Genomic DNA, 72,089 nt, shown 5'->3' on the forward strand with positions numbered 1-72,089 from the left:
CATCGTATCAGGAGAGGGCGCTGTGCAGCAGCTCGGCTGATATTCTAGCATCTTCTGTAATGTTCCATTATGTCTGGCCGAAGCCTCCAATATGTCAACAACAGGAACGTGCTCGAAATGTCAATAGATCTCGAAGTCCAATACAAATGTACACACACGGGGAAAACATCAAAATAATAATAAAAAAGAACCTCCGGAGGTTGCCCAGTCATGGCCCAACACAATGACTTGCATAAAAATCATAGATCATTAAACAGAGCTAACGTTAATCTCCCCAGCCTTGGTGGACGTTCAATTGTTTATCAAAACAATTAAACCGGACCAAACCCCCCTTATATCAGATGTAGCGAACCATTAAAATAAAGTATCTAGACGATATCCAGCTTCACATAGTTACCTATTTATGAATCAAGGTTATCAAAATGTACATGACGCCGTTTGGTGTTTAAGCCATAACGAAGTGTTCATAAAAAACAGTATACTATAGCCTATTTAGACGAGGTGTCCTCCTTGTTCTTCAAGAAGGTTTTAGCTTCATCAGGCGAGGAAAGATAGTTCCTCACTCCGTCTTTGTTGACGATGGACAGCCTCGCAGGGTACCGTAGGGTTCGTCTGAAACCTTGTCTGTAGAGTAGGGACATCACGGTCTTGTAATGGGACCGTTGTTCCACAACTTCGGGGCAGTAATCTTCATAGAAATAGACTGTTTGACCTCTGTATGTCAGCTTACCATTCTTCTTCCGTGCCTCTCGAATAATTTTTTCTTTTATTCCAATTTGACGTAAGCTAGCAATAACTACTCTAGGTTTGGTGATGTTTGGAGCACCAATTCTGTAACATTGATCCACTTCAGGTGTCGTAGAGAGGGTCTCCGGTCCCAGAATTGCAACTAACACTTCTGCAAACGAGACATTGGGTTGTTCGCAGCTCACGGATTCATCCAGACCTACTATGCGAATATTAGGTCTGCGGAATCGGTATTCGAGGTCGATTATCTTAGACTTTAGCTTAACGTTGGTTCCTTCTATATCCTTGTATCTATCAGTGCAAATACTCAAGCCGGCTTCTACTACGTCTAGATGTTCGGTTTGTGCATCAACCGTTTCCCATAGCTTCCCGATTTTGGATTCGATAGAATCTTTGATAGCGTCAACCTTGTTGGTTAGGGAGCATAAATCTTCCGTTATGGTCTTCTCCATTATCTTAATGGTGTCTTCGAGCTTAAGCTGGGATTCCGTGAGCTTGATCTGGGATTGCGTTAGCTCTTCTATTAGCTTAGCAAGGTACTCCGTATCGGTTGAAACGTCATCTCTCTTTGGATCGTTTGATTTCTTCGGTGGCATCGTGGTTCTTTCAGTCAATATAGTTAGTTGGAAACCTCAGGTGATACGTTCAGGTTTAAACAAATTGGGGGTATAAAAAGAGGCTTTTAAAGGCAAAATATAAATAACGGGAGCGGAGCTTTTACACACAGCGACTACTACATACTCGACCCGGAACCGTAAGTCGAGTAAATCTAATTCATTCCATAAGAACGTAGAATACACATTTACAGAGTATTTTTTTTATATGGTCCATTTGCATGTTCTTGGTATCTGTTTCTAGGGACATCTATGGATCTCAGGGAATGTATTCCCAGTGTCAGAAACACTGTGTCTGTTACTAGGCTTGAGTAATTGTAATGAACCAAATGAGAATATCAATAAAACAAAATGTATCTTTGACTGTGAATAACACCATGCTAAAATTGACCAGACCTGGAAAATCTAAGCAAATGAATAAATGGAAGATGATGAAACAGAAGGTTTTGTAGATACAGTACTGAATTCTGCCATCCGGACACATGCCATTTGAAATATGATTATAGAATATAGAATATCAGGCCTAAAATGGTTATCCAATTAAAATGTGATTAATTAGATTAATTAATTACGAATCCTGTAATTAATTAGACAACATTTTTTAATCACCTGACAGCACTAATATTTATATATTTTTATATTGTGACGAGCCCGGTGTTCAGGCTCGACACGGTTCAAAACAAACAAATTAAATTGTCCACACAAGCACAATTTCAATAAATAAAAGATATGTATTGAATGAAAGCACAAAAGTCCGATGGGCAATTAGAGTAGTCGAATAACAGTCCAGGGTCAAAACACGTATCAGGCTCTTGTACAAAAAGGGAATATTCAATACTCAGGGTTTGTCTTCTGGTCCAGGGTCAGTTTCACAAGGGGGTTTCTCAGCCAGTCTAGGGTCCAGTACCACAAACACCTTCTCACTTTCTCCTCTCCTTTCAACTACCTCTCACCTCACAAACTCTCTCTCTCTGCTCCTTCCTCACCTCCACTCAACCTATTCTGTCTCTCCTAGGGTTTTATTATGTGTGTCTGGTGTGTGTGGGATGTGGGTGATCACGTGGTGCACAGGTGTATTCCATCAGTCTTAATCAGCTCCCTAATTAACTCTCCTCTGCCCGTGGCAGTAGTATCTCCCTTCCTCCACGTAGCCATGGGACGTGAGATGATATCTGCCACAATATATATATATATATATATATATATATATATATATATATATATATATATATATATATATATATATATATATATATATATATATATATACATATATATATAGTGTCAGAAACACTGTGTCTGTTACTAGGCTTGAGTAATTGTAATGAACCAAATGAGAATATCAATAAAACAAAATGTATCTTTGACTGTGAATAACACCATGCTAAAATTGACCAGACCTGGAAAATCTAAGCAAATGAATAAATGGAAGATGATGAAACAGAAGGTTTTGTAGATACAGTACTGAATTCTGCCATCCGGACACATGCCATTTGAAATATGATTATAGAATATAGAATATCAGGCCTAAAATGGTTATCCAATTAAAATGTGATTAATTAGATTAATTAATTACGAATCCTGTAATTAATTAGACAACATTTTTTAATCACCTGACAGCACTAATATTTATATATTTTTATATTGTGACGAGCCCGGTGTTCAGGCTCGACACGGTTCAAAACAAACAAATTAAATTGTCCACACAAGCACAATTTCAATAAATAAAAGATATTTATTGAATGAAAGCACAAAAGTCCGATGGGCAATTAGAGTAGTCGAATAACAGTCCAGGGTCAAAACACGTATCAGGCTCTTGTACAAAAAGGGAATATTCAATACTCAGGGTTTGTCTTCTGGTCCAGGGTCAGTTTCACAAGGGGGTTTCTCAGCCAGTCTAGGGTCCAGTACCACAAACACCTTCTCACTTTCTCCTCTCCTTTCAACTACCTCTCACCTCACAAACTCTCTCTCTCTGCTCCTTCCTCACCTCCACTCAACCTATTCTGTCTCTCCTAGGGTTTTATGCTATGTGTGTCTGGTGTGTGTGGGATGTGGGTGATCACGTGGTGCACAGGTGTATTCCATCAGTCTTAATCAGCTCCCTAATTAACTCTCCTCTGCCCGTGGCAGTAGTATCTCCCTTCCTCCACGTAGCCATGGGACGTGAGATGATATCTGCCACAATATATATATATATATATATATATATATATATATATATATATATATATATATATATATATATATATATATATATATATATATATATATATATATATATATATATATATATATATATATTTATATACGGTATATGCAGCATTATTGTACATGCTATCATATAGAGTTATATGGGTATATGCAGGTGTATAAGTACTGTAGGTATATAGGTAGATTTAAATATATAATGTATATACTGTATGCGGTAAATACATTGATACAAGCTATGTTGTTTCAGCCATAGAATAAACCATCTAGGTTTGGTACTGTAGACGAGATTAGATCATGATTCACTTCACACAGCATATTACAGCAGCTTGGTCTGAACGTCATTTCAGAGAATGATTTGTCTCGCATTGGGGTTCACGGCCATTTCCGAACCTACTGTACCTACGCTCCTCAGTTTATCATATTTGTCCTGTAGGGAAATCTTTATTAGTGTAAAAGACTCGCATTAGGTCTCAAGGGAGAGCAGATTTGCGATTGATGCAAACGACGGCAATGGTCTCTTTCACACTCCATGCTGTTGACAGATGTGGAAATAGTTGGGATTTGACAGGATGCACAGCAGAATGCTGCACAAGCTATAAATAATTCAGAAGAATAGCAATCTGGGCTGTTTATTCTAGTATCGGGAGCTATAGGTCTAACTTGTTTTGAAGATGGTTGTTGATGGTTGTTTCTGAGGCTAACTGCTCCCCGTCTTGTAATGTCCCCACACTGATGCTGTTTGAGGTTGAACATCAACGTGTCTGACACCTGCGTTTTAATGAAACAGCCTGGGTATGATTCATGTTAGTGCACACACACCACGCAGATGAAATGATGATGGCATAGTGCCTCAGTATCTTTGACTTGCTGTCTTTAAGGACGCCTTTGGTCTGTCTGCGAATCCTTCCGCACATCTCGAGAATTTCCTCATATCCACCTATTTCTGTTCAGACAATGAGGTTTTGATCCCAACAAATTACTCTCACTAATTCTGAGATTTTCTTATTATATATACAATCTCAGAAGAGTTCAGATTTTATGGTGGTTTTTGTTTTTGATCTATTGTGATGTTTCTTCTTGACTTGTACAGCCCATGGGGGCTATTCCATGTGATCTTGGGCTATACAAATACATTTGATTTGATTTGATTTGATTTAATACGGATGTAAAACGGCATGATCTAAACTCTGCTGGCTGCCAAAAACACAACGCTATTACATTGCAGGAGTGTGAATACTGAGCTCTAGAAATTAAAGTTGTAGAGCTACATCAAGAAAGAAAATGTATTAATTAAAAGGAAGACAAAGTATTTGATCCATGTTTCTTGGGACTATATCTGACGTGGCTAAGTGCCATGTATATAGGCAGTTCTGGGAGAGAAAGCTAAACAAACAAACTGAAGAATAAGAAGGGGAAAATAAGATAGAAAAACAGTCTCCCAGAACAGGTGGCAGAGGTCTCAAAACACTGCAGAGAGGCAGCGATGCAGATAATGTGCTCCCGAGATTACCTCGGGACACCCAATGGAGCATCCCCAGCTGGGTCAGGTCCAAGCTGGTTCTGCAGGGATCAGCTGTTTCCACTACAACCCTGGTGGCCCCAGCTCAGCCTCACCTGTTCTGAAATATAACAGCTTAAACAGCTTGGAATGTTGTGCACAGTACAGCAGTGCTTTAACTATAGACAGTATTCTGATGTTTGAAATGGAGCATTCTAGGTGCAGGCAAACAATACTTTTGTTATGCAGTGAATATAAGTGTGTGTCATTGTTAGGGTATTTCTGTGTATGTAAATGGTAAATGGTGCATTTATATAGCGCTTTTATCCAAAGCGCTTTACAATTCTGTTCCTCACATTCACCCATTCACTCACACATTCACAGCAGAGGCAACCATGCAAGGTGCCAACCTGCACATTGCTCAAGGACACTTCGACACGCTGCCCGGGAGGAGCTGGAATTGAACCAGGAACCTTCCGACTACCAGACAACCGCTCTACCTCCTGAGCCACTGTCTATCCTGTTATCCAATAGGTTTTGTCAGATAATGTCATCTCTGCTGGACCTATTGTGACAGTGTTTCTTCACAGTGTCAAATCAGTCAGACGCAAGTCATATCAAGTTTTCATATTGGTCATCCTGCATGACCTATTCACAATGCAATTGTATTTCTCCAATTCATGTTTCTTACGCACCGTTAACCTATGCTGACAAATCTCATTCAGTGTCTATGCCAGTGAGGTCTCACAGTGACATGCCATTGGTGGCATCTGGTCCAGTCTGTGACACGACTGCTTCACCGTCTACATAATTTGACAGTATGAGTTTAAATTCTGAAACACCCCTCTCGGACTTCCAGTAATATTTTATACTATTTGACATAATAAAATAGCAAGATGGAAGAAGAAAGTGACCTGGATATGTTTTTAATAAATCTGCCACTGTGTAATATTTACACAATTCAGAGTCTCCTTCCATTGGCTTGGCCAGGCCTATTGTGCCATTCAGATAGGATGCAGTAATGCTACACTGGCACACCTACTTCCAGTGAATGACGCTAAACTATCTTTCGCCAATCTTTCGCCGTCGACTAAAGATGCACTTCTTCAACCATTATCTGAAATAAAATAAATAAATAAATAAAAAAGACCTACGGTAACCCTAACTAAGCTTATTGTCATGCACTTGTCCTAATAAACTAACCTACACTGTAACACGCAACACTTTGATGAACATTGTTACTCAGCTGATAGAGTTGTACCCTTCCTGATGACTTGTCGTACAGAACTTGTAAGTCGCTTTGGATAAAAGCGTCAGCTAAATGACTAAATGTAAATGTAAATGTAACGGTGCGGCTGTTCCCTAAGCTTAATGCATGCACAGAGAAGAAAAGGGTATGTAAGGTATCTGCTTGTCTAACTCCAGGGTAGATGGCAAATAAGCGAATTTCCCAAAATGTTGGCATGTTCCTTTAAGGAGGCTGCGCTCTCAAATTATCAAGTAATGAGAGCGTACTATAGACAGGTTTCTCATCCACATCAGACTCAACAAAGAATGGATTGCACGGAGCAAGTTGCACCCTTACTTATGTAGGTGTAACCCAGGTTTCAGATACGTACCTATTTAGTTATAAGAGCATAAATAGTTAATGCCATTGGATAAGAACATAAGCAGTAAAAGTATATTATGTAAGAACATAGTTGATATTATTGAGTACCAAGCCCTTTAAATTACAGATTGTCCCTTTAATTCGTGTGATGACGTAACAGCCACGTTACGACAGCCACGCTTTGCCTCGCAGCACCTCAACGTTAGAGCCTCGAGCTGCGCAGAACAGACACTCAGACCCACAGAGAAAGAGAGACAGCATTTAGGTTGCTGCTGCCGAAATAGATAATAGTATGATGAAAACAGTTATCAAACAGTTATAGAAGATTCCCCCAGGTGCAAAACCGAAGAGGCGTTGCAGTAAAGTAGCTGTAGCTGCGGTTTTGGTGAGTTAAATCAATATTGTGTGCTATTCAATTGTCGAGTGTTAGCTTCATGCTACAATGCTAAATAACGTTAGCATAGCTTCATTCTGAGTCATACACGAATTGCCCCAAGCTCAATATGGTTAAATGGAAACTGGGAAGGAACCATTTCAGAAGCACTTATAATTGTATTGATATGCTGTTATGATAGGAACAAGATTTATATACGTTTTGAATGTTTTGAGAGTTTAATATGAACGTGGAGAATGTCCCAAATGCTAACGCACTTTAGCCTAACTTAGCATAGGACAGGTGTACATTCCCACGTGCAGTGATGAGACGGCCTGCTGTAGCTTAGCATAGCTAACGGTAGCCTGGTTGATTATTCATTCTGAAATTAGATGAAAAGATGGTGATTTGATAAAAATGGTAAATAAGCTTTTATTTTCCGAATGCCTGCGAACACGCAGGCCAGGTTTTATAGGATACCCCAGCACTCCATTCTACTCTGGGAGCAGTCCCAGGAGTCCATCCACCTCCATGTGTGCCCATGAGGGAAGGAGGCCGTGTGCTAAATGACACAAGATGGCGAGCCAACCCATTGAACCTCTGATATAGCTCAAGGCTAACCCAAGCCTGATTCGAATACCCCTGTTGCACAATCCCCGTTGCTTCAACAGTCTGGTAGGATTGAACTGAAAGAACTTGAACCATAAGAACTTGAACTATAAGAACTTGAACCATAAGAACTTGAACCATAAGAACTTGAACTGATTGAACAAGAGCACAAGGACATTCCAAGGCTTCGGCCCAGTTCACCTTTTGTTACTTTGATATTGTATTTTTGTATTTGATTTAATTTGCTACTCGAACCACTGATGGTTCTCATGTAAGGAAAGAAGGTTAAAGGGTAACTTCACCTAAAATGGTATTTGCATTCCCATAACCTAGAGTATTGATGACTGTAACTGAGGGGTACAATTCCCTGACTGTATTGAATAAGTATGGTATCATTAAACCACTACTGAGTTATGTACATTACTACTGGCCATACAGTACACATGTATATGAGATGAACACCCACACAATAACACGGCTTAACAAGAAAGTACTGTTTATAATAATATTTATTAGAAGAGCACCAAGATTATCTTACATTCATTAAGATTGAGAGTTGCGCTTGTAAGGCGAAGAATGTGCATGAATAGGTCAAGAGCGTAAGTCCATGAGCATATTACGAAGGGGATAATTAATACCACCTGTAGCATAAGAATTATATATGGTACACTAGTAGGTCAGCTGGAGATACTAAGGGGGTTCCCTCCGGTTGTAAGCCAGCAGGGGAGAGGATTTGTCGGTAGCAAAAGTCTGGATCAACGAGGAATAAGGAGACTCCAGGTACAGGAGACAGTGCAATAATCCCTTGATCCGTAGACAAAGCAACAGCTATTCTCCGGTGTGCAGTGCCGCATGGAGGAAAGCTAGCCAGCCTCAGAGTCCTAGAGGCGGGCTCGACGGTGCTCCTCACAGGGTAAATCCCACACGGTAGTGGGGGTAGACGATTATCTGCTCCAACAGCCACAGGACCAAAGCATTATAATCCAGCCGAAAAGGGCTCTGTAGTCGTCGGTGTAGGTTATCCAGTGTACATATCCACACGGTTCTCGTCTAGGGCTCCTCGGATGACGGCACAAGGTTAGGCCGCCCAGCCTGGATAAGCACACTAGCTCGGTACGATGAAACGTTGGTAATGCTGGTCACTGTAGAACGGTAGCCGCACGATACACTATACATAATAGACTATTACTTAATAATAGAATAGGTCGAACTCGACGATACAGCGTTAAACTCTGACACTTCAGCTATCAATTCGCACGCGGTCTCAAGGCTCTATTTCGGGGCAAAACAGGCCCACTTCACAGCACGTTGTATCGTGGTGTGAGGCTTCAACTTGTTACGGTAACATGTTTCGGGTAACTAACTGCTGTATCCACCTGCAACGTATTTATACGTAAGGTGAACAATCTAGTACCAGCCTTATTTCTGTCTCATATTACTGCGCAGAACCGGGCATGTTCAGGCATGTCTTAGCGGTGACTTTGAACTAGACATTGGGGGTATGGCCGTGGCGCCTAGAGGATCGCTGTCCAATAGGAGAACGAATATTATGGTCTGGCCTGTACTAGGTAAAGGGATATTCCGTGTATATGTACAAAGAATATACAAGGGATATCAGACGATATACAAATACTATACAATATATCTCAAGTAACGGCGGTTAGGTGGTCGAGCGGAGATTGCGTTCGTCACCAGCCCCGGAGCTGTGAGCTTGGTTCGCCTGTTCGAATCCAGCTCACAGCTCCGGGGTTGTCACCAGCTTGGCTGGCCGTCTGCACTGATACAATTGGCTGTATCAGAGGGTGGGAGAAGCTGGCGGGGTGGGTCCGGGTCGTTGTAAACAGCGACTCCTACAGTTCGGTCGGGGCGCCTGCTAAGCGCGGATTGGACGTGAGGGGGATAGTGTGGTCCTCCCACACGCTACGCCCTCTCAATGAGAATCCGCGCTGCCAGGTGAAAAGAAGCGGTGATTGGCTGGACGTGTGTCGGAGGAAGCACGTGGTAGCCTCCACTCTCCCAAATGATCTGACTGTGGGGGGTAAAGCGCAGCGACCAGGAAGGGACTGGGAATTGGCATACGACTAACATTGGGATGGGAGAAAATCGGAGGAAAATGGAGGGGGGAAAATACAAAAAAAAAAAAAAAAAAAAAATATATCTCAAGTAATAAATATATATATTCCTTTTAATCTGACCCTTTGTAACAGCCGCCTCCTAATTAGTCCGCACCTAATTAGATAAGCATAGACAGATTAACCGCACTGTCCACTACTCAATGTCCGTTGTGAGGAGTAGGGCAATTCACAAAGTCAGGGGGTCATGGTCGTCATCAAGAGAGTCGGGGAGCCTTGGCAACTCTATCAGCCTCGCCACGGGTCGGGTGTATGTCCGCCCTTGGACGAGCACTTCTGCCGCTCTGACCTTTCCGTCGGCACCAGTGATCACTTTGCTTACGCGGCCGGCCGGCCGGCCACATAGCTCGGGGTAGTGACTGGTCGATAATCATGACGACTGTGCCCTCCGTCAAATTGTCTCTTTCTTTTACCCATTTCTGGCGGGTCTGTAGAGACGGTAGATAGTGGAGGAGGAAACTGTTCCAAAACTTGTCAGCCAATACTTGACTGTACCTCCACATTCTTCGGCCGTTCGCTTCTTCAGGTCTGTACACTGTCTGTGGGAGCGCAGGGTCCAGCCGCCCCATCAAGAGAGTGTTGGGGGTGACTGGGTCGACATCTGCTACATCACTTGAGACGTAACCGAGGGGCTTTGAGTTCAATACTCCCTCGATCTCCGTGAGGACTGTCGTGAGGACTTCTTCCGCCACGGTCTGGGCCCCAAGCACGGCGTACAGGGCTGTCTTTATTGAACGTACTCGTTCCCAAGTTCCACCGAAGTGAGGTGCATTCGGGGGGTTAAACTGGAAATCAATCTGAGAGGGAGCGAGGTGGGTCTTAAGTTCTGGGCCCATAGCTTGGAAGCTCTCTCTCAGCTCTCTTTCTCCGCCTTTGAAGTTTGTCCCGTGATCAGACAATAATATAGACGGTTTTCCTTTCCGCGCTGTGAATCTCCGGAAGGCCATAAGGAATGAGTCCGTACTCATGGTTGGAAGGAGTTCTATGTGTATCGCTCGGGTGGTCATGCATTTGAATACAATACCCCACCGCTTCTCCGTCCCTCTTCCTTTCTTCACATACAGCGGGCCGAAACAGTCCATACCGGTGGAGTGAAAGGGCTTGTCGCCGAGTCGGAGGCGACAGGGGGGTAGGTCAGCCATCCGGGGTATACTGGGCTGTGCTCGCCACTTGCGACAGTCTAGACAGGTCCGCTGGAAGCGTCGTACTGCTTCTCTTCCTTGCAGTATCCAATAGCGACGTCTGATCTCCGCGAAGACTCTCTCTGCCCCGGCGTGGTGCACGTCCTCGTCGTATTTCTTTATGATGAGCTCTGTGACCTTGTGTCGGCTGTTTAAGACTATCGGGAACTTGATGTCATCCGTTAAGTCTGGGGCCCTCCTCAGACGACCACCCACTCTGATGAGATTATGGGCGTCGCTCTCAGGGGCCAAGTGGAGCAGTCTGCTGTCTGACGGGACTGGCTTTGATCCCTGCAGACAGTCTAGCTCGTCGGGGAACGAGTCTCTTTGGGCTCGCTGTAGCAGAAGGAGTTCTGCTTCTTCGTAGTTAGCTGCATTAATGTCAGTAGTGGACGGAACCTCAGGGTGGTGCCACAGGAATGTCTTTAACTGCGCACTCTCAAGGGTGGGGCAGTCGTCTATGTTGGGATCTGTGGGGACTAGTGTGTGTGTCAACCCACAGAACATAGATTTCTTCTTCTCTGCCTCCTCTTCACTCGCCTCCCGTGGGGTGGGTGTAGGCCACTCTTCTTCCGGGAGCTTGAGGAACTCGGGACCGTCACTATAGAGATTGTGACGTGTGAGGTCATCCAGGGACATTCCCCGTGTGATGACGTCGGCTGGGTTCTGCTTTGTGTCCACATACCTCCAGCATGCTGCTTCTATTAAATCTTGGATCTCTGTGATTCTGACTCCCACGAAGACCTTGTATCTACACGAATCGGACTGGATCCATGTGAGTACGGTCATGGAGTCTGACCACAGGATTGTTCTTTGCACCGGGATGGTGAGTTCACGTTGGATTAACGTGGGGAGTTGCGCTCCTACTAGGGCTGCGCAGAGCTCTAGACGCGGGATAGATTGTTGCTTGCGGGGGGCTATTGTTGAGCGAGCCAGGATGAAGGCAGTATGTATTTCTCCTCCCTCCTCTCGGGCCCGCAAGTAGGCCACCGAACCGTAGGCTACTTCGGAGGCGTCGCTGAAGACGTGCAGGTCCATCTGACACGTCTCCGGCCTCACTGTGGGTGGGAAGTAGCTGCGGCGTATGTTGACACCTGGGAGCGAGCTGAGTTCTGTCTCCCACTCTCTCCATGTGGAAGCAAGGTGGTCGGGTATGGGGTCGTCCCAGCCCTGGTCCTTGTCCCATAGCGCTCGTACAATCATCTTTGCCCTGGTGGTGTAAGGTAGAATACATCCCAACGGGTCATATTGTCTGGCGAGTGTTCTGTATACACTCCGTCTTGTGGTCGGTAGTGAAATCGACCTTCCCTGCTCCTTGGTCAGGGGTGTGTGTCTATAATGGAGTGAGTCTGTTTTGAAGCGCCAGACTAGTCCTAATGTCATTTCTTGGGCTTCTCCTGGGATGGTCGCCATCCAGGTCTCGCTGCTTGCTGCCTTGTCCTCTGGGGAGAGGCTGCGCACTACTTGAGGGTCGCTGCTGGCCCACTGCCGGAGATCAAAGCCGCCTTTGATCAGAGAGGCGCGGAGCTTGAGTAGGAGGGCCTCGGCTTCTTCTGGCGTCGAGACGCTTTGCAGACAGTTGTCCACGTAGAAACTATTTCCTACACTTTGTCGGACCTCTTCATCAGCTGCTGGGTCCTCTGCGACGTGTTTTTGCAGTGCGAACGTAGCACAGCATGGGCTGCATGTGGTTCCGAAAGGGAGGACTTCCCATTGATAGATGGATGGTTGCTCATCCCCGATCCTCTCTCTCCATAAGAACCGCAGCAGGGGCTTGTCCTCTTCCACTAGTCGCACCTGCAGGAACATCCCTTTGATGTCGCCGCTGATGGCCACCTTGTTCTGGCGGAAACGTAGCAACACGCCTAGTAGAGAGGGGCCGAGTGTTGGGCCGGGCAAGAGCTCTTTATTCAGATTTTGTGATCCGATCTGGTAGCTGCAGTTAAACACAATACGATCCTTACCGTTGTGGTGGACTTTGTGGTGCAGCACGTACCATGATTCGGTTGTCTGATCGGCCTCTTTAATGTCAATTCTCTTTATGTGTCCCGCTGTGATTAGCTTGTCAATCTCAGCGCGGTACACAGTAGCTTGAGCAGGGTCTCTGGCTAGGCGCCGCTCTGTGTTCGATAGATACCGCTCCGTCGCTTCTTTTGGGGCGTGGAAGGTAGGCATACCCTCTCGCCTCAGGAGTGGAGTTGCATATCTCATCACTCCGTTGACTTTGACTCTCTTTGTCCCCTGCTCGAGGAGGGCTATGGCATAAATGTCTTCCTTGGAACGAATGTGTTTCTTTTCGTTCTTAAAGGGCATTGTCTCTAGTGTCCATAGCCTCTCGACGTGCTGTAAGAGGGCGGTGTCTTCTTCTGTCACTCTGGAGTGGAGGCAGCGAGTGGCTGCTGTTCGGTTGGGAGACCTGGAGAGGGGGCCTTGTAGTGTCCATCCTAGGCAGGTCTCGACTGCTGCTGGACAGCCTCTGGGCCCAGTGTGGACCCGGTCCATCGGGACGATGAGGTGTGCATGGTCGGATCCTATCAGCAGGGTCGGGGTGGCGCCGTCTATGAGCGGTATAGGTAGTTGACGCAGGTGCACGTATTTGTCCGTCAGCTTGGCGATGGGGTAGGTGTACTGCGACAGGCCTATGTCTTGGCTGGTGAAAGCGTTAGTGATCCTATACCGTCTCTCTGGCTGCCCGCTTGCTGCGATAGTGAAGGAGACGTTCTCACCCTTGATCGTCTTCAGGTCTCTTCTTATAGTCCGAATCGTCATCGTTTCTTCGCTCCACCGCAGCCCCAGCTGGGCCGCAGCGGACGCGAGGAGAAGGGTATTTTCTGACCCGTCGTCAAGGACGGCGTAGGTGTCCATGACCTTGTCCTCGTAGCTCAATGTTACGCGGACCACCTTCAAGAGCACCCGGGCGCCCCCGCTGCTGGCGGGGTCAATGTACATAACACTTGCCTTTGTGCTGCTTGAGGGTGCGGGCTTTCTTCTGTTACTGTCATGTAAAACGTCCAAGTGGGCTCCGTCACACCGACTACACCTCTTCTTTAAGCGGCACTCGGCTGCCATGTGACTGCGCGCACAGCGGTAACAGCGGCGGTTGGACTTTATCCATTGACTCACCTCGTCGGCGGTCATCTTCTTGAACGTGTCACAGTGTGACAGCCAGTGTTCCTTTTCGCAGTACTGGCATACAATCTTCCACTTCTCTTTCGTCGAGGGGGTGCTGTGGTTCTTGTTACGCGGTACTGATTCGGCTTGGTGCATGACGGTCACCAGCCTGCGGTTATCGTTTGATCTCCTAGGTCCCTCTCTGGAGCTTGGTACGCTCCGCACGAACGTATCCAGTCGTAGGCTGCTGACTTCTCTCGCCAGGAAGTCGGCCAGGTCTAGGAGGGATGGCTCGGGACCGTTGGGATCACGGTGGTCCTTTTGCCGCCTGAAGCGCTCTTGTCGGGCGGGCGGAAGCTTCTCTAATATTCTTTCAACATTAGAGTTCGCGGACAGTTCGTGCCTACCCTTTTCCTTTTGTGTCCCCAGCATCCCTACCAGGGATTGTACCTTGATAGAGAGGTCATCTAATGAGCGATTGTCTGTGGCTGGGGGTAGACGGTCAATATTCCTTATCTCTTGTATTACGTAGTCCCATATGCGTCCATAACGTTGGTCGAGGGCTACTAGAGCCACGGTGTATGGGGTACTTGAGTTGGAATATGCCAGCGCTATATTATGCGCTCTGGGCACCTCCAGGCGCTTGAGCAGGACAGCACACCCGTACGTCTCATCGGGGACATCGGACATCATTGTCTCCAAGCACATTCGTAGCTCTGTGTACTGTGCTCTGTTCTCGTGCGTGAAGTCCGGGAACGTCGGTGCGCCAAGGTAAGATGCCATGGATGGCTGGCACATCGGTGAGCGTTGGGGGAGAGGCCTCCTAGGCGAGTCTCCTCCTACGTGTCGTGGTGGGCTGGTACCTGGTGGGCACCAAGGCCCGGGCACCCAGGTGCTGTTCCTCGGGGCTGGTCGTGCGTCAAGCTCACCCGTGAGTTGAGTCGGGGGTCTGTAACGCAGGGCCTCGGGGGTAAAGTCTGGGCTGTACTGGACCTCCTGGTCCTGTGGAGTACGATGCTGCTGTTGGGCTTGACTTTCCTCCTCTTCCTCTTCTTCTTCCTCTGCCAGGTCTTCTAGATCCTGTAATCGTCTATTTAGTCTCTCAGCGGCGTAGGCCGGTTCTTCCCTGTTGCTGGGTCTCGCATGTACCGGTCGGGGAGGGGGTTCGGAGACGTGTATAGGCTCTTTCTGTTGGCCGGGCTCCGGGTCGCTTGATCGGGTAGGGGAGGGTGCCCCCGACCCTTGTCTTGACGAGGCCCTGGAGCTCCGTGCGGAGGGAGGGGGGGTTGCCCTGGCTATCAGTTGCTCCATTATCTGCGCTTGTAATCGGTCGCGCTCGGCTTCGCGCTTGATGTGAGCGAGGTCGCGCTCTGCTTCGCGCTGGGCTTGGGCTGCGTCGCGCTGTGCATTGGCGGCTTCGCGCTGTGCATCGGCGGCGGCGCGCTGGGCTTCGGCGCGGTCTCTTTCCATATTCTCTTCCGTCTGGAGGCGTCTGGTCTCCAGGCGTATGCGGTCGTCTTCACTCCTTTGCTGCGCCTGGAAGCGCTCTCGCTGGGTCGCAGAGTGTTCGCGTTCACCAAGGGCTTGCGCTTGGAGTTGCGCGTGGAAGCGTTCTCTTTGGTCTGCAGATTGTTCACGCTCACTTAGTTGTTGAGCCTGCAGGCGGTCTTTTTCCATGGTAGAGTGTTCGTGCTCACTTTGGTGTTGCGCGCGGAGGCGCTCTTGTTCCATGGAAGAATGTTCGCGCTCGCTAAGCGTCTGTGCTTGGAGTCGATCGCGTTCAGTGGAGGCTGCCAGGGTGGCGATAAATGCCTGCGCCAGCATCTTGTCCGCCTCGCTGGGGGAAGACACTGATGGAGGTGATCGGTTTCTGGCAGTGCTCGTTGGAGATCCGTTCTCCTGTCGCGCTCCGAGGAGGTCCATCTCCTGGGTGCGCGTCTCTTCTGGTGGTGGGTCGGGTTCCGTCCCTGGAGGGCTTTCTTTATCCTGGAGCTCTCCGGGGACTATCCCGTTGACGTTGGCGGGGGGTAAAGTCATGTCATGTCCCTCCTGGTCCCCCCCGTGAGCTTGGTCAGTTACGTTAGAACCCACTAGGGTCTCTACTGGCAGGGTCGCCTGGTCGGTAGGGTTTGACATACTTTTACTATCCGCTTTTTCCGCGTTTAACGTCTGTATAAAGCTAGGTAGTAGACTGGCAGCGTAGTCCTCTAGGTAAGGAGGTGGCTGCCGTCTGCGCTGCGGGCGATCTAGCTTAGGAGAACCGTTTGTGGAGTGTTCATCGCTGGCCATGTCAATATTAATATTATATTAATATTACGCTAATTACCATCCGGCTCGAAGGACCAATTGTAACTGAGGGGTACAATTCCCTGACTGTATTGAATAAGTATGGTATCATTAAACCACTACTGAGTTATGTACATTACTACTGGCCATACAGTACACATGTATATGAGATGAACACCCACACAATAACACGGCTTAACAAGAAAGTACTGTTTATAATAATATTTATTAGAAGAGCACCAAGATTATCTTACATTCATTAAGATTGAGAGTTGCGCTTGTAAGCCGAAGAATGTGCATGAATAGGTCAAGAGCGTAAGTCCATGAGCATATTACGAAGGGGATAATTAATACCACCTGTAGCATAAGAATTATATATGGTACACTAGTAGGTCAGCTGGAGATACTAAGGGGGTTCCCTCCGGTTGTAAGCCAGCAGGGGAGAGGATTTGTCGGTAGCAAAAGTCTGGATCAATGAGGAATAAGGAGACTCCAGGTACAGGAGACAGTGCAATAATCCCTTGATCCGTAGACAAAGCAACAGCTATTCTCCGGTGTGCAGTGCCGCATGGAGGAAAGCTAGCCAGCCTCAGAGTCCTAGAGGCGGGCTCGACGGTGCTCCTCACAGGGTAAATCCCACACGGTAGTGGGGGTAGACGATTCTCTGCTCCAACAGCCACAGGACCAAAGCATTATAATCCAGCCGAAAAGGGCTCTGTAGTCGTCGGTGTAGGTTATCCAGTGTACATATCCACACGGTTCTCGTCTAGGGCTCCTCGGATGACGGCACAAGGTTAGGCCGCCCAGCCTGGATAAGCACACTAGCTCGGTACGATGAAACGTTGGTAATGCTGGTCACTGTAGAACGGTAGCCGCACGATACACTATACATAATAGACTATTACTTAATAATAGAATAGGTCGAACTCGACGATACAGCGTTAAACTCTGACGCAAGAGAACTCTCCACCATCGGCGACGTCCTCACCCTGAACGATCCTGAACCCCGAACTGACGAAGAAACAGAAGGTGAATTATATGACGAAGAAACAGGTGGCGAACTATTTGAAATGGCAGACCAACATGTTCCAGAGGCTGCAACACAAGCTAGCCCCTCACCCAGAACAATCCCAGAGCAGCAAGTCCAACAAGAGCACAGCCGGTCTCCTTCACCAGCGCGCTCTCAAGAGAAAGCACGACCTGCTCTGAGACTCTCCGATGTCAACCCACCTGAGGTGCAAGAGATGATTGTGGAGCACATAGTGTGAAATGAAGACTCAGCTATGCACAGCCAAGCATCACTGACACTCAGACTCTTCTCTGGGCGAAGCCCTCGGCCGGACAGAGAAGTAGACTACGAGACATGGCGTTCCAATGTGGGGCTTCTCCTCAAAGACACAAAATTGTCTGATCTACACAAGTCCCGGAAACTCCTAGATAGCCTCATGGCACCCGCCATTGACATCATAAGACACCTGACACCTGAATGTCCCCCAGGAATGTACCTGGAGATCCTCGACTCCGCCTTCGGAACCGTCGAAGATGGAGATGACCTTTTTGCAAAGTACATCCATACAATGCAAAACAATGGAGAGAAACCTTCAGCTTACCTTCCACGACTACAGGTGATGCTGAACACCACCTACAGAGGAGGAGGAGTAGCTGCAACCGATCTTGATCAGCAACTTCTAAGACAATTCATCAGAGGCTGCTGGGACAACACCATGATAACCGAGCTGCAGTTAGCACAGAGAAAGAGAAACCCACCTACCTTTGCAGAGTTCCTCCTGTTACTCCGCACAGCAGAAGACAAGCGCTCTTCCAAAGAAAGCCACATGAGGCAGTACCTCAACGTTTCAAAGCCAAGGGTATCGAGTAACTACCAGGGCATCTGGAACCAATGCAAAGAGGAATGCACTTCACAGCCAAGGTGAAAGTCCAAAGTTTAAAGGCTATAGTTGCAGACCTACAGACACAGCTCACAAGAATACCGAACGACAACAAGAAAAGATAAGCGAGGCCAGCTCCCAAGCACGAAGCCCCAGCATCAGTTAAACCGAAGCCGACGACTGACAGAGGTACTCCCAAGTTCCAAAAGTCAGAGACTCCAAACCCAAAGAACTACACAAGCAATAGACCAAGACCCTGGTATTGCTTCAGATGTGAAGAAGACGGACACATAAGACCCCACTGCGAGAGTGAACCAAACCCCTCTCTGGTGGTCTCGAAAAAGAAATTGCTAGAGGAGAAACAGCATGCAGGGGACGCTGAAAACAAAGCCTCCATGCCTGATTTAAACTGAAGACAGTTTCTGCTGAGGGACAGGCGGGAACTGAGTCACGAGAGAGATGTCCCAGACGGAAGTGGCGAGCCTCCAATATGTGCTAGACCTCCGATACCAAAGAAGTAGCCCTACCAAAAGGACTGGTTGGAGCTAAATGCACTGCACAAGTAACCATAGAAGGTAAAGAGTGCAGCTGCTTACTCGATACAGGCTCCCAAGTGACAACGATCCCAAATTCCTTCTATCAAGAGAACATGTCTCATCTACCCATCCACTCCTTATATGACCTGCTTGAAGTGGAAGGAGCCAACGGTCAGGAAATTCCCTACCTCGGCTACGTCGAGACTACAATCAAGTTTCCCAAGAGCATGTTCGGAGTAGACATCGAAGCGCCCACCCTAGCGCTGATTGTACCTGATATGCGCTCCTCACTGTCATCAGCGCTGATAGGCACAAACGCCCTAGATATCCTGTACAAGCAGTACGCAGACACCACATCTCAGAACTACCAATCTCTGCCATACGGCTACAAGGTAGTCTTGAAAACCCTTGGAGCCAGACATAAACAGTCTGAGGATTCCAGTATGGGCGAAGGGAAACTACATAGCAAAGACCCTGAAACTATCGCTACAGGTCAGACCAAAGACCTCGAGGGATTAGTGAATTGCAGAGCAACCAATGCAAGAAGATGGGTGATGATAGAGTTCCCAAGGTCAACGGCCTTGCCAGGTGGAATACTGGTATCGGATGGCTTTTGCAGAGCTACCACGAAAACTGCCACATTGTATACCAGTCATCCTCAAGAACGAGTCCGACCACGATATCACCCTGTCCCCGAAGGTTGTGATAGCCGAGATACATGCTCGTCCAATCCCTCAAGACACTTGACGCAGAACTATCGACAGACCCTAACCAAAAATCAAAGCTCAAGTTTGACTTTGGAGACTCTCCAGTACCTCAAGAGTGGAAAGAGAGGATAACTGAACGACTGAACTCCATGCAAGAAGTTTTCGCACACCACGATCTCGACTTTAGATGCACTGACAAGATAAAGCATCACATAAATCTCAATGACAAGACGCCATTCAAACATCGGGCGAGACCTATACACCCTCAAGATATTGAAGCTGTGCGCAACCACATTCAACAGCTCCTCGACACTGAAGTCATCCGAGAATCTGAATCACCCTTCTCATCGCCAATTGTAGTCGTCAGGAAAAAGAACGGCGATGTCAGACTATGCATAGACTACAGGAAACTGAACCTCCAGACAGTAAAGGACTCATATGCCCTGCCCAACCTGGAGGATTTCTTTTCAGCACTGACTGGATCCAAATGGTTCTCAGTGCTAGATCTCAAATCTGGTTTTTATCAGATTGAAATGGAAGAAAAGGACAAGCACAAGACAGCATTTGTCTGCCCGCTGGGATTCTTTGAGTTCAATAGGATGCCTCAAGGAATAACGAACGCCCCAAGCACGTTCCAGAGGCTTATGGAGCGGTGCGTGGGAGAACTGAACTTGAAGCAAGCCCTCGTTTTTCTGGATGATCTGATACTTTTCTCTTCAATGCTAGAGGACCACGAGGAGAGACTCATGCGAGTCCTGAGCCATCTGAAAGAGTATGGGCTAAAACTATCACCCGAAAAGTGCACATTTTTCCAGACCTCCGTAAGGTATCTAGGCCACATAGTGTCTGAGAAAGGAGTCGAAACGGACCCAGAAAAGACAACCGCACTCAAAACCTGGCCAAAGCCAACCAAACTGAAAGAACTGAGAGCATTTCTCGGATTCTGTGGGTACTACCGTAGATTCGTCAAAGACTATTCGAAGATAGTGAAACCCCTCAACGCACTTACTGCCGGATACCCTCCAATGAAGAAGCACGGAAAAGCTACAGTGAACACCGAGAAGTATTACGACCCTAAAGATCCCTTCAATGACAGATGGACCCCCGCTTGCCAGACAGCTTTCTACGCTATCATAGAAAGGCTGACAACTGCCCCTGTTCTCGGTTTCGCCGACCCCAAACAGTCCTACATATTGCACACAGATGCAAGCACACCAGGTCTCGGCGCCGCCCTCTACCAGGAGTAGCAAGGAGAGAAGCGTGTCATCGCCTATGCAATGATTGTCAAGATGTGAAACCAGGTATCCTTCCCATAAATTGGAGTTCCTTGCCTTAAAATGGTCAGTAACTGAGAAATTCCAGGATTACCTCTACGGAAGACCATTTCTCGCTGTCACTGATAGCAACCCACTGACATATGTGACCAGGTATGGACTTCAGGGTCATGTTGAGGGATCTTCATTTTTTTTTTTTTTTACATATTATGAAAGTACAGATTCATACCTTCAAAATAAGCCATCACTTGAACATTTTGGTGGGATACTTTGCAAGCTACTTCCTATGATTCATGGTGATTATCACAAAACGTATTCAGAGATAATAGCCTTCAAGAGACGAGCAGGCTATTCAGTGACAATAGTGAAACAACTACAACACTACCCAGAAGTCATTGTAATCCATGGCCCCCCTCTCTCTAGGGCAATTAACACCTGGCAGCTTTCCAGTCTGAGGCTCTTTGTTATTACAATGAGTCTGGTGACTGGTAGTGGTAGTGAAAGGGACCCTGATAATAAACAAGAAACTTAATCAAGTTTCAAGATTTTATTAGCATTTAAAATAACACAAGATAAAAATAGACATGCTAAAGTCAATGTTCAATGTTCTGATGGCCTCTCCAGAAGCATTTAGATGTAAATACATGTAGTGTGGTAGTGAAAGACACAACAACTAGGTTAACCTTCTGTAGTGTGGTAGTGAAAGGTTAACCTTCTGTAGTGTGGTAGTGAAAGGTTAACCTTCTGTAGTGTGGTAGTGAAAGGTTAACCTTCTGTAGTGTGGTAGTGAAAGGTTAACCTTCTGTAGTGTGGTAGTGAAAGGTTAACCTTCTGTAGTGTGGTAGTGAAAGGTTAACCCTTGTGATGTCCTAACGATGAGGGAGCTCACTGGGCTTAAGGGAGAGGAAAAGATACATCATGTTTAAAGCCATATAATTTTAACTGTTTACTATTTAAAAAAAAAAAATTTACCCATGTTTAACATTCATAGCCTATTCTCAAGATATCTGTAAAAAATTACACATATTTTCGAATTTTAACCACTTAAATTAGTGTTTGTTTGATACCACGTCAGTTTTTATTGAAAAAAAATGTTTTTTCATCGAAAAAGACGGATACATGTTTGTTTTGACCATATTTCTAATATTTATTTTTGATAAATACCAATTAGAAATATCTCGACGAATTACCCCTGAATACGAATCAAAAAAAATATTAAAGATTTGCTCATTAGTTCGACCAGAAACGGCGTTGAGGCGAACGTTACGAAGCGCTCAGCGGTTCGAAATGTTGTTTGACCATATTTCTAATATTTATTTTTGATAAATACCAATTAGAAATATCTCGACGAATTACCTCTGAATATGAATCAAAAAAAATATTAAAGATTCGCTCACTAGTTCGACCAGAAACGGAGTTGAGGCGAAGCATTACTAAGCGCTTCTGTAGTGTGGCAGTGAAAGGGTTAACGCGCGCCTCATCTCATCTCCCCTGCCTATACACGGTACTGCGCACATTCACATTCATAACGTCCAGACAAGAGGGATACACGGTGCAGTAACAGTTAAGCATTTAGATGTATTTAGATGTAAATACATGTAGTGTGGTAGTGAAAGACACAACAACAACAACAACTTACTTTTAACTGTATTAACAGATTCCGTGCTGAATGCCAGCGCAGAAAATAGTTTACATCAGGGCCCCCACAATAATAATAATCTCTCGCTCCGATGAAAAAGCCATTTTTTATCACTCCGTTTCCGTATTAAATTAATTTACTTTTAGCCAAACGTTGAGGCGAAGCATTACTAAGCGCTTCTGTAGTGTGGCAGTGAAAGGGTTAACGCGCCCTCATCGCGCCCCAGCGCAGTTTACATCAGGGCCCCCACAATAATGAAAAAGCCGATGAAAAAGCCATTTTTTATCACTCCGTTTCCGTATTAAATTAATTTACTTTTAGCCATTAGGTTGGAAAAAATGCACCCTACCGAAATTCGTTCGCTCATAAAATTCGAACTGTGTTTTAATGGTTTTTAATTAAGTTAAAACACACGTTTTATAAAGGCCGTCAAGGCCTCTTTTTTTTTAATCTTTTTTTTAGACACTGCGTTACGTTGCTTATAAATCATCTGAACTTATAACATTAAGATAGTGTATTAATAGTGTGTTATTCTAAAGCTAATGACGTCTGTGTGTTAACACCTATTAAGTACAGTACTTGGCCCCTGTGGACAGGCCCACAGCCCGCGCGTGTAGTTTTTTCTCCTCACTTGGAAGAACATTTGTGGAACTATTATAACAATAATTACCTCATTTACAAGTTGTATTTAAGTTTGCAACTAAGGGCAAATAAGGGAACACATGAATGACAATTCAAATATGTAAAAAAAATCAAGATTTCGATTTTTAGGATTTTCTAAACAGCAAGACATTTTCTTCATTTCAGAGCACCTCCCCCTTTGCGGATCAAATCGGGTTTGGTCACGGCGGGTCACATATGTCCTTACCACTGCTAAGCTTGATGCCGCAAGCTACAGATGGTTATCCGATCTATCAACCTTCGATTTCCAGCTGCAATACAGAGCTGGAAAACAGAATCAAGACGCTGATGGGCTGTCCAGATGACCACACAGCAGACCAGCTGATGACCCAATATCGAGAAAAGAGATGGAAAGAATACAACAGTTTGCGAAGAGACACCTCCCTGAACCGGAGCACGCAAACATGAATGAAGACATCATTAGAGCCATCTGCGAAAGACAGTTCACAAAGTGATCGACAACGGCTCAAAGGGACACCATCCAGTATTGCATCTGTGGTATCACTTGCCCTCCACCCAAGTGCAATCCCAGACAGCTTCCAAGGAGAAGATCAGCTGGGTGGCCTACCCCGTCGTTCCGCTGATAACTCCAGCCGAAATGAGAGAAAAGCAAAGAGCCGACACCTGTATCCGTCAAGTACTACAGCTTGTGGAGTCAGGGGAGAAACCTCCACCGACACTCAGAAAGGAAATTCCCGAACTTTACCTTCTACTAAGAGAGTGGAACCGGTTAGAAGTATTGGACGGAGTCCTGTACCGGAAGAGACAAGAAGGCGCACAGACCCATCATCAACTTGTGCTGCCTGAAGATCTGAGACCTATGGTCTTACAGAGCCTTCACGATGACATGGGCCACATGGGCGTGGACCGAACCCTAGACCTCGTCCGAAAGCGATTATATTGGCCCAAAATGTCAGCTGAAGTAGAGACAAAGATCAGGACCTGCAACCGATGTGTACGGCGTAAAGTTCCACAAGAGAAAGCTCCCTCGTTGGTGAACATCACAGCCACACGACCACTCGAGTTGCTGTGCATGGACTTTCTCAGCTTGGAACCAGACTCCAGTAACACAAAAGACATCTTGGTCATTACGGACCACTTTACGAAATACGCAATAGCGATCCCTACAGCAAATCAAAAAGCGCGGACCGTCGCTAAATGCCTATGGGACCACTTTATTGTCCATTATGGTATCCCGGAGAAACTCCACAGCGACCAAGGTGCGGATTTCCAGTCCCGCACAATTAGAGAGCTGTGTGAGCTAGCCGGCATCAAAAAGATACAAACTACCCCCTACCATCCAAGGGGAAACCCAGTTGAACGCTTCAACAGGACCCTGCTTAATATGCTGGGCACCCTGGAGAATCAGAAGAAAAGCCATTGGCGAGACTACGTCAAACCTCTAGTACACGCCTACAACTGTACTAAGAACGACAATACTGGATTCACCCCGTATGAGCTGATGTTCGGGCGACAGCCAAGGTTGCCTGTGGACATAGCCTTCAACTTACCTGTCAACTGCACCTCCTCATCCATCACGCTCAACATAGGGGCCCCCCAGGGCTGTGTTCTGACCCCCCTCCTCTACTCCCTGTACACACATGACTGCGTAGCACAGCGGAACAACAACACCATCATCAAATTTGCTGATGACACAGTAGTGGTGGGCCTGATCTCTGCCAACGACGAAAGGGCCTACCTGGAAGAGGTCACAGTGGTGTCAGGAGAACTGCCTCTCCCTGAACGTCAGCAAAACAAAAGAGATGATTGTGGACTTCAGGAGGTCGGGGGTCAAGGACTACAGCCCCCTCAGCATCGACGGGGCACCGGTTGAGAGAGTGAACAGTTTCAAGTACCTCGGAGCCCACATATCCGAGGACTTGACATGGACCACACACATTGACAGTGTTGTGAAGAAGGCACGACAACGCCTCTACTTCCTCAGGCGCCTAAGGAAGTTCCAAGTCAGTCAGAAGATCCTTAGGAACTTCTACTCATGTACAATAGAGAGCATCCTGACCGGCAACATCACCTCCTGGTTTGGGAATAGCACTGCACAAGACCGTAGCAGACTACAAAGAGTGACACATTCAGCCGAACGCACAATTGGAGTGGGGCTTCCCACCCTCCAGAACATTTACAACAAGCGGTGCAAGGGGAAGGCTAAGAGAATTATTAAGGACTCAAGCCACCCGAACAACTGCCTCTTTGAACTGCTGCGGTCAGGCAAGCGATACCGGAGTCTTAAGGCGAGCACAGAAAGACTCAGAAGAAGCTTCTATCCCCAGGCCATCAGGCTGCTAAACGAACAATAAACACTATGCAACAACCATCAAATGCACACAGCACACACACCCACACGCACACACTCACTCAAACAAACAACACACTGCAGCACCCACTCTCCACACTTTAGATCACACAAACACACTTTACACTTTATATTTATTGATAAAGGATTTGCACTACAACTCGTACACCTACTGTAAATTGTACCTAAATTGCACCTCATCCCATTTCTGCCTTGCACTATATAGTATTGTATATTAGTACACTGCACAGTATTGTATATTATATGGTAACTCAGTTACGTCTATTCTGCATCGAACATTGTACATATGTCTAAACTGAACACTGTGACCTCATTTTTTTTACTTCTAATTTTACTATGTTATTTTATTTCATACTTATCTTGTCTTGCACAGTCTCTGGAGCGTAACAGTAAGAAGCATTTTGTATAAAAGTATTCTGTACTTCTGTATGACAACTATTAAAGAAACTTGAAACTTGAAACTTGAACTACCAGCCAGGCTCACACTCGCCGTACGTCCGCAGTCTAAGATCCCACCTTGAAGCAAGTTACAGAGTAGCTACAGAAAATGCAAAGAAGACGGCGGATCGTAACAAAGCAAGATTTGACAAACAAGTTGTTGAGTCTACCCTGCAGGAAGGTGACAGGGTTCTCGTCAGAAACGTCCGCATCAGAGGCAAGCACAAGCTAGCAGACCGGTGGGAAGCAGATATCTACATTGTAGTGAAACAAGCTGGAAATGTCCCAGTCTATGTAGTGAGACCTGAAACCAGAGATGGTCCACTACGAACACTCCACCGAGATCTACTGCTACCTTGCGGATTCCTTCCTACTACCCCTGAGGAAGATGGACCTACTGTAAAAGACAAACCTAAGCGACCAAGAACTCGACAGAGCCCAAGAGAAGAAAGCTCGAATGAATCAGAAGAAGAAGACCCAGATGATGACTATCTTGATCTCACATATCGCTATGACCACGGAGGTCTAGTGGTGGAAACACAAACCTTTCCAGTGCCCACTGTCGAGCATGACCCCTCAGACGTCATTCTTCCTGAGGGAGCTCCAGGGACAACTGATGATCCGACGACACTGAACAAGACTATCCCATCCGCAGTGAGACCTACTGAAGGCAGTTTACCTGACCCAGATACAGCGGATCAAGGAAAATACTTACCTGACATAGCTCAGGAAGAGAACAACCTACCTGAGAACACCTTACCAGTTATGAGTTCAGAGGAGAACAATACTAACATGAAAGAACCAGAAACCGAACCAGATGGACAGGAGAATGTCCAAGACGATGTGGAAAAAGAAAAAGAAAGAGATGTCGAAAGAGAAAAAGAAAGAGATGTCGAAAGAGAATAAGAAAGAGATGTCGAAAGAGAAGAAGAAAGAGATGTCGAAAGAGAAGAAGAAAGAGATGTCGAAAAAGAAGAGAAAAAAGATGTCAGAGATGAACCCCCAAGAAGGTCGACAAGACATAGAGAAAAAGATGTCAGAGATGAACTCCCAAGAAGGTCGACAAGACAAAGAGAACCTCCAAAAGTCCTGACTTATCCCCAACTAGGAAACCCATTAGTAACGATAATCCAGTCACTATTCCAGAGTCTAAGCTCAGTACTCTTTAGATGACGACTCCCCAGAACCCCATAGGATTGTGATAATGTAGTCCTGGGATAATATGCACAGGGACGTGCATTAGGATAGAAGGGGAGGATGTAACCCAGGTTTCATATACGTACCTATTTAGTTATAAGAGCATAAATAGTTAATGCCATTGGATAAGAACATAAGCAGTAAAAGTATATTATGTAAGAACATAGTTGATATTATTGAGTACCAAGCCCTTTAAATTACAGATTGTCCCTTTAATTCGCGTGATGATGTAACAGCCACGTTACGACAGCCACGCTTTGCCTCGCAGCACCTCAACGTTAGCGCCTCGAGCTGCGCAGAACAGACACTCAGACCCACGGAGAAAGAGAGACAGCATTTAGGTTGCTGCTGCCGAAATAGATAATAGTATGATGAAAACAGTTATCAAACAGTTATAGAAGATTCCCCCAGTTGCAAAACTGAAGAAGTGTTGCAGTAAAGTAGCTGTAGCTGCGGTTTTGGTGAGTTAAATCAATATTGTGTGCTATACAATTGTCAAGTGTTAGCTTCATGCTACAATGTTAAATAACGTTAGCATAGCTTCATTCTGAGTCATACACGAATTGCCCCAAGCTCAATATGGTTAAATGGAAACTGGGAAGGAACCATTTCAGAAGCACTTATAATTGTATTGATATGCTGTTATGATAGGAACAAGATTTATATACGTTTTGAATGTTTTGAGAGTTTAATATGAACGTGGAGAATGTCCCAAATGCTAACGCACTTTAGCCTAACTTAGCATAGGACAGGTGTACATTCCCATGTGCAGTGATGAGACGGCCTGCTGTAGCTTAGCATAGCTAACGGTAGCCTGGTTGATTATTCATTCTGAAATTAGATGAAAAGATGGTGATTTGATAAAAATGGTAAATAAGCTTTTATTTTCCGAATGCCTGCGAACACGCAGGCCAGGTTTTATAGGATACCCCAGCACTCCATTCTACTCTGGGAGCAGTCCCAGGAGCCCATCCACCTCCACATGTGCCCATGAGGGAAGGAGGCCGTGTGCTAGATGACACAAGATGGCGAGCCAACCCATTGAACCTCTGATATAGCTCAAGGCTAACCCAAGCCTGATTCGAATACCCCTGTTGCACAATCCCCGTTGCTTCAACAGTCTGGTAGGTTTGAACTGAAAGAACTTGAACCATAAGAACTTGAACTATAAGAACTTGAACCATAAGAACTTGACCCATAAGAACTTGAACTGATTGAACAAGAGCACAAGGACATTCCAAGGCTTCAGCCCATTTCACCTTTTGTTACTTTGATATTGTATTTTTGTATTTGATTTAATTTGCTACTCGAACCACTGATGGTTCTCATGTAAGGAAAGAAGGTTAAAGGGTAACTTCACCTAAAATGGTATTTGCATTCCCATAACCTAGAGTATTGATGACATTGATTATGGTTGAATCACTGATGATTTTCCTGTAAAGAAAGAAGGTTTAAAGGGTAATTTCACCTAAAAAGGTAATTGCATTCCCCTAACCTAGAATATTCCAAATGGTACTTTTGTTGTGTTACACCTTCCAAGGAAGAGTTTAAAGGAGCATTTCACCTGTTAAGGTACTTGCGTTCCTGCACATTTAAAGGTTTAAATTTATATGTTTAAACACTTACCTGGTGAAATGATAAACTGAAATATAGTTTACTGATGATAAAAGGATACGGTTAATATCCAACCTTGAATCTAGCTTAGCTAGAGATAACCTCAGAGACGTCTGAACCAAACCTAATGTGTTGATTTAATCAATCTAGGAGTTGATATCGAACTAACCCTCCTTAAAGGAGAGGTTATAGAAATAACCTAAAATGGATACTTCAAACAACTACTACCTTGAACTACTATATGTCTGTATGTCTGTATGTCTAGCTAGCGCGCATTTAATAAATTCTGGTTATTATTATAACTCTGTCTCTGGTCATTGTTCTTATATTGTGCATATTTACTCCTCTCCTCGTTTCGTACCTAGAACTGTGCCCGTGGCGAACAGCTGTTACAAGTAGGTGACACAAGTGCTACATAGACACCTGAATATGTCTAACAATAATTCAATGTGTCTAACCTAATTCCTTTTACTCTACTGTGCCCACTGACCCGTCTTATTCCCCACCTCATAACATTGACATTTAATAGTGGAGCATGCACTGGAGTGCTGCCAGGGGGAGCTGGTGCGACGTTGGGCAAGGGGAGACAACAGGTGAAGGAGGGCTGGCTGAAGGCAGAACTCAGACAGCGGGACTGCCTCTTCATCGTTTTTCCACAGAAGCGAGCGGACGCGTAGAGCCGGAGCTCTAGACACTAAAGAGACGCAGAATATGACCCCTGTCACAGGGTGGGTTAGTAATGTCGTATGTGATAGCTTAGCGTCTAGTTAATGCTAAAGAGACATTGTGAACAAAGAAGCACATGTTGCGTTCTAGTTAAAGTATAAGCGACAGGACAGGGGGTCGTCCCGACCCACAGTTTAGCTTCAGTTAGGCCTAGCACCACAGTTTAGCCCGCGTGTCACTCCACCTCCCCAGCCCCGGAGCGGACGCCGCAACAGACATCGCCGGACTACACCCACCTCCAGCCGTTTCCTGCCCAACGTCAACCCAGCCTGCCTCTTACCGTCACAGGTGACAAGCACGGGACCGTTCGACGGCCATCTCACCACGCGGACGTTCGGTGTGAGAGCAGGCCGGCACTTGGTTGGTACACACGAGCCAGGTACTGTGAGCGCTTTGAGCGCTGGAACTTTATCGGCAAACATTCTCCTTCCCATCGAATAGCTCGCAGAGCTTGCCAGTACCCTCTTTCTCTCTACCTACGGGTGAATGAAAAGTATCTTAACCCTTAAGGGGACCTGTTTCATCACAGTAGAGTGTGCGATCTAAGTGCCATGCATTGTGCCTTGTATTGACTGCATGATAACTTATATAAAAGAGAGGCGTACAAATGGGAGCACTGTGTGTGTGTCTGTTAATGTGCATTATTGTTTAACCCCTTCTTACCCACGGCCTATACATCATTGGGACAGGTCTCTGCTCATCAGCAAAGAAAGGTACTGCTTTGGGGAGAAAGTATATCATCTATCACTAGTGCCACCGGGTGTGGGAAGGTGCGGGAAGTATTAGGAGAAGTGTGGGTGTGTGGGGAATTACTGCGAGTCGTCCTGGAGGGCAAGAAGGACCAGCGCACCACCCCTAGGTTAGTAAATCCTAGGCCCCATCCACTCCCTCTGCTAAAGCTCCACTCTAATACTCCTGCACTACAGTCGGGGACTCAGCCGGACTCAGATCTGCTGCGTTCCCACTACCTGGTGACAGTGTACATCTACTCTCATAAAGTAGGGATAATCCACCCTGCTACACTTACAATTAATTATGAATTGAAAATGGGGGACCCTGATGTAAACAAGATGAAAGTCTTTCTCTGGTCTGCATCCCCTTAACAATTGTGTGTATTGAGCCGTACTGTATTGTACCCATTCTGCAATCGGTTAATACAGTTTTCATTCAATCAATCACTGTGCAGATTGATTGATTGAATGACAATTTTATTAACAAATTGCAGAATGGATACAATACAGTACGGCTCAATACACACGCACACTAGCAGTGTGCGTGCCAAGGGGCCAAAAAGGAATATAATCCTGGTCAGAACAGTGGGGCAGACTACATTATAAATAGTATAGTAAATATTTAATTTCAGTGTGTTCAAACCTCTGTTTCTCTATTACATTAGCACTCAAAGTGATTTTCCTTTATTGAGTAAGACACTTCAGAATGTTACCTTTCAAAAGAGACCAGACTCATGCATGTGCTATAAGTATAAAGTATAATAAATATCAATTTACTTTGGGTATGCAATTGACAGGCATTTTAAGCTAAATTTGCAGGACTGTTAAAGGGTTATCAAGTATATCCCTGAGGAAACATCTCCAGAACAATATCACTGGATGAGCTCAGTGGCAATTGTTCACATCTGGTCAATATTAGCATGGTGTTATTCACTGACAGAAAAAAAAGAAAATTAATATTCTCCTTTGGTTCATTACAATTTACTCAAGCCTAGTAACAGACACAATATTTCTGACACTGGGAATACATTCCCTGAGATCCATAGATGTCCCTAGATACCAAGAACATGCAAATGGCCACAGCTATCCAAGGCACCAAATGGATACTGAGGTATTCTGCTACTAGGCCTAAATGGTTGTATTATGGTTGTTAGGCTGTTGTGACCATTGAGGCCTACTGTATGTGGGCGTGCCAGTCGAGTAGTAGTGTTTTAGTGTGTTCCGCCTGTGGCAAGTGGCTGACGTAATCATTGCGCCTATACTAATGTTACTCAAATAATCAGTGTGACCACAGAGGTAAGCCTGGGTTGCATTCCGCTTGTACTAGTACTAGGGCCCTCTGATGCCAGCTAATCGCGTGAATATTAAAGGCAACCAACTTGTGTTCGGCTTTTCTCTGATTGGCCGCGCCCCCACGCGCAGGCAAGCGCAGCCGTCCCACGTCCCAAATGAAATCCAAAGAGCAAGCGCGGCAGCGCGGCAGCGCGGGCAACCAACTTTGTGTAGTGTTGGGCTGCTGTTCCAACGCACTTGTGTTGGGCTGCGGTAGCAGTGGAGCGCTGCTGACTGATTATTATGTTTCGCGTTTTTAACAACCAACGGTAGATTCACTCGTCACTGTACATGTATAAACAAAGCCCATACAGTTATGAAATAATAAACACTGTTGTGTTGGGCTGCGGTAGCAGTGGAGCGCTGCTGACTGATTATTATGTTTCGCGTTTTTAACAACCAACGGTAGATTCACTCGTCACTGTACATGTATAAACAAAGCCCATACAGTTATGAAATAATAAACACTGTTGTGTTGGGCTGCGGTAGCAGTGGAGCGCTGCTGACTGATTATTATGTTTCGCGTTTTTAACAACCAACGGTAGATTCACTCGTCACTGTACATGTATAAACAAAGCCCATACAGTTATGAAATAATAAACACTGTTGTGTTGGGCTGCGGTAGCAGTGGAGCGCTGCTGACTGATTATTATGTTTCACGTTTTTAACAACCAACGGTAGATTCACTCGTCACTGTACATGTATAAACAAAGCCCATACAGTTATGAAATAATAAACACTGTTGTGTTGGGCTGCGGTAGCAGTGGAGCGCTGCTGACTGATTATTATGTTTCGCGTTTTTAACAACCAACGGTAGATTCACTCGTCACTGTACATGTATAAACAAAGCCCATACAGTTATGAAATAATAAACACTGTTCTGTTGGGCTGCGGTAGCAGTGGAGCGCTGCTGACTGATTATTATGTTTCGCGTTTTTAACAACCAACGGTAGATTCACTCGTCACTGTACATGTATAAACAAAGCCCATACAGTTATGAAATAATAAACACTGTTAGGACTCGCAATAATAAACACTGTTACGACTATCTGACTCTTAATAATAAACACTAGTGTTAGGACTATCTGACTCTTACTAATAAACACTGTGTTAGGACTATAAACACTGTTAGGACTATCTGACTCTTAATAATAAACACTGTTACAGTGTTAGGACTATCTCGAGTCACGCGTCACTACTGTAACTAGAAACTCTGGGTGTCACTGTACATCAGTAACGTTATTTCGCGTTTTTAACGTCAGCGGGGCGATGCGGTGGTTTGTCGCCGGCTTCCGTGCACCGCCGCCGGCTCTACTCGGTCCAGCTCCAGCAGCAGCGGCCGTTCCTCCGTTGTAGAACGAAGCCCTTCAATGACAGAGCTCTCATATTTTGCGAATGCATAAACTATGTCGCAAATATGAGAGCTCTGTCATTGAAGTGGGTGGTGGCAGCTTACTAACAGTAGCGATTTTTATTGTTTTGTCATGACCAAACATAATCCCAACATAGATAGGAGGTGTACTGTATGTCAAATGTCGGTCATGTGGTGGAAGTGTTTAGTACAGTCACACAACAGAACACCGCTGGTTCGACCAGCGCTTTTGCCGCGTCTCTCTTTGCGCGAGGGCGTGTGCTAGTGGATTGATTGATTGGCCGTGTGGCCAATCAGAGAAACGCTGAACGAAAAGCTGAACACAAGTTGGTTGCCTTTAATATTCACGCCACCTAACCAGCAGGAGAGAGCATTGGCTACTCCCCTTAGCTCCAAAAAGGGACATCTTTATATTCCACAGATATTGATTTATGTAGTAAATTGTAAGTATGTATGCTTGTTCTTCCTTTTTCATCCATTGTATCTGTGTGCTCTGTTTGGGAGCCTATATTTCCTCAACCTGTGACATTATCACTAACTGGCTTCAGCTGAATGACTCTCACTCAGTAGGCTAGATTGCTTTTGAAATTCAGAAGGTTCCATTAATTACTATGAGAGTAATTATTTTTCTCTGTTGTTTCTCCTTCCACTTGTAAGCACATGCGCACTTCCTGTAATCATGCCTCAGGCCGATCACCCTTCTGGAAATAGGCCAGTAGTGTAAAGTCCTCAAGGTATCTGCATTATGCACGGAGATGGAGAAATGGATGGAAAACCCTTCACAATGGCAGCAATGAAGAGAGCAAACATATTTAACTAATCATGCACGCTGACACATTACAAATGCAAATGACTGCTACCGATGACGCGCAATATTCATAGAGATGAGTCACGTCAATTAGAGAGTGATACTCTAACAAACACAATCCCACAACTAATTGGGTCAGTCCCTGCACAAAGAGGCAATTTGGAAAGCAATTACAGTCTCCACTTAGTTCACCAGTGATAATTGCAAATGGCTGAATATCTAAATCCAATGCAAGATGGAGGATTGCTATCTTCAAATGTGAAAAGATGACTGTTTTTTTTTGTGCCATTGTGCAAAAGAGACCACACCACACCGATCGTCTCGTTTCTGAGTAATTGGATTTATGAGAGTGCATCCAGTCCAATGGAACAATCGCTTCTATTTTGAGAATCCCTGATGCCATTACCATCAAACACGGGGAAAGGTGGCTTTTTAGATCCATTAGATGCACCTGAATCCAAAGGCTTAGCTAAATCTATAATTGTAATGCAACATGAGGGAAGTTTTTCTCAGTAGCTGAAAATGTGAGCCAATACAATGTCAAAATAGGAAAGTAATAAAATAGTATTGTCTAAGTAGTTACTATGCAGTATAATAGGTATAATTACTGAGATCTACAATCATGTGTAATTGAAGTGAAGAACGGGTATTTTGTGAATTTCTTTATTTAAATTTGTTTCTAAAAAGTAAAGGTTTTAGAGAACTTCTTCCGGCGTCCATCAACTAACATGCCGGGTATTATTATTAAATTAAACAAAACTTGAAACTATTAAGTACTGCTTTTTTTGCTCAACACAAAACATTCAACCACAACCTCAATATCTCCCCTGTTCCCTTAAACACCCTTGTCCATGCATCACCATGCACAGCCAGACACAATGAATTCCAAGTGGTCAGTAGGGAGCTGTCAAAGGCAGAGGGGAAAAGACATTTCCAGCAAACTACTGCAGATAAATGGGCTTTTTAGATTTCTATGGGATTCAAAACGCTGTCTATGTTTCCCCCCCTTGCGGTTATTATGAAAACATGAAAGGTGTGGGGTTGAACTGCATTCATTCTTGAAAATCGATGGGGTGAAAGTTAGTCCAAAAATCAGGGAAGTAGACGACGGGTCAGTATTCACCCTGGGGTACATTTAGAATAATCAGATTAGAAGATCTAGTGCTAGTTGCTGGTATAATAAGATAACAGGCTGGAGATATAATTAGGTAGTTTACCTGACAATGGCTTGACAATAAGTTGCATTCGTTTTGTAGCTAACTAGCCAGAGCTGCAGGTATCCAGTATGTACTGTGCTGAGAAAGGTCTACCGATCAACAACATCATTAGTAAATATAAAATTATAGACTGTAAAATTTTTCACCGTAAAGTTACAATAGCTTACAGGCAATATTTTGCATGACTTTTACAGTAAAATTCACAATAATCTACTGTGAATGGCTTCACAGCAATGTGTTGTAATTTCACAGTAATGGTAGTACAATACATTGTTGTAATTTCACAACTTCTTACTGTAAGCAATTACTGTGATATCACATTATTTTGTTGTATATATATTACAGCAATGTATTGTGACTTCACAACATCATATTGTAAGAAATTACTGTGATATTACAATACCTTCTGGCAATGTGTTGCATGACTTTTACAGTAAGATTCACAATAATTTACTGTGAATGGCTTCACAGCAATGTGTTGTAATTTCACAGTAATGGTAGTACAATACATTGTTGTAATTTTACAACTTCTTACTTTAAGAAATTACTGTGATATCACATTATTTTGTTGTATATATATTACAACAATGTATTGTGACTTCACAACATCAAATTGTAAGACATTTACTGTAATATCACATTATTTTGTTTTATATATATTACAACAATGTATTGTGTATTTACAATAGCCTACATGTATTTTTGTAGTCCAGCTCCAGTACACTTCCTGAAGGTCACACTTTGGTTTCCTGTCGTGATTAATCACGTCATCCTATTGTATCTTGACATGAAACTATTGTATGAGCTTCCTCCAGAAGTATACTGGAGCTGGGGACTATAGAGTTATGCATGTCTATCATTGTAAATTGACTGTTATTTTGCCAAATTATATAATATAATAATAATTATTTTTCAATTATTTTGTTGGCAAGTCTTTTGCATTACTTTTCAGACTTGCCAACAAAATAATTGAATAATAATAATTATTATATTATATAATTATAAATAATTTGGCAAAATAACTGTCAATTTACAATGGTATGCATAACTGTATAGTCCCCAGCTCCAGTATACTTCTGGAGGAAGCTCATACAATAGTTTCCTGTCAAATACTATTGGATGACGTGATTAATCATGACAGAAAACCAAAGTGTGAGCTTCTGCCAGGAAGTATACTGCGCTGGACTTAAAAAATGCACGTAGGCTATTGTACATTAAAAACAACAGTCCAAACGCACAAATGAGGTAAGCCAGCATTTATTGTCAAAAGACATAATTATTACAAATAATTATATACAAGAATTACACGAGGTAAGCCGGCATTTATTGTCAAAAGACAGAATTATTACAAATAATTATATACAAAGAATTATATTCTTATTCTTGAAATGGTAAATGGCTGTTTTCTTTTTTACAATTTGTGCACATTTTACCCATAGGAAAATCCTGCTCGTTGTAGAAGTATCGCAGAGAAAATTCAAAGGTACTCACAGTTGCACAAGAGTTTCGGACAGAGAAACGCAATGGTTTGAAAGCTCGGCGTTGCTAATAAACATTTTAAATATTATTTTATAAACTGCTGGTCAACACTGCTCAAAACGGCTTTAGCTGACTGATGCGCCTTGCACATCGAGCGTTTCGCCAGTTCTTCAGAGTTAATTATGGGATTTTATTGTCAAAAGACAGAATTATATTACAAAGAATTATATTCTTATTCTTGAAATGTTAAATGGCTGTTTTCTTTCTTCTTTTATATACAATTTGTGCACATTTTACCCATAGGAAAATCCCATATTAACTCTGAAGAACTGGTCCTCTGCGAAACGCTCGTTGTACAAGTATCGCAGAGAAAATTCAAAGGTACTCACAGTTGCACGAGAGTTTCGAACAGAGAAACGCAATGGTTTGAAAGCTCTGCGTTGCTAATAAACATTTAAAATATTATTTTATAAACTGGTCAACACTGCTCAAAACGGCTTTAGCTGACTGATGCGCCTTGTATGACGAGCGTTTCGCCAGTTCTTCAGAGTTAATTATGGGATTTTATTGTCAAAAGACAGAATTATTACAAAGAATTATATTACAAAGAATTATATTACAAAGAATTATATTCTTATTCTTGAAATGGTAAATGGCTGTTTTCTTTTTTACAATTTGTGCACATTTGACCCATAGGAAAATCCCATATTAACTCTGAAGAACTGGTCCACTGCGAAACGCTTGTTGTACAAGTATCGCAGAGAAAATTCAAAGGTACACAGTTGCACGAGAGTTTCGAACAGAGAAATGCAATGGTTTGAAAGCTCGGCGTTGCTAATAAACATTTTAAATATTATTTTATAAACTGCTGGTCAACACTGCTCAAAACGGCAAAACTAAGACAAAGTAATCATATTCGTAAGTAAAATGGTAAATGGCTGTTTTTTTTCTTCTTTTTTTACATATTTGTGCACATTTTACCCATAGGAAAATCCCATATTAACTGTGAAGAACTTGTCCTCTGCGAAACGCTTGTTGTACAAGTATCGCAGAGAAAATTCAAAGGTACTCACAGTTGCATGAGGGTTTCGGACAGAGAAACGCAATGGTTTGAAAGCTCTGCGTTGCTAATAAACATTTTAAATATTATTTTATAAACTGCTGGTCAACACTGCTCAAAACGGCTTTAGCTGACTGATGCGCCTTGTACGACGAGCATTTCGCCAGTTCTTAAGAGTTAATTATGGGATTTTATTGTCAAAAGACAGAATTATTACAAAGAATTATATTCTTATTCTTGAAATGGTAAATGGCTGTTTTCTTTTTTACAATTTGTGCACATTTTACCCATAGGAAAATCCCGCTTGTTGTACAAGTATCGCAGAGAAAATTCAAAGGTACTCACAGTTGCATGAGGGTTTCGGGCAGAGAAACGCAATGGTTTGAAAGCTCGGCATTGCTAATAAACATTTTAAATATTATTTTATAAACTGCTGGTCAACACTGCTCAAAACGGCAAAACTAAGACAAAGTAATAATATTCGTAAGTAAAATGGTAAATGGCTGTTTTTTTTTTTTACAATTTGTGCACATTTTACCCATTCACACACCGACGGGAGCATGTAGGGGTTAAGTGTCTTGCTCAAGGACACATCGACACGCTGCCCGGGGAGGAGCGGGAATCTCCGGATTGCCAGACGACTGCTCTACCTCCCGAGCCACTGTCGCCATGAAACTAGTACTTCCAGGTCTTACCCGAAAATGGAACTAATGAATACACTTTATGCACTCACTCAAAAGAACAAAAGAGGCACTCAAAATAACAAAAGAGGCGCAGGGACGACAGGAGCATGACAATTGTCTTTGCAAACCATTCAAAGTCTATGAGCTTCCGAAGAAGGGTGTTCACGTCAGGGGACGACAGGAGAAGGACGATTGTCTATGCAGATGCAGACCATTCAAAGTCTATGAGCTTCCGAAGAAGGGTGTTCACGTCAGGGGATGACAGGAGAAGGACAATTGTCTTTGCAAACCATTCAAAGTCTATGAGCTTCCGAAGAAGGGTGTTCACGTCAGGGGACGACAGGAGAAGGACAATTGTCTTTGCAAACCATTCAAAGTCTATGAGCTTCTGAAGAAGGGTGTTCACGTCAGGGGACGACAGGAGAAGGACAATTGTCTTTGCAGACCAAAGTTTATGAGCTTACTTACGAAGAAGGGTGTTCACGTCAGGGGACGACAGGAGAAGGACGCAGTGGCGGCCGGTGGGTGCTTCGCCACTAGGGGCGCTATACCAAACATTTTGCAAACATGTACAGTACCACGCAACAGACTCATGGCAAGACGTGAGCGATTCGACTCACGCTCACGGCAATGAATCGGCTCTTATGAACGAGTCGCTCAGCTGTTACTACAACAACACACAACCAGTCAAATAAAGTATAGTCTAGACTCTAATTCACAACTTGAAACACAATATATAAATAGAAAAGTTAGAAACAAAACTCGCCCCGTCTCCAAACACAGGCAGATCTCTCCCTCTCTCCTTCTCTCTCTCACACACAGCGCGACGTGGAATCGATTCGTTACACAATCAGACCTATTATATACCAAGAATAACTTCAGTATGAGTACAGGGCTGTACACATATTTTGCATATTGTTAAACGAGCCAAGGCTAGCTATTAAACTATCGATATGAATAGAAAATCTGGGACCCTGATGTAAACAAGACAAACGTCTTTCTCTGGTCTGCATCCCCTTAACAATTGTGTGTATTGAGCCGTACTGTATTGTACCCATTCTGCAATCTGTTAATAAAGTTTTCATTCATTCATTAATTCAAACATAGACGATATTGAACAAGCCATAATCCACGTATTTTCAATCCGAGAGAGCTGCAGTAGTTAAATCAATGAGCCATCGACACAGTCAGTGTGGTAACGTTATTATTGCATCCAAGATTGATACACGGCTGGCTAGGCAGTTGGTAGTCATAGTCTTGTGTTATAAAATAAATAAACAATCAGCAATGTCTCGCTTCATGAATGGCCAGCAGTAGCCTAACAGTACTGCTCCTAAAAAAAAACTATTTACAAACGTTAACGTTAACCACAGAGAGAGAGAGAGAGAGAGAGAGAGAGAGAGAGAGAGAGAGAGAGAGAGAGAGAGAGAGAGAGAGAGAGAGAGAGAGAGAGAGCGAGAGAGAGAGAGACTCACTGTTTAGTTGACACGTCCAGGGCTTGCCTTGATAAAGTGTATAATCCACTGTTGATGTATTCCAGACCACTGTCCACTGTGTCCAGACTGCATCCGCCATATAGCTTGTTAGCCAAGTGTTAGCTTGTTAGCAGAAGCACCACACAACACAAGTACTTCATTCCTTTGTCCATTTCCGCTCGAACAGACTGCAAACTACCTGGCGTTCTATCGCCATGCTCTAAGACAAACTCTAACCTTAACCAACTTTGAAAGAGTGCCTAAGCTTAACAGTCTAAAGAACTTGCAGTCACGGCACGCTCTAAGACAAACAGCTGCCTGCATCACCAACCTAGGAATAAGCTAGAATTGGAATAAGCTAGAATTGGAACATTAGAAATTGGATTCGGCCAATCAGAGATCGTCTCTGTGAAATTCTGCTACGGAAAAAAATACTGGCGTCGGCCAATCAGAGAGCGTCTCCGCGAAATGCGGCTACATAAATTCTTGACGCTACTGGCTAGACCGCTTCAAATCGCGCCCGGATTCCAACATAATAGTCATATTTCAACGCACAACGCGTTATGCACTGATTGGCTGTGACGGATACAGCGATCAAACTGTGACGCGCACTCAGAGCGATATCGCGTCTAGCCCGGGCCGAGAAATACGAAAAAATAAAAAAAATAAAAAAAACGTGATGTCACTTCCTGCTCAGAAAAAAGAGTGTTTTTTTATTTGAGATAATAACGTTATATTGTGCATTGGAAATACAAACATACTTAAAATGAGTAAATATTATTCATTTTAAACATGTTTATATTATTTATAGGGCTATAAAACAAAAAACTAAAACGTTTTATTTTCTTCTTCTGTGATTTAACAGCAGCTGGCAGCAGGTGGGTTGGCGCCCTTGCGCCCCTAGTGGCAGAGCCGCCACTGGAAGGACGATTGTCTATGCAGATGCAGACCATTCAAAGTCTATGAGCTTACGAAGAAGGGTGGTCACTTGAGGGTTGATGGCGCTTCGCTTCTTTGCCCTGGAGCCTTTCTCCGGGTTGATGCCCAAGAAGCACCTGTTAATAAGCAAAGATACGTTTCAGTTTTAAATAGACTCAGCATTTATCAAGGTGCTCACCTGTGTTTTTTCATGGTACCTCTAACATAATGTTTACTCATCCGAATTTTGAAGCCATACTATAATGTGAATTAAACCATTATGTCAATTTCTTAACAAGATAGCAGCAACATCAAGTGATGGTGTGGTCCCAATTCACATAGTTGGTTCCAGGCTTCATACTCAAAGCATTTAATCTACTTTATGGCCTCTGTAGAAAGGCATGGACTTAATAGCCAGATAGTATTTGCATGATAAGTCTTACTGATGACATTGATCATGTGTTCAGAGTGTTAAAATACCTTTGGATGAACTCAAGTGTGGAAGATCCAACGGAAGGATACTCCAGGTTGAAGACATAGTAGCTGGTGAATAAAGCAGCTACCCCATGCAAAAATAATGGGTGTGGGCCCATCACAACTTCTCCCTCGATGGATAGCATCCATCCAGAAGGCTGCATTGTGTCACCTGAAATGAACAGATACCCTGTCATGCGTTGTTGTGGATAGGTATACATTCCTGCAAGGACATGACACAGAACTAAGGCTGTCTTAAATACTTCAAAGCTTCGTTCGATGGCATGGGATTCGAATATGAAAATAAAATTCGATTATAAAAAAAAAAAAAAAAAATGCATATATATATATATTTTTGCGAAATCAACTCTGCCTCTCTTTGTTAATAACAACAAGCAATGCTGTCTCTTATTTAAGATGAGGTCGCACTGACAGATTTGTGTTCATTGTGCTGCTTTTATAAAGCCTCAAATGACGGCTTACAATATTTCATGAAAGCAAAGTGTTTTGTTTGTCTAAGATTTAAAAAGGTTTCAACTTTACAGCACTGACAAAGTTGAACATGAGACATGCCAGCTCAGGATATTATTTATAAGCGTCATATGTGTGCCGTATCACAAACTGCCTTCTGTCAGATTTTCCCCCTCGATGCAAAGGAACACAAGCTCATCCCTGAACATTATTACCTTGAATTATCAAACAGGGGGTGCTTGGGAGTGCTGCAGTATTCACATCAGCAGCAGTGGCACAGGTCTGCAACAAAGTAACACACAATAGCAGATTTAACATTATGAAAGGATGAAGATAAGCTAATCCACGCACTACAGCTCACCACACATCAGCTCGGCCCATTTGGAGCAACTTGGGGGTTAAGTGTCTTGCTCAAGGACACTTCCGACATGCGGACAGTCAGAGCCAGGATTCGAACCACCAACCCTACGGTCGATGAACGGCCATCTCTACCAACTGAGCTTCAGTCGCCCCTAATGTAATCACTCGCATTTCAAATATTTTAATATTTAAATAAACGTACATCAACTTCGAGCAGTAGTTTCTCCGTAGGCTCCTTGAAGTACACCTTAAGGAGCAGGACGATGCAGGCACTGATCTCCGAAACCTCTGGATGATATCTGGCCAGAACATCCCTGATCTTCGTGTTGTCCAGTTTCTGGCAGAACTGCAGGATGGTCCGTCCTCGATGACACAGGGCATCTTTGATCTTTTGAAGGACATCGGTGTCTGTCAGGAGGCCAAAGTGGGAGAAAAGCCCCGTCTGAGAGAAGAGAAAAGGCCATTCTTCTTTGACGTCCACCATCGTTGGTGCAGGCATTTTATTCAAGTAACACCGCAGGATGACGTAGGTCCTCTCCATCAGAAGTTCTGCTCTCGCTGTCGCACCCATCCCTTCCTCTGTGTACAGACATACAAACCAAGTAACAACAATTAGATTTGATGTTGCCACATCTGGGAAATTGAGTGGCAAACCTTTAATTGTATGCTCTCTCATCATTACTCATTCTGAATATTAAGGTGGCCTTTTTGCTTAATGTGGGATATTTATTCAGGTGTCAATTCACCAAAAGTAAAGTAGATTGCATGCCTGAGTAGATGTTCCGCAGATCCCTTTTCAAAGCCGCCAAGGTTTCCTCTGTCTCCCCGTCCGGTAAGCTTGCTGGGCCCCACCTCACACACGTAGGGATAGGAAGGAATCATAGGCAACCTCTTAGTGGAATACATTAAAAAAAAAAAAAATTATATATATATTTTTTTATCATTCTTTCCAAAAGAAAAAAGGCCTCTAACGCTAATGGCACGCATACCAGAGGCTAACTGCCTACGAAAACAGGCACAGAAGCACTGAAAGAGGATTTCACCTATCTAATGAACACACTAGACTAGACAAATATCAAGATGTATCCATCAGTGGACCAATTGCATGCTTTTGCAGAGGACAAGAAGCCTTCAGACATTAAGCACCCCCCACAGCCCAAATGGAATGATAAAAAAAAACTATATATAAATATATATATATATATATTCTACTTTTTATTTTATTTTTGTCGACTAACTGCACATTTTGGCCAATCATAGTCGACTATCCAAATCCTTAGTCAGGGACGGCCCTAGAAATTATATTAAAAAGAAAAAATCTACACATAATTTAAACATTCAATCCAAATAACCTAAGTTAGTCTAGCATTGGCAGTGCCACTTTAACCCCTAATTGCTGCGAGCGTGAATGGAGAGGACACTGGCGCCGTTTGTTTTGCCACCCCTACCCGTATTGGTCAACAGGACCTCTCGTCAGCCTGGACTCTCCTGCCACACCAGTGGGCCGTCTTTCCTCTCTGCCTCTGCGGCGTCTAGCCAGAGTGTTGTTCCTGCTTTTATACTCCACTCTTGTTTTTACTTGTTGGAGAAGAGAGTGGCATCCGTCTCCAATAACTTCACCTCGCCTGCTAATGTCAGCAAAGGTGTCAGGATGGCTCCTGACAATTGTTCGGACGATACTGAGGCACGTGGTTCTGGTTGGGTTGTGCTCGTGCTCCATCATCTGATCCACCAAAGCGTTCACAAAGGCCCTTCTCTCATCTGGCTTTGGTCTCTGTTCTTTTTCCACTGCACGTTGAATGGCTGTTGACATCCGGTTCCAGTTGACACAAAAGTCTACATGCCATGCGCTGCCAGGGTGTGAAGAGTTTGAAGTGCTTGGGGGGCTGCACAACAGAGAGTGCGGGAATGATTGCATAGAGGTGTTCGGAGAGGACAGAGTGTTCACAGAGCTCGTTGTTGGGGAACTTGAAGCAATTGGATGGGGAGGGAGCACCTCCATATTAAGGGTTACTAACCCTAGAAGGGACAAAAACAGTTATGCCAATGTTCCAAGGGCATAGTTCCAAGTGTCACGCGAGTCTAAATATGAATTTACCTTTCTTAAGACCATCCTTCAGCTTCCGACACTGGATTGGTTTGAGGTGTCGGACCAGATCCACCCTCTCCATTAAGGCCAGATCTTCGACACTCTCCACTCCAAGATCCTCAAGTAGGGTGGTCAGTAAGTCATCAGGGAGGTCCGGTAAATATGACCAAACTGCTTCCTTTATAGCTTCCATTACCTAGTCTCATTGATTAGGGTCAATCATGAATCAGTTTGTGCATATTCCCTACTTGTCTGTTTGCAGTGCACTATATGCGGTTAACTGCCAACATGTGCTCGCTATACAATCAACAATACAAATTTAAATACAAAATCAACTATCTTAAGGTTACTTGATATCCTGCTCCACTTACGTCTGTCCTCACGTCTGTCATATCCTCCCTTTCCTGTTTAAACTGCTCCTGGAAAAGAATGGTGGAGCGCAATAAGCATCTGATCGTGCACATTGTATGCTGGAAGAGGATAGTAGTCCAGTACATCTTTGTGCTTAATGCACACGTAATCCTCTTGGGCCACTCCTAAGTCACAGTACACACCCATGTCAATCAACTTCACACAAATGTGTTTCTCTGAGACAAAGTGGACAGAGTTTTGGGCAACAATGACCAGCATAATCTTCCCCATGTGAAGTCCTTCATCACTGTTCCCAAACAAGATGAACATCCCCTTTCTGTAGTCTGTGCCTTTGACTGTAACATTGTTACAAGCCACTGCAGACTGAGACTCAAATTGACAACTGGCTACAGATGCCCTGATCTTGTTGTTGTAATCATCCAAATAAAAGGCAGTCCCCTTCTCTACCTGGATAACAGGAGGAAACAAGTTTCCCGCACTCAGGTAGGCCTGGAGGAGTTGGTGTCTCTCTGCTAGTGTTTTGCACAGATTTTTGAAATTGTGCAATTTTCTGGCACACTGTTTGAAAAAAGTGTGTTTGCTTTCAAACCGCAGAGTCCACAGGCGAATAAGTGGGCCAAAGTGGATGATTAGATCTGGATAATGGCCAATATAGTGATGCTTTGGCCTCAGGGGGGCATTGGGGAAGAGCCTTTTCCTGTTGCATATGTACTCCTCTGTGATGACTTTCAGATATGCTACCTGGCCTTCTGTAATGACTGGTGCACAGATAAGCTCAACCATCTCTCTCAGCTGCAAAATGAGCTGCCACACCTCATTGTCACAGGGATCTTTAATCCTGCCACCCACCAAGAGAGGGAGTAATCTAAGGAAACACCAGTTTTGAACTGCATGCCCACTTAGTTTGTCACTGCTGGGAGAGATGTCTGCTGGTTTGTCCCTACCATCGTTCCCTTCATATCGGAACTTGTTTTTGCACCGATTTAACTGCAGGTAAGTAAAATGATTCTCCTGGACTAAATGGCGAATATATAAAGGAAGGTCATAAGCCATGACTCCCTCAAATAAATCATGGCCTAGACAGGCTGGCAAACATGGAAATGAGAAAGCTGGTTGAAAGGAGAGTCAAACTTGATACCGCATACAGAGTCTGTGGCACTAGTTTCCAGGTCTTGCAAATTACTTGTGTATGATTGGACCGTTCTTGTGGCACCACACAACACTGGATTCTTCACAAAATCCTCTCTCTGTACCTGACAGTAGCGACAAAAATATTTAGATCGACTGAAGTTTTCTAAAAATGTCAGGTCACCAATGTCTCATGTATAGGTACATACTGAGCAAAGCATTCTTTGTCATTTTCATCATTGCCCAAGAGCAAAGGCACGGGATGAACATGGTTGAAACACTCTTTAAAAGCAGACTTCCTCTTTGTATCTGTACTGAGTCTTCCCTTGTTATAGAGTGTGAGTAGATCATCTCTGTTCACTTCATCAACCATGCTGCTTATAGTGGCCTGAGGGATTCCAAGTTTCTTCAATTTCTCACTCAGAATGTTAAGTGAATGAAACAGGCCAAGTTCATGAGCAATTTGAAAGTCCTCAATAATGGTTTGTATGGTGCTTGCCGGTAAGAGTAGCTTAGATTGCAATTTCAAATAGAAAAGTGTAAGGTTATGTAAAAAAAGGGTTTCGTCCACAGCTAATGGCACTTCTGGTTCATCATGTTCACCAGCAGCTTCTGAATACGTCTGACTGGGTTCTGGCAATGACTCTGTAGACTTGTCTAGTACCAAGTCATCTAAAACTGAATCCTTGTGTTTCCTGGAAATATGTGAAGCAAAAGTCATTACGTTTGTGAACCTGCAATCACAACCTCTAAATGGACATGGCGATTCCATTCCTCCCTTTATGTGTGTCTTCAAATGCTTGATAAGAGAGGCTAAAGTGTCACACTTAAATGCACCAGCCTCAAGCACACATTTCAAGGATGTGTCAGGTGGTAGAGCTGATCTAGGTCTAGGCGGCTGACCAGCTTGCAGGTAGCACCTATGCAGCCTATATATATGAGATCTCAGTGCTGCGTGTTTTCTGAACCTCTGTGAGAAGTCAGGTACCCCGCACTGATAATGATAATTGGGGGCGTTACTGTGGAGCTGTGCGTGCTGAACAAAGGTATGCACACTCTCAGACACATGCTGACATCGAATATATTTACAGTGGAACATTGTTGTGCATGCTATAGTTACCTACCCAATCATTACATTTGCCTCACACTGAACACTGGTTAGCCTGGCTGCCTCACTGAACAAGATGCCACTGAACAGGATACTGTATGTTAAAGACCTCTCTGATGACCTAGAAAAAAGGAAACCAGAGAAAGGAGAGATTACAGTTTGCATGCAGATTATGAACGTATACTATAGGCTAATCTCAGGTGTACTGCACAGGAAACAAATATAGTCTATAAACTACGATCTGTGTTGCATATAGGCCTACCTATACAACCAGGAAGCAATCCGTGCATGGATCTGGGGAGAGGTTGAACCTGTCAGTGCAGATTACTGTCCTGTACGCCTTGTCGGCCGGAAGATTCAGGCAGGCAATCAGTAGGCAGGCCCTAGGACAAGGGAGGGAGGCAAGGCAGTAAGAAAAAAAACACAGGGAACGACGCATACATTCTTGTCAAACAGTACTGGATGAGGTGATTAATCTCAGGTGTACTGCACAGGAAACAAATATAGTCTATAAACTACGATCTGTGTTGCATATAGGCCTACCTATACAACCAGGAAGCAATCCGTGCATGGATCTGGGGAGAGGTTGAACCCGTCAGTGCAGATTACTGTCCTGTACGCCTTGTCGGCCGGAAGATTCAGGCAGGCAATCAGTAGGCAGGCCCTAGGACAAGGGAGGGAGGCAAGGCAGTAAGAAAAAAAACACAGGGAACGACGCATAAATTCATGTCAAACAGTACTGGATGAGGTGATTAATCTCAGGTGTACTGCACAGGAAACAAATATAGTCTATAAACTACGATCTGTGTTGCATATAGGCCTACCTATACAACCAGGAAGCAATCCGTGCATGGATCTGGGGAGAGGTTGAACCTGTCAGTGCAGATTACTGTCCTGTACGCCTTGTCGGCCGGAAGATTCAGGCAGGCAATCAGTAGGCAGGCCCTAGGACAAGGGAGGGAGGCAAGGCAGTAAGAAAAAAAACACAGGGAACGACGCATACATTCTTGTCAAACAGTACTGGATGAGGTGATTAATCTCAGGTGTACTGCACAGGAAACAAATATAGTCTATAAACTACGATCTGTGTTGCATATAGGCCTACCTATACAACCAGGAAGCAATCCGTGCATGGATCTGGGGAGAGGTTGAACCCGTCAGTGCAGATTACTGTCCTGTACGCCTTGTCGGCCGGAAGATTCAGGCAGGCAATCAGTAGGCAGGCCCTAGGACAAGGGAGGGAGGCAAGGCAGTAAGAAAAAAAACACAGGGAACGACGCATAAATTCATGTCAAACAGTACTGGATGAGGTGATTAATCTCAGGTGTACTGCACAGGAAACAAATATAGTCTATAAACTACGATCTGTGTTGCATATAGGCCTACTTATACAACCAGGAAGCAATCCGTGCATGGATCTGGGGAGAGGTTTAACCCGTCAGTGCAGATTACTGTCCTGTACGCCTTGTCGGCCGGAAAATTCAGGCAGGCAATCAGTAGGCAGGCCCTAGGACAAGGGAGGGAGGCAAGGCAGTAAGAAAAAAAACACAGGGAACGACGCATAAATTCATGTCAAACAGTACTGGATGAGGTGATTAATCTCAGGTTTACTGCACAGGAAACAAATATAGTCTATAAACTACGATCTGTGTTGCATATAGGCCTACCTATACAACCAGGAAGCAATCCGTGCATGGATCTGGGGAGAGGTTGAACCCGTCAGTGCAGATTACTGTCCTGTACGCCTTGTCGGCCGGAAGATTCAGGCAGGCAATCAGTAGGCAGGCCCTAGGACAAGGGAGGGAGGCAAGGCAGTAAGAAAAAAAACACAGGGAACGACGCATAAATTCATGTCAAACAGTACTGGATGAGGTGATTAATCTCAGGTGTACTGCACAGGAAACAAATATAGTCTATAAACTACGCTCTGTGTTGCATATAGGCCTACCTATACAACCAGGAAGCAATCCGTGCATGGATCTGGGGAGAGGTTGAACCCGTCAGTGCAGATTACTGTCCTGTACGCCTTGTCGGCCGGAAGATTCAGGCAGGCAATCAGTAGGTAGGCCCTAGGACAAGGGAGGGAGGCAAGGCAGTAAGAAAAAAAACACAGGGAATGACGCATAAATTCATGTCAAACAGTACTGGATGAGGTGATTAATCTCAGGTGTACTGCACAGGAAACAAATATAGTCTATAAACTACGATCTGTGTTGCATATAGGCCTACCTATACAACCAGGAAGCAATCCGTGCATGGATCTGGGGAGAGGTTGAACCCGTCAGTGCAGATTACTGTCCTGTACGCCTTGTCGGCCGGAAGATTCAGGCAGGCAATCAGTAGGCAGGCCCTAGGACAAGGGAGGGAGGCAAGGCAGTAAGAAAAAAAACACAGGGAACGACGCATAAATTCATGTCAAACAGTACTGGATGAGGTGATTAATCTCAGGTGTACTGCACAGGAAACAAATATAGTCTATAAACTACGCTCTGTGTTGCATATAGGCCTACCTATACAACCAGGAAGCAATCCGTGCATGGATCTGGGGAGAGGTTGAACCCGTCAGTGCAGATTACTGTCCTGTACGCCTTGTCGGCCGGAAGATTCAGGCAGGCAATCAGTAGGTAGGCCCTAGGACAAGGGAGGGAGGCAAGGCAGTAAGAAAAAAAACACAGGGAATGACGCATAAATTCATGTCAAACAGTACTGGATGAGGTGATTAATCTCAGGTGTACTGCACAGGAAACAAATATAGTCTATAAACTACGATCTGTGTTGCATATAGGCCTACCTATACAACCAGGAAGCAATCCGTGCATGGATCTGGGGAGAGGTTTAACCCGTCAGTGCAGATTACTGTCCTGTACGCCTTGTCGGCCGGAAAATTCAGGCAGGCAATCAGTAGGCAGGCCCTAGGACAAGGGAGGGAGGCAAGGCAGTAAGAAAAAAAACACAGGGAACGACGCATAAATTCATGTCAAACAGTACTGGATGAGGTGATTAATCTCAGGTTTACTGCACAGGAAACAAATATAGTCTATAAACTACGATCTGTGTTGCATATAGGCCTACCTATACAACCAGGAAGCAATCCGTGCATGGATCTGGGGAGAGGTTGAACCCATCAGTGCAGATTACTGTCCTGTACGCCTTGTCGGCCGGAAGATTCAGGCAGGCAATCAGTAGGCAGGCCCTAGGACAAGGGAGGGAGGCAAGGCAGTAAGAAAAAAAACACAGGGAACGACGCATAAATTCATGTCAAACAGTACTGGATGAGGTGATTAATCTCAGGTGTACTGCACAGGAAACAAATATAGTCTATAAACTACGCTCTGTGTTGCATATAGGCCTACCTATACAACCAGGAAGCAATCCGTGCATGGATCTGGGGAGAGGTTGAACCCGTCAGTGCAGATTACTGTCCTGTACGCCTTGTCGGCCGGAAGATTCAGGCAGGCAATCAGTAGGTAGGCCCTAGGACAAGGGAGGGAGGCAAGGCAGTAAGAAAAAAAACACAGGGAATGACGCATAAATTCATGTCAAACAGTACTGGATGAGGTGATTAATCTCAGGTGTACTGCACAGGAAACAAATATAGTCTATAAACTACGATCTGTGTTGCATATAGGCCTACCTATACAACCAGGAAGCAATCCGTGCATGGATCTGGGGAGAGGTTGAACCCGTCAGTGCAGATTACTGTCCTGTACGCCCTGTCGGCCGGAAGATTCAGGCAGGCAATCAGTAGGCAGGCCCTAGGACAAGGGTGGGAGGCAAGGCAGTAAGAAAAAAAACACAGGGAACGACGCATAAATTCATGTCAAACAGTACTGGATGAGGTGATTAATCTCAGGTGTACTGCACAGAAAACAATAGTCTATAAACTACGATTATACCTCCCCCCCCCCCCCCCCCAAGCACCTTTTCATTCAAAGCAACTTACAAATTGTGTACAACAAGTCAGCAGGAGTGGTACATATCTAGCAGCCAAGGATTAGTATTGTTTGTCTAGCAGTGTCGAGCTTGAGTGTTATACTCTGAGTACATACTGTAGTATAGACAGCATAGTTGGTGGTAGTATAGACATGGTAGCATAATAGTAAAATTCAATAAGACAGTTATTATTAGTTAAAATTCTGATATTGAAGAAGTTTTGGTTGATAAAGTGGGCAGTTTATCCTGTGCTGAAAAGTCTCCATTCCAATAGAGAGAGTATATATTTTAGTGTTTATTTGATTGATTTGGCCTTTTATTTATTACGTTTCCACAGTTATTTCCTCATACTTTATTAACATTTTGTACATAATACAAGTTCATGTTAAAATGATGACACAAAAAGCCAGACCGAGGGCTTGTTTCATAAACAATCAAACTGAACTTTTTTTTGCCTGCCTACTGTATTTGTTTGGTGGAAACCTGATCATAAAGTAAAGTTAAAAAAAAAAAAAAAAAAGTAGTGTGCTATTTTTGTAGTGTAGCTTGCTACATTTATCTGGGGATAGCTTCCATTGTAGTTGAGCTATATTTAATCGAGAGTAACTAGTGTAGCTTACTACATTTTCCAAGTAGCTTGCCCATCACTGGCTAAATGCTGCATGTAGCTAGTTAGCTGAACTGAAGCTATATAGGTAGCCAGGTAGCTAAATGGCTGGCTATACCTATATAGCTCCAGTTCAGAACAACACTTTTTCACTGATAGTTTGTGGAAATGAACCAACTTTCCTCTCTTTCACACGGTAAAATTAGTTTGAACAGCCAGGAGCAATACAAAAAAAAACACAGTGGTCCCGTTGTTTGGTAGGCAACGTTGCATTACCCAGCAGAGGCCAGACATAGCTAACAGCTAACATAGCTAAATTAGCAGCAGGCACGCATAACGTGTAAAAACGCATAACCATGTAAAAAACGAACACAGCACTACTCCGCTGGCGTTTGCAATCGAAATCATAGATACAACATAATATCCACCATCGACTTTATCATGCACTACTCACGTTTTATTGTCGATTAACGATGCAGAGACACGGCACACGCTGATACAACAATGGAGGAAGGTTGCAGGTACATTCTGGGAGGCAGGGTACAGGTGTAGTGCATTCTGGGAGGCGCCCGCCCAGGAAGCTGGTGTGTGTGCAGGCAGCCTAGACAAGTCTCAACATGTCTCCTAATCATGCATTATATAGTGGCCCCCAATACGCAGGTGCAGAACGGGTACTGATTGATTGATTGATTGATTGAAAACTTTATTAACAGATTGCAGAATGGGTACAATACAGTACAGCTCAATACACACAATTGTTAAGGGGATGCAGACCAGAGAAAGACTTTCGTCTTGTTTACATCAGGGTCCCCCATTTTCAATTCATCAGGACATACATCGTCATCATCATTTATTTATTCGTACATGGAATTACCACAGTCCAACAGTACATATTCATATAATTCACCAAATACCATGGCCGAAAGGAACAGGAAGAAGAAAAAATCTTATATATACCTGCCCCTACACACACACAACACACCAATAGACTTATTGTGTAAAACCAAACAGAATATACCCATTTTGCAAAAATGGAAACATCAACACAACCAAATTAAATCAACATAAATAAACCCATTTTGTGTATCTATCAGCAAACTACATATTTCGGTTCATTCATTTACACACACACACACACACACACACACACACACACACACACACACACACACACACACACACACACACACACACACACACACATACATGACATACAGATAGACAGTACTGCTACATCTATACATTTATGAAACCGTACATTAGGTGGGGTGGGGTGGGGGGGGCTGTACATTGGGGGTGGGGGGGTTGGGTAGGTTGGGTATAGGAGGGGTGGGTGGACACTGTACAACTGTATACAAGCACATTGGAATATTGACAAAACCATGTTTGGTAATTTACTGTACATTGGAGGGGGTTGGGTTAGGACATTTACAGGGGCCAGTTTCAAATTGCAGTCTCCCGTAAAGGTGTTCTTTGAGAGTGGTTTTGAAAGTGGGTAGTGATTCACATTCCTTTACAGCTTTGGGTAGGGCGTTCCACATTGATGTGGCATAATTGCGAAACGTGTTTAGTCCCTGATTGAGCCGAATCTGGGTACCAGGCCCATTGCATGTTGCTGTACTCTGTCGTCTCTAAGCCATCCTAGGTTGTCAAAGTGGGCAGGGGTGAGGTGGGTTCTGGAGTAAGGTCAAGCATGTAGTCTGACCAGTTTGTTTTGAGATGTTTGTGTAGCAGGGTGGATTATCCCTACTTTATGAGAGTAGATGTACACTTTCACCAGGTAGGGGGAACGCAGCTTGCAGATCTGAGTCCAACTGAATCCCTGACTTTAGTGCAGGAGTAGAGTGGAGCTTTAGCAGAGTGGTGGATGGGGCCTATAGGATTTACTAACCTAGGAGTAGTGCGCTGGTCCTTCTTGCCCTCCAGGGCGACTTGCAGTAATTCCCCACACACCCACTGTAACTGAGGGGTACAATTCCCTGACTGTATTGATAAGTATGGTATCATTAAACCACTACCGATTATGTACTTTAACTTCTGGCCATCCAGTACAAGATATAGATATGATGAACACTTTCCCACCTGATGAAACGAAGTCCACACAAATGTATAAATCGAATATTTTATATAGCAAAGGGTATATACAACGTTCACTTAATGACATTTATGATTTGAATGCACTTGTAAGGCAAATGAGTATTCGTAGGCAAATCAATATTGAATGTCCAATCTCTGGTTACGCAGGGAGCAAGTATACAACCTGGTTCTTTAGGGAACTATAGCGATGGTACTTAAATGATTATAGCTGGATACACTAAAGGGGGGTCCCGCTGGTTGTAAGTCAGTAGGGGGGGAGGGGTTAGGAGAGCCGCTGGCGATATCCCATCTGGCCGACGATTTCTTGGGAGAATTCAGAGTGCTGAACACGGTGCCCACAGAACCTCGGTCCGCAGATGAATACAGCTGGGCCCTCTTGTAGACGGTAGCTGCCGGTCCACAACGAAGAGACGTGAGGCGACCTCACTCGGGGTAGAGCGCCGTCTCACCTGGACTCCTCTCGGGGGGGGTAGTTCCAACACTCAGCAGTGTTGGCCGTTATCCATGGCATAATCAAAGCACCCAAAGCACGTAGATAATCCAAGCCGTGTAGGGCTCGCCGTCGTCCGGGTAAAGTAATCCAATGTACAGGTCCACTCGTCCTGGCCCAGAGCTCCTCGGATGCAAGCACCACACGTGGTCTGCCCAGCCTGGTTAAGACTCTAGATAACGCCAGGAACGATGGGGGTACTGCTCACTTTATAACTCTAACCGAACGATGCACCATACATAATAGACTATTATTAACTTAATAGAAATACGTCCGACTCGACGGTATAGTGCCAAACTATGACAATTCAACTATTAATCCACACGATGTCTCAATGCCTATTCTGAGGCCAAGTAGGCCATACTGCACCACACGTGCATCGTGGGTGAGGCTTCACGTCTGTTACTAGGTTGGAGGGTAAAGGACTAATGGACTAAAAGAAAGTTCTACTTTACTTGCGCCATATATATATGCGCTGTGAACAAATAGTACCATTCGTATTTCGCCAGACGTATTCCTACGCGGAACCGGGCTTGTAACGACATGTTCGTCGGCACGATTGAACTTGAACCAAGGGGCTTGGCTGCTGGCGCCAGGTTCTTGTCCAATGGTAGAATGAAACTATTATGGGCTGTTAGTAGACTAAAGGGATATTCAGTGTATATGTACAAGGAATATACAGGGGATATCAAACGATATACAAATACTATTAAATATATATCCATAAATAAATATATATATTCGGTTTAATCTGATCCTTCACAACAGCCGCCCCCTAATTAGTCCCACCTAATTAGCTAAGCAGAGACAGATTAACCGCACTGTCTACCACTCAAGGTCCGCTGTAAGGGTCAGTCAACTCACAAAGTCATGGGGTCATGGTCATCTTCGATAGTGTCTGGGAGTCTGGGCAGTTCTATCAGCCTCGCCACGGGTCGTGTGTAAGTTCGCCCTTGGACGAGCACTTCAGCTGCTCGGACCTTGCCATCGGCACCGGTGATCACTTTGCTTACGCTGCCAGCCGGCCACATAGCTCTGGGTAGTGACTGGTCGATAATCATGACGACTGTTCCTTCTGTCAAATTGTCTCTCTCTTTTACCCACCTCTGGCGGGTCTGTAGAGACGGTAGGTAGTGGAGTAGAAAGCTGTTCCAAAACTTGTCAGCTAGTACTTGACTGTACCTCCACATTCTTCGGCCGTTCGCTTCTTCAGGCCTGTACATTGTCTGGGGTAGCGCGGGGTCCAGCCGCCCCATCAAGAGTGTGTTGGGGGTGACTGGGTCGACATCTGCTACATCACTGGAGACGTAGCCGAGGGGCTTGGAGTTCAATACTCCCTCGATCTCCGTGAGGACTGTCATTAGGACTTCTTCCGCCACAGTCTGGGCCCCAAGCACGGCGTACAGGGCTGTCTTTATAGAACGTACTTCTCGTTCCCAGGTTCCACCGAAGTGGGGTGCGTTCGGGGGATTAAACTGGAAGTCAATCTGGGATGGAGCGAGGTGGGTCTTAAGTTCTGGGCCCATAGCTTGGAAGCTCTCTCTCAGCTCTCTTTCTCCGCCTTTGAAGTTTGTCCCGTGATCAGACAACAATGTAGACGGTTTTCCTTTCCGTGATGTGAATCTTCGGAAGGCCATAAGGAATGAGTCTGTGCTCATGGTCGGAAGGAGTTCGATATGTATCGCTCTGGTGGTCATGCATTTGAATACAATACCCCACCGCTTCTCGGTTCCTCTTCCTTTCTTTATGTACAACGGGCCAAAACAGTCCATGCCTGTGGAGTGGAATGGCTTGTCGCCAAGTCGGAGGCGACAGGGAGGTAGGTCAGCCATCCGGGGTATGCTGGGCTGCGCGCGCCACTTTCGGCAGTCTAGACAGGTTCGCTGGAAGCGTCGCACTGCTTCTCTTCCTTGAAGTATCCAATAGCGACGTCTGATCTCCGCGAAGACTCTCTCTGCTCCTGCGTGGTGTACATCCTCGTCGTATTTCTTTATGATCAGCTCTGTGACCTTGTGTCGGCTGTTCAAGACTATCGGGTATTTAACGTCATCCGGTAGATCGGGGGCTCTCCGCAGACGACCACCCACTCTGATGAGATTATGGGCGTCGCTCTCGGGTGCCAGGTGGAGCAATCTGCTGTCTGATGGGACGGGCTTTCCTCCCTGTAGACAGTCTAGCTCGTCGGGGAACGAGTCTCTCTGGGCTCGTTGTAGTAGAAGAAGTTCTGCTTCTTCGTAGTCAGCTGCTGAAATGTCGGCAGTGGACTGAATCTCTGGGTGGTGCCGCAGGAATGTCTTTAGCTGCGCACTCTGTAGGGTAATGCAGTCATCTATGTTGGGGTCTGTGGAGGCGACTGTGCTCAGTCCACAGAACATAGGTTTCTTGTTCTCAGCCTCCTCTTTACTCGCTTCCCGTGGGGTGGGCGTAGGCCACTCTTCTTCCGGGAGCTGGAGGAACTCTGGTCCGTCACTGTAGATGTTGCGACGGGTGAGGTCATCTAGGGACATTCCCCGGGTGATGACGTCAGCTGGGTTGTGTTTGGTGTCCACATACCGCCAGCTCGCTGCTTCTGTTAACTCTTGAATCTCGGTGACTCTGACTCCCACGAAGACCTTGTATCTGCATGAATCAGACTTGATCCATGTGAGTACTGTCGTGGAATCTGACCACAAGATTGTTCTGTGCACCGGAATGGTGAGTTCACGTTGGATTAACGTGGCTAGATGCGCTCCTGCTAGGGCTGCGCAGAGCTCTAGACACGGGATAGATTGTTGCTTTCGTGGGGCTATTCTTGAGCGAGCCAGGATGAAAGCAGTGTGTATCTCTCCTCCCTTCTCTTGGGCACGCAAGTAGGCCACCGATCCATAGGCTACTTCGGAGGCGTCACTGAAGACGTGTAGATCCATCTTGCATGTCTCTGGCCTCACTGTGGGTGGGAAGTAGCTGCGGCGTATATTGACGCCTGGGAGTGAGCGGAGCTCCGTCTCCCACTCTCTCCATGTGGAGGCAAGGTGTGCGTGTATTGGGTCGTCCCAGCCCTGGTCCTTGTCCCATAGTGCTCGTACAATCATCTTTGCCCTGGTGGTGTAAGGTAGAATACATCCCAACGGGTCATATTGTCTGGCGAGTGTTCTGTACACACTCCGTCTGGTGGTCGGTATCGCCGTCGACCTTCCCTGCTCCGTGGTCAGGGGTTTGTGTCTATAGTGGAGCGAGTCTGTTTTGAAGCGCCAGACTAGTCCTAGTGTCATTTCTTGGGCTTCTCCTGGGATGGTCGCCATCCAGGTCTCGCTGCTGGCAGCCTTGTCCACGGGGGAGAGGCTGCGCAATACGTGCGGGTCACTGCTGGCCCACTGCCTGAGATCAAAGCCGCCTTTGATCAGGGAGGCGCGTAGTTTGAGTAGGAGAGCCTCGGCTTCTTCTTGAGTCGAAACGCTTTGTAAACAGTTGTCCACGTAGAAACTGTTCTTCACACTGTGTCGGACCTCTTCATCTGCTGCTGGGTCCTCTGCGACCTCTGGGTTGAGGTTGCGCAATACTGGGGGGTCGCTGCTGGCCCGCTGCCGGAGATCAAAGCCGTCTTTGATCAGGGAGGCGCGGAGCAGCGCACGACGTCGCCAGTCAATTTTCTTCTCGACATGCTGCAGGAGTGTGGTGTCTCCTTCTGTCGCTCTGGAGTGGAGGCAGCTAGTGGCTGCTGTTCGGTTGAGAGATTTAGCGAGGGGGCCTTGTAGTGTCCACCCTAGGCGGGTCTCGACTGCTGCAGGACAGCCTCGGGGTCCTGTATGGACCCGGTCTATCGGGACGATGAGGTCTGCATGGTCGGAGCCTATCAGCAGGGTCAGGGTGGCGCCGTCTATGAGCGGGATAGGTAGTTGACGCAGGTGCACATATTTATCCATCAGCTTGGCGATGGGGTAGGTGTACTGCGATAGTCCTATTTCTTGGCTGGTGAAAGCATTTGTAATCCTATACCGTCGCTCTGGCTGCCCGCTTGCTGCGATAGTGAAGGAGACATTCTCGCCCTTTATCGTTTTTAAATCTCTTCTTATTGTCCGAATCGTCATTTGGTTCTCGCTCCCCCGCAGTCCCAGCTGGGCCGCAGCGGACGCGAGCAGAAGGGTCTTCTCTGACCCGTCATCAAGGACGGCGTAAGTGTCCATGACTTTATCTTGGTAGCTCAATGTTACACGGACTACCTTTAAGAGCACTTGGGCGCCGCTGCTGCTGGCGGGGTCAATGTACATGACACTTGCCTTGGTGCTGCTCGATGGTGCAGGTGCAGGCCTTCTTCTGTTACTGTCGTGTAGTACATCTAGATGGGCTCCGTCACACCGACTGCACCTCTTCTTTAGGCGGCATTCGGCTGCCATGTGACTGCGCGCACATCGGTAACAGCGCCTGTTGGACTTTATCCATTGACTCACTTCTTCTGCATTCATCTTTGTGAACAGGTCACATTGTGACAGCCAGTGTTCCTTCTCGCAGTACGGGCACACCATCTTCCACTTCTCTTTTCTCGAGGGGGTACTGTGGCTCTTACTGCTCGGTACTGACTCTGATTGGTGCATGACAGTCACCGATCTTCTTCCATCGTTTATTCTCCTGGGTCCCTCTCTGGAGCTTGGCGTGCTCCGCACGAACGTATCCAGTCGTAAGCTGCTGACTTCTCTCGCCAGGAAGTCGGCTAGATCGAGGAGGGATGGTTCGGGACCGTTAGGATCACGGTGGTCTCTCTGCCGCCTGAAGCGCTCTTGTCTGGCCGGTGGCAGCTTCTCTAAAATCCTCTCGACGTTAGAGTTGGCGTATAGCTCGTGCATGCCCTTTTCCCGTTGCGCTCCCAGCATCCCTACCAGGGACTGCACTTTTATAGACAGGTCGTCTAATGAGCGATTGTCTGTTGCTGGGGGTAGGCGATCAATATGCCTTATCTCTTGGATTACGTAATCCCATATACGTCCATATCTCTGGTCCAGCGCTGCTAGAGCCGCGGTGTATGGGGTCGTAGAGGTGGCATAGGCTAGCGCTATATTGTGCGCTCGCGGTACTTTCAGGTGCTTCAGTAATATTGCATACTTGTGGCGTTCATCGGCGACATCCACCATCATTGTCTCTAAGCACATCCGGAGCTCCGTGTACTGTGCTCGATTCTCATAGGTGAAGTCTGGAAACGTCGGCGTGGCAATGTATGACGCCGTGGATGGCTGATACATCGGCGAGCGTTGGGGGAGAGACCTCCTAGGCGAGTCTCCTCTTGCGCCTCTCTGTGGGCTGGTACCGGCAGGGTACCATGGCCCGCTGGTCCAGGTGCTATTCCTCGGGGCTGGTCGTGCGTCGTGCTCACCCGTGAATAGAGTCGGGGGTCTGTAGCGCAGCGCCGCGGGGGTATAGCCTGGGCTGTACTGGACCTCCTGGTCCGGTGGAGTACTGTGCTGTCGTCGGGCTTGGTTCTCCTCCTCTCCCTCTTCTTCTTCTATCAGGTCCTCTAGATCCTGTAGTCGTTTATTTAGCTTCTCCGCAGTGTATGCCGCTCCTTCCTTGTAGCTGGGTCTCGCTTGGACCGGTCTGGGAAGGGGGTCTGCGGGGGGTATAGGCTTGGTCTGTTGGTCAAGTTCAGGGTTGCTTGCTCGGTTGGGAGACGCTGCCCTTGACTGTTGTCTCGACGAGTTCCTTGAACCCCTGGCGGAGGGAGAGGGTGTTGCCTTGAGGATCAGCTGCTCCATTAGCTGCGCTTGTAACTTGTCGCGCTCGGCTTGTAGTCTGTCGCGCTCGGTTTCGCGCTGGATGAGAGCGAGGTCGCGCTGGTTGAGAGCGAGGTCGCGCTCTGCCTCTCTTTGGGCACCGTCAGCGGCACGCTGGGTGTCTGCTCGGTCTCTTGCCATATTCTCTTCCGTCTGAAGGCGTCTCATCTCCAGGCGTATGCGCTCTTCTTCGCTCCGTTGCTGTGTCTGGAGTCAATCGCGATCACCCTGAAGTCGATCGCGTTCACCCTGAAGTCGATCGCGTTCGGTAGAGGCTGTCAGGCTGACGAGGAACGCCTGTGATAGCATCCTCTCCGCTTCGCTGGGGGAAGACGGTTGTAGAGGTGAGCCGCTCCTGGCTGTACTCGTTGGGGAGTCCTGGAGCTCTATTTCCTCGGCGCTCTCCTCCTCTTCTTCCGTGCAGAGTTCTCTCTCTGTAGGGTTGTCTTCCTCCCGGGGCTGGTCGGGGACTACTTCTTCGGTATTGGCGGGGGGTAAAGGCATGTCAGCTCCCTCCTGGTCCCCACCGTGAGCTTGGTCAGTTACATTAGAACCCACTAGGGCCTCTGTGGTCGGGGTAACCTGGTTGTTAAGGGCAGACATAATTTTACTTTCTACTTTTACCGCGTTTACCGTTTGTCGAAGGCTAGGTAGTTGACTGACAGCGTAATCCTCTAAGTACTGAGGTGTCTGTCGTCTGCGCCGCGGGCGTTCTACGTTAGGAGGACCGTTTCGTGGAGTGTTCATCATAGGCCATTTCAATATTAATAACACTATATTAATATTACACTAGTTACCCTCCGGCTCGAAGGACCAATTGTAACTGAGGGGTACAATTCCCTGACTGTATTGATAAGTATGGTATCATTAAACCACTACCGATTATGTACTTTAACTTCTGGCCATCCAGTACAAGATATAGATATGATGAACACTTTCCCACCTGATGAAACGAAGTCCACACAAATGTATAAATCGAATATTTTATATAGCAAAGGGTATATACAACGTTCACTTAATGACATTTATGATTTGAATGCACTTGTAAGGCAAATTAGTATTCGTAGGCAAATCAATATTGAATGTCCAATCTCTGGTTATGCAGGGAGCAAGTATACAACCTGGTTCTTTAGGGAACTATAGCGATGGTACTTAAATGATTATAGCTGGATACACTAAAGGGGGGTCCCGCTGGTTGTAAGTCAGTAGGGGGGGGGGGGTTAGGAGAGCCGCTGGCGATATCCCATCTGGCCGACGATTTCTTGGGAGAATTCAGAGTGCTGAACACGGTGCCCACAGAACCTCGGTCCGCAGATGAATACAGCTGGGCCCTCTTGTAGACGGTAGCTGCCGGTCCACAACGAAGAGACGTGAGGCGACCTCACTCGGGGTAGAGCGCCGTCTCACCTGGACTCCTCTCGGGGGGGGGGTAGTTCCAACACTCAGCAGTGTTGGCCGTTATCCATGGCATAATCAAAGCACCCAAAGCACGTAGATAATCCAAGCCGTGTAGGGCTCGCCGTCGTCCGGGTAAAGTAATCCAATGTACAGGTCCACTCGTCCTGGCCCAGAGCTCCTCGGATGCAAGCACCACACGTGGTCTGCCCAGCCTGGTTAAGACTCTAGATAACGCCAGGAACGATGGGGGTACTGCTCACTTTATAACTCTAACCGAACGATGCACCATACATAATAGACTATTATTAACTTAATAGAAATACGTCCCACTCGACGGTATAGTGCCAAACTATGACAATTCAACTATTAATTCACACGATGTCTCAATGCCTATTCTGAGGCCAAGTAGGCCATACTGCACCACACGTGCGTCGTGGGTGAGGCTTCACGTCTGTTACTAGGTTGGAGGGTAAAGGACTAATGGACTAAAAGAAAGTTCTACTTTACTTGCGCCATATATATATGCGCTGTGAACAAATAGTACCATTCGTATTTCGCCAGACGTATTCCTACGCGGAACCGGGCTTGTAACGGCATGTTCGTCGGCACGATTGAACTTGAACCAAGGGGCTTGGCTGCTGGCGCCAGGTTCTTGTCCAATGGTAGAATGAAACTATTATGGGCTGTTAGTAGACTAAAGGGATATTCAGTGTATATGTACAAGGAATATACAGGGGATATCAAACGATATACAAATACTATTAAATATATATCCATAAATAAATATATATATTCGGTTTAATCTGATCCTTCACAACACCCACACTTCTCCTAATACTACCCGCACCCTCCCACACCCAGTGGCAGTAGTGATAGATGATATACTTTCTCCCCAAAGCAGTACCTTTCCTTGCTGATGAGCAAGGATGACCTGTCCCAATGATGCCTAGGCTCCCCTGTTAGGGAAGTTTAGGCTGCAGAGGACTATGATGGTCCAGTTCTACACTGCCATCATCCAGTCCATCCTCACCCTCTCCATCATCACCTGGTTCCCTGCAGCCACGGTCAGGGACAAGGCCAAGCTGCAGCGGGTGATACGATCAGCGGAGAGTGTGATCGGCTGACCCCTTCCCTCCCTCGAGTCCCTACATTCCTCCAGGGCCTTGAGGAGGGCGAGGAAGATCATGGCAGACCCCGCCCACCCGGGTCACGACCTCTTCACCATGCTTTTCACCCTAGCAACCACCTAGAAACACCCTAGCAACCACATATAACACCCTAGCAACCACCTAAAAACACCCTAGCAACCACTTATAACACCCTAGCAACCACCTAGAAACACCCTAGCAACCACATATAACACCCTAGCAACCACCTAGAAACACCCTAGCAACCACTTATAACACCCTAGCAACCACCTAGAAACACCCTAGCAACCACTTATAACACCCTAGCAACCATCTAGAAACACCCTAGCAACCACATATAACACCCTAGCAACCACCTAGAAACACCCTAGCAACCACTTATAACACCCTAGCAACCACCTAAGAAACACCCTAGCAACCACATATAACACCCTAGCAACCACTTATAACACCCTAGCAACCACCTAGAAACAACCTAGCAACCATATATAACACCCTAGCAACCACCTAGAAACACCCTAGCAACCACTTATAACAACCTAGCAACCACCTAGAAACAACCTAGCAACCATATATAACACCCTAGCAACCACCTAGAAACACCCTAGCAATCACGTATAACACCCTAGCAACCACCTAGAAACACCCTAGCAACCACTTATAACACCCTAGAAACCACCTAGAAACACCCTAGCAACCACCCATAACACCCTAGCAACCACCTAGAAACACCCTAGCAACCACCTAGAAACACCCTAGCAACCACTTATAACACCCTAGCAACCACCTAGAAACACCCTAGCAACCACCCATAACACCCTAGCAACCACCTAGAAACACCCTAGCAACCACCTAGAAACACCCTAGCAACCACTTATAACACCCTAGCAACCACCTAGAAACACCCTAGCAACCACTTATAACACCCTAGCAACCACCTAGAAACACCCTAGCAACCACCCATAACACCCTAGCAACCACCTAGAAACACCCTAGCAACCACCTAGAAACACCCTAGCAACCACTTATAACACCCTAGCAACCACCTAGAAACACCCTAGCAACCACCCATAACACCCTAGCAACCACCTAGAAACACCCTAGCAACCACCTAGAAACACCATAGCAACCACTTATAACATCCTAGCAACCACTTATAACACCCTAGCAACCACCTAGAAACACCCTAGCAACCACCCATAACACCCTAGCAACCACCTAGAAACACCCTAGCAACCACTTATAACACCTTATTGTGAAATAAGAATAATATAATGTGATATGTTGAGATGCTATTGTGAGATTACAACATCTGATGTGATATTACAGAGAAAGACTTTTGTCTTGTTTTTTTAATACAATTACAATATATAATTGTGAAATAATAAATAAATTATTTGAAATATTCATATGCTACTGTGAGATTACAAAATGTGATGTGATATTACAGAGGATTTTGATTGCAATATTTTATTGTGAAATAATAAATAAATTATGTGAAATATTCATATGCTACTGTGAGATTACAACATCTGATGTGATATTACAGAGGATTTTGATTGCGGTATCTTATTGTGAAATAAGAATAATATAATGTGATATGTTGATATGCTATTGTGAGATTACAACATCTGATGTGATATTACAGAGAAAGACTTTCGTCTTGTTTTGTATAAAATTACAATATTTTATTGTGAAATAAGAATAATATAATGTGATCAATTGATATGCTATTGTGAGATTACAACATCTGATGTGATATTACAGAGAAAGACTTTCGTCTTGTTTTGTATAAAATTACAATATTTTATTGTGAAATAAGAATAATATAATGTGATAAATTGATATGCTATTGTGAGATTACAACATCTGATGTGATATTACAGAGAAACACTTTCGTCTTGTTTTGTATAAAATTACAATATCTTATTGTGAAATAAGAATAATATAATGTGATATGTTGATATGCTACTGTGAGATTACAACATCTGATGTGATATTACAGAGGATTTTGATTGCAATATTTTATTGTGAAATAATAAATAAATTATGTGAAATATTCATATGCTACTGTGAGATTACAACATCTGATGTGATATTACAGAGGATTTTGATTGCGGTATCTTATTGTGAAATAAGAATAATATAACGTGATATGTTGATATGCTATTGTGAGATTACAACATCTGATGTGATATTACAGAGAAAGACTTTCGTCTTGTTTTGTATAAAATTACAATATTCAAGTTCAAGTTCAAGTTCAAGTTCTTTAATAGTTGTCATACAGAAGTACAGAATACTTTCATACAAAATGCTTCTTACTGTTACGCTCCAGAGACTGTGCTAGACAAGATAGTATCAAATAACATAATAACATAATATAGCATGAATTTAGAAGAAGAAAGGAAGAAAATGAGGTCACAGTGTTCGGTATAGACATATGTACAATGTTCTGAGTTACCATATAATATACAATACACAATACTATGCAGTGTACTAATGTACAGTACTATCTAGTGCAAAGCAGAAATGGGATGAGGTACAATTTTAGGTACAATTTACAGTAAGGTGTACGAGTTGTAGTGCAATCCTTCATCCATAAATATAAAGTGTGGGGAGTGGGTGCTACAGTGTGTTTGTTTAAAGTGGGTGTGTGCTATAAGTGTGTGGAGTGGGTGCTACAGTGTGTTTGTTTAAAGTGAGTGTGTGCGTGTGGATGTGTGTGCTATGTGCGTTTGGTGGTTGTTGTTGTGTAGTGTTCATTCATTGTTCGTTTAGCAGCCTGATGGCCTGGGGATAGAAGCTTCTTCTGAGTCTTTCTGTGCTCGCCTTGAGACTCCTGTATCGCTTGCCTGACCGCAGCAGTTCAAAGAGGCAGTTGTTCGGGTGACTGGAGTCTTTAATGATTCTCTTAGCCTTGCCCTTGCAACGCTTGTAGTAAATGTTCTGGAGGGTGGGGAGCCCCCCTCCAATTGTGCGTTCGGCTGAACGTGTCACTCTTTGTAGTCTGCTTTGGTCTTGTGCAGTGCTATTCCCAAACCAGGAGGTGATGTTGCCGGTCAAGATGCTCTCTATTGTACATGAGTAGAAGTTCTTAAGGATCTTCTGGCTGACTTGGAACTTCCTTAGGCGCCTGAGGAAGTAGAGGCGTTGTCGTGCCTTCTTCACAACACTGTTAATGTGTGTGGTCCATGTCAAGTCCTCGGATATGTAGGCTCCGAGGTACTTGAAGCTGTTGACTCTCTCAACAATATTTTATTGTGAAATAAGAATAATATAATGTGATAAATTGATATGCTATTGTGAGATTACAACATCTGATGTGATATTACAGAGAAAGACTTTCGTCTTGTTTTGTATACAATTACAATATTTTATTGTGAAATAAGAATAATATAATGTGATAAATTGATATGCTATTGTGAGATTACAACATCTGATGTGATATTACAGAGAAACACTTTCATCTTGTTTTGTATAAAATTACAATATCTTATTGTGAAATAAGAATAATATAATGTGATATGTTGATATGCTACTGTGAGATTACAACATCTGATGTGATATTACAGAGGATTTTGATTGCAATATTTTATTGTGAAATAATAAATAAATTATGTGAAATATTCATATGCTACTGTGAGATTACAACATCTGATGTGATATTACAGAGGATTTTGATTGCGGTATCTTATTGTGAAATAAGAATAATATAACGTGATATGTTGATATGCTATTGTGAGATTACAACATCTGATGTGATATTACAGAGAAAGACTTTCGTCTTGTTTTGTATAAAATTACAATATTCAAGTTCAAGTTCAAGTTCAAGTTCTTTAATAGTTGTCATACAGAAGTACAGAATACTTTCATACAAAATGCTTCTTACTGTTACGCTCCAGAGACTGTGCTAGACAAGATAGTATCAAATAACATAATAACATAATATAGCATGAATTTAGAAGAAGAAAGGAAGAAAATGAGGTCACAGTGTTCGGTATAGACATATGTACAATGTTCTGAGTTACCATATAATATACAATACACAATACTATGCAGTGTACTAATGTACAGTACTATCTAGTGCAAAGCAGAAATGGGATGAGGTACAATTTTAGGTACAATTTACAGTAAGGTGTACGAGTTGTAGTGCAATCCTTCATCCATAAATATAAAGTGTGGGGAGTGGGTGCTACAGTGTGTTTGTTTAAAGTGGGTGTGTGCTATAAGTGTGTGGAGTGGGTGCTACAGTGTGTTTGTTTAAAGTGAGTGTGTGCGTGTGGATGTGTGTGCTATGTGCGTTTGGTGGTTGTTGTTGTGTAGTGTTCATTCATTGTTCGTTTAGCAGCCTGATGGCCTGGGGATAGAAGCTTCTTCTGAGTCTTTCTGTGCTCGCCTTGAGACTCCTGTATCGCTTGCCTGACCGCAGCAGTTCAAAGAGGCAGTTGTTCGGGTGACTGGAGTCTTTAATGATTCTCTTAGCCTTGCCCTTGCAACGCTTGTAGTAAATGTTCTGGAGGGTGGGGAGCCCCCCTCCAATTGTGCGTTCGGCTGAACGTGTCACTCTTTGTAGTCTGCTTTGGTCTTGTGCAGTGCTATTCCCAAACCAGGAGGTGATGTTGCCGGTCAAGATGCTCTCTATTGTACATGAGTAGAAGTTCTTAAGGATCTTCTGGCTGACTTGGAACTTCCTTAGGCGCCTGAGGAAGTAGAGGCGTTGTCGTGCCTTCTTCACAACACTGTTAATGTGTGTGGTCCATGTCAAGTCCTCGGATATGTAGGCTCCGAGGTACTTGAAGCTGTTGACTCTCTCAACAATATTTTATTGTGAAATAAGAATAATATAATGTGATAAATTGATATGCTATTGTGAGATTACAACATCTGATGTGATATTACAGAGAAAGACTTTCGTCTTGTTTTGTATACAATTACAATATTTTATTGTGAAATAAGAATAATATAATGTGATAAATTGATATGCTATTGTGAGATTACAACATCTGATGTGATATTACAGAGAAACACTTTCATCTTGTTTTGTATAAAATTACAATATCTTATTGTGAAATAAGAATAATATAATGTGATATGTTGATATGCTACTGTGAGATTACAACATCTGATGTGATATTACAGAGGATTTTGATTGCAATATTTTATTGTGAAATAATAAATAAATTATGTGAAATATTCATATGCTACTGTGAGATTACAACATCTGATGTGATATTACAGAGGATTTTGATTGCGGTATCTTATTGTGAAATAAGAATAATATAATGTGATATGTTGATATGCTATTGTGAGATTACAACATCTGATGTGATATTACAGAGGATTTTGATTGCGGTATTTTATTGTGAAATAAGAATAATATAATGTGAAATCAAAAGATACTGTCTTTTTTACATGTATTTGTTGGGATATTACAGGAGGCCTTAATTACAATATGTTACTGTAAGATAATACTGTTAAATGTTGTGAAATGCTGGTTAATTTTTACAGTGTAGGGTTACAGTATCCGTGTTCATGGTTCACAGAACCAATAAGAACCAATAAAAGTGGTTTGCTGATGACAAAATCGAACAAAACTAATATCCCATTTTCTCATGTTCTATTTTCAAAACAACGAAATACAGCCCATTATTTGGTTTTCTGATTTTTGATTTGTAATCAAACAATGAAATATCAGATTGTTATTTTGGATTCTAAGTTGGATATGAAATGAACAAATGATGACAGATATTACAGGTCCAAAATCCTGAGCTTACCCTTTAACATATGACGCTTTGAGCTTCACACATTACCTGTTACAGTATAGTAACACAATAATCCATGTCCATGTTATTCCAATATGCTACTGAAAATGTTCTTACAGTTCTTACTCGTTTGATCTACGACAGGAGCCAAAAGGCCAACCGTCTCCCTCTGTGAAAGGGCGGTGTCTCTCTAAATCCAAGATATCTCACTACCATTGTTTCCCTCTTTTAAATGGGTGTCTCTCCCTGTTCTACACACAAGTAATGATTTACAGTTCTCTTAATTAGCTCAGAGGCCATGGTGGTGCTGCCAGCCATTAATCTATATCTGGGTTAGACAACTAATAGATCCGTGGCTAAAAGTGGAAATGCATCCACTTCCAAAAGTATGCATCTACATTTTACACCCATTCATTTACATCCTTTCGTTTCCACATCTATCAGTGCATAACTTGATAGAGATTAGTCACAGTGGGCGCCTTGAGTCAGCTTATGCTCAGCTAAATCATTAATTTGCTCCAATTAAAGAGGCAAAACCTATTTCTGGCGTGCATGCTCAGTCGCTGAAACCAAACCGTTGCGTCGTTAGTCATTGATTAATTTTGTTTGTGAGCCCTCGCGTTCATTTGCATTTTTCGAAGCTCCTTAGACTTTTCAATTCCAAAACGTGTCTGGAGTAAGCCTCTGCATATGGGGCCTCTATTCAATATGTATCAAGCAACATTAACTTCTAAGTCTTTCATTCCGCTCTCCACAGGCTCATTATAATCACTAGCTAGGCACTATGGGCACCGGCCGGTGCAGAGGTTGGACGTGTTGCAGAATCTGGCGGAATATATATATTTATGAACATACACTTATGAATAGAAAAACGTGCGTAAAATTATGTTTTTAAAGGAACAACTTGTAGGTTAATCCAACTAAGGGCCCACCCGCGGGGCCCAGCTATCCAATGAGAGCCTCCAGGATCCTGAGTAAATAGACCACCCACACATCATATCTGCAGATTTATCCCCCCAACTTATTTCCATTCCCCGCTAGGATTTATCGTCAAGGGGTGTCAGGGCCTGAGGGTGAATCCCGGCGAAAACCATCAGAATATTTCAATCAGATTGCCTAGAGATCTCATTACAAGTCCAGAGCTGGATGCTAAGCGTCAGGCTTTCGCATTCTGCTCGGCCGATAGAGGCCCTCTGAAGGTGGTGGGTCGCGTGATTGACTGAAGGTTCTCTCAGGGTGACTTCAGAGTTAAATTGCCTTCCGCTTATTTTATAATTATTTTGTTCATAGTATAGCCAAGTGTTCTAGGGAGGGGGGGGGGTTCTCTTTTGTTTCATTCTAGTTTTGAATCTGTGTGTGGGTTATTAGTACTGCATGTGCAAAACAAAAATAAAAACTATGTTTAAAAACTGCCTTCCATTCTCTGTGTCAGTGCTCTGTCTATCAACCTGTAACATCCTCTGACAGTCCTGTGGGTAAATACTGTAGATATGAGTGGCAGAGTGTGGGGGAGTGGCTGAGGCATGTGCCTCTTAACATGTGGGCCCTCTTGAGGACGATTTGACCAGCTGCACTTTGGCGACCTCTAGCGGCTCGGGTGTGCATATTTTTTAATACAATATATATATATATATATATCGAATTAAAGCCCTCTTTGTTGCCCGTCGATAGCCGTTTCAGGTGATAAAGACCGCTCAGCGGTTCTCGAGTTACATGCCAATATGTGAGGCATGCACCGAAGTACACAGAGTTGTACTAATACAACACCGACTCCCGGGACTCTAGCTCCGTCAATCATTTGGGCCCAGGAGTTCAAAACTTTTAATCCCTATCTGATTTGATCAGATTTGGATTTTGGGTAGTTGAAAACCAAAAAACAGGATTAGGATCTTGATATCTGATCAGATCAGGAAATCAAATCAAAGCTTTAATCTGGATCAAATCTTCAAAACGGGTAGTTCAAACCGACAACACTGTCATAGTCACAGCACGAGCGTACTTCACTCCCCCTCCTTTTCCCCTCACATTCACCACACACTCCTCTCCATCCTCCTTTCCATCCACCACGCACTCCTCTTCATCCTCTCTTCCACCACGGAAGCCTCACAGCCTTTTCCGTGAGAGCAGCCCACACCTGGAACAGTCTGCCAACACGGCTCAGGGAGTATCAAAGTTACATCTCATTTAAAACTAACTTAAAATCATGGTTGAGAGATGGTCAAGTGTGCGACCATTTTAACTGAGGGGTTGTATTTTAATGTATGTATTTTAGTGTATTGTAACCTATACTGATTCCTACTGTGTTTTAATTATTGTACTATGTTTTTTAACTGAGGGGTTGTATTTTAATGTATTTATTTGTATGTATTTTAGTGTATTGTAACCTATATTGATTCCTACTGTGTTTTTTTTTTTTTTTTTTTTATTGGTCTTTTTCCCCCTCCATTTTTCCTCCGATTTTCTCCCATCCCAATGTTAGTCGTATGCCAATTCCCAGTCCCTTCCTGGTCGCTGCGCTTTACCCCCCACAGTCAGATCATTTGGGAGAGTGGAGGCTACCACGTGCTTCCTCCGACACACGTCCAGCCAATCACCGCTTCTTTTCACCTGGCAGCGCGGATTCTCATTGAGAGGGCGTAGCGTGTGGGAGGACCACACTATCCCCCTCACGTCCAATCCGCGCTTAGCAGGCGCCCCGACCGAACTGTAGGATTCGCTGTTTACAACGACCCGGACCCACCCCGCCAGCTTCTCCCACCCTCTGATACAGCCAATCGTATCAGTGCAGACGGCCAGCCAAGCTGGTGACAACCCCGGAGCTGTGAGCTGGATTCGAACAGGCGAACCAAGCTCACAGCTCCGGGGCTGGTGACGAACGCAATCTCCGCTCGACCACCTAACCGCCTGATTCCTACTGTGTTTTAATTATTGTACTATGTTTTAATTATTGTTGTGCTCATGTCACCTGCCCCAGAGACTACAGTTGAAAATTAGCCAACTTGGCTAAACTGGCATATTTACAGTCAAATGTTCCTTAATATGCACTGTCTCTGTATTTTAAACCAATAAATACAAAATATGGCCAGCATCCCTTCACTTCCCGTCACTCAGCCCAGCTGCACTTCATCCCCCTGATTCACACGCTGTCAGGCACCTCACTCCTCACAGCTGTATCCCATCCCTTGTTGATGAAGACCCTACTTCTACCGGACGACGCTGACCAGAAGTCGTCGTGGTGTTAGTATCACTACCTAGGTATGACGTCTCGGCCTGAAGCCCTGCTAACCTGCTCTTGTAATTATTCCTTGCTCTAATCTGTTTCTCTTTTGCCCAGGACCCCCGTTCCAGTGCACCTTCCTGCCTGGACATCTCATGCTGCACAAGGAGAGCTCCTGCTCTCTCTCTCCCGACACAGACCGGTGTCTTCTGCCCACAGCTGCACTAGGAGTGCACCTGTCCTCACCCCCCAAGAACATTCTAATCCCTGTCTGTTGCACATTCCTGATGTAATACTTGTCTGCTTGGGAAATACCATTAAAACCCCTTGAAACGCTCCATTCTCCTCTCCTGTGTTCAGCAATTGGGCTGTGCTTAAGAACCACTTCTCACAAACACAGGATTGGGATCAGTTTGATCCCCAAAAAACTGGAATATCTTGATCCCACCAGAGGGGTGGATTTCCAGTGGATTACCAGAGCAAAATGTACTATACAATTTATAAAAAAAAATATGTTTCAATATAAATAAGATGGCAACGTTTGTTAACTGAAATAATAAAAAATTTTTAGCCTTCATGGCAAATCAATTTTGTTCAAATTGTGGTGGTCTATTTTGTTTTCAACCAAATGTTGATGACAAATGTTTATGCTCATAAAAGTATCACAACAAAGATTGTCAATCACAAATGTAATTTAGATTAAAGAAAAATGTTCTTCAACAAAAAAAAAGTCCATCATCTGTCATCACCTTCAGCAAACTGAAACCTCACTTAGAATTCAGCTCCTCAAAGCACGCTTGGATGATCAGATGCCTTTGAATGAATGTGTTTTTGTTAGTGCTGTCAGGCGATAAATTTTTTTTCTAATTAATTACAGGATTTGTAATTAATGAATCTATGCATTATGCATTTTAACCCATTTTCTGCCGGAGCTTATATCCATCCTTGTAGCCTCTCTGCCAGTGCTATTTGTCTATGGAGATGTTCACCTTCTTTCCAGGGCTATAACTTTTTAAATTGTATTGCTAAATTGACATTACTATGGCCCATTCAACATCAATTATCTATCGTTCAGGATGTAGGAACGTTTTACTTTTTCATTCACACATTCATACAATAATACAGTCTAGAGTATAAATATGTTTTTATCGTTTTCTGCAGTATTTCATAGAACGTGAGATATAGCCATAAATGCATATTCATCAAATGCAG

This window comes from Notolepis coatsorum (genome assembly GCF_963971535.1).
Source record: "Notolepis coatsorum genome assembly, chromosome: 12".
Taxonomy (NCBI): domain Eukaryota; kingdom Metazoa; phylum Chordata; class Actinopteri; order Aulopiformes; family Paralepididae; genus Notolepis; species Notolepis coatsorum.